The sequence below is a fragment of the Impatiens glandulifera genome, chromosome 3, assembly GCF_907164915.1.
Source record: "Impatiens glandulifera chromosome 3, dImpGla2.1, whole genome shotgun sequence".
Taxonomy (NCBI): domain Eukaryota; kingdom Viridiplantae; phylum Streptophyta; class Magnoliopsida; order Ericales; family Balsaminaceae; genus Impatiens; species Impatiens glandulifera.
Window position 1 is genome coordinate 29,916,349 of NC_061864.1, and position 72,089 is coordinate 29,988,437.

Consider the following 72,089-nt stretch of genomic DNA (forward strand, 5'->3'; position numbering starts at 1 on the left):
GATTTTGCGCGTTGGGCTCATATAGTCGGGACTAGAGAGGTTGTTGTTTTTTTAATGGCATTTTGAAATAATTGTTGATGATGGTTCTTTGGGGCAGTCGAATTCATGTGTTTCTGATTGATCTTGATTTTTTTGGACAAAAAATTTTTCCTATGTTATTTTATGTTGTTTGGTCTGTAAGTTTTGCTCAATTTTGTTATTCTTTTGTTTATAATAAGGTTTTTGTCATTGTCTCAAAAATTTTGTAATAAAATAATATTTGTTCACAAAATAAATTTATGAGATCCATTTAAAATTCAAAAAGATCCTAAAAACATTAAAATTGTTTGAAAAAAAGTCAAACAAATTTCATCAAATTTAGAATTGGGTACAACTGACGATAAACACATTACATTTGTCTTGAACATATCGACCTTTCATTGATAAATTTGTTATATTTGTATTGAAAAGTCTTATTATTACATGCATAAACTCACCGACCAACAAATCTTCGAACATGTTACATAACATTTGCTAAATATGATTTGTGTTATCAATGTTACGAATCATATAAGAAAAACTAGAATGAACATCACAACTTAAAAATATAATATGGGATATGCAACATACACTAGTAGAATATACACAATTATCGAGAAATCTCACAGAGAGCCAATGAAGGCTCTCAGAAATATTGGTATTGTCGATGGCATTCATTAGCTCTCGGTGATATTTAAACTATCAATGAGGGCATTCATTTTCTCTCGGAAATAACTATTATTACCAAGAGTCATTGGTTAATTCTCTAGGGGACAATTTTTAATTTTTCCATAAACACGATCGCCTCTTTCTTTCTTCTTTCTCTCTTCTTCCTTTCACCGTCGCTCCGATTCCGATTACGAGATCTTCTTCCTTCCATTTCACGTTGAAGACTTTGATCCATCACACAAGAACAACAACGATGAGTCCCATCCTTTTGTAGTCGCTTGCTTTTTCCATTGGCTGCTCCTCCATCAAACTTCATCGGTAAGTGTTTTCTCTTTAGCCCTCTCTATCTACCTTACCCTCCGAACATATTTTTGAACATATTTTTGTATCCATAGCCTTTTCATTTTCTCACGCAATGTATCTAAGTAGAACCATAGGAAGTTCAGCTGAGCATAAGCTGAAGTCGGTCCTAGTTTGTGATCCTTAACTATCTTTTCCATTTATCTACTCTATCTTTCTTTAGATAGTCAGAGATACGCTATTATACTATGTTTAGAGAATTTGTATATTGTGAAGTAAATCATGGTGTTAATTCAAGTAAACCTGTATTATTCTGCACCTAATCTATGCAAACTATTTTACATAATTCTGTAACTTTTGTAAAGCTTATCTAGTGTTACAGAATTTTGTCCTCCAATTTTACTTAAGATTATGCAATGCCTTAGAGAAAGTCAATTTGAACCACTCAGATTTATGCAGGTTATGGAACTTTGATAAATATGTTTTAATCTAACTCTTAATTCTAAATCTTTTCTCTCCTTAGTTTGATAATAGAAATCATGGCATTGAGATAGTATATAACTTGTAGTTTCAATTGTTAGGGATAGTTATAGTACATACTTGAATTGTTTTTCTAACAATAAGCATTGAATTTGTTCTGGATTATGGATCTGATGATTATTGTACTGCTATTTGTAGTTCACTAATCAATTTTAGAATTGTTTTGTCGACTTTATTGAAATCTGTCATTGAAGATATTTGGCATGTCCTCTGTATTTGAATTTAGTTTTATCTTTCTCATTTGAAACCCAACCCTGTCATAAATTGCTTGGGCCAAGAAGTGTTATTTCACCTCATTTGTTACTTATTTTCATTAGAGCCTTTCTAAAGCTATCGATAATCATTTAACATTTTATCCTAGAGCCTTTCATTACTCTCGGTGATAATTTATTTCCGAGAGATACAAAATATCTCGTAAATACTCTTTTTTCTTTCACCGACAATTGTATCACTGAGACACTACGAGAGTCCTCAGTGAACACTATCACCGAAGAAAATTTCTCATTCTTTGAGGATTTTTTCTCTACTTAAAAAACATTATTTTACTAGTGTTATCTTCTTCTTTTTAGAGATCAATATTTTTTCTTCAGAAAATTAGGGGATAGCATCTCATAACTATAACATCACGTGGATCAAAATAATTTTAGTAAATATCGAATTTCAGACCTATAACATCTAAAATTTAAATTAGTTTACACTCTTACTACCTAGGTTGTTAAGATATATGGTTAAACTATTATTTATATTAGGGAGAAAAAATCTCCTAAACTAAATAAGTAACAAAAGAAACAATAGAAGAACTCATAATTTGTTAGAGGAAGTTCCATTCATTATGATACTCGTTCATGAACTTAATTAACTATTGGTTCTAGAAAAAAAAACTAACAAGTATATGCATAACATAGAGTTCCAAGATATTGTCTTGGCCTGCATGATTAGTTCGTCCATAAGACAAACATTTACTATAACATCTATGTGGTTTTGAGAAATGATCTACAAATGTGATAGAAACAAAATCCTAGATACTTTGAGAAATATTTTTTTTATTAAAGTGTTTAAAATCTTATATTAAAATATTAACTTCCTTTTTGATATTATTTTTTTATTTGTCTATCATCCACAAAGAGGTGTTCTTTTGACTATATATAAAGAGATCTATGGCTTTCTGTTATCAAGCGTATTCTTCTTCTCTCTCAATCGATCTCAATAGATTTAAAAAATTTCTAGCTTGATTGAAACTGTGGGGTATTTTTATTTTTATTTTTTAATTAATTGAATTAATGGTTTGTTTTTTTGTAGATCTATATTTGAGTTTTACTAGTGATGGCGGCGGATATTGATTCTTCTTCTATTAGAGGAAAGAATGAAGAGTTGACGATGAATTTGCCGTCGAGATTCTAATTTCATCCCAACGATGAACAAGTCATCACACACTACTTATGAGAAGGGATGAGGAGCTATAACATGTTGGAAGAAAAAAAATCTATCAAAAATAAAAATAGAAAAATAAAAATAAGAAAATAAGAAAAAATAAATAAAATATGAGGAAATGGAAATGTGTAACTGCTCCATTAAATCAATCAATATCTAAAATGATGATCAAGATTATATATATATATATATATATATATATGTAATCTGTTCGATAAAAATAGACCGGTTAATAAAACTTAACACAAATAAACCTCCTATGCAGGAACAGACAAAGAACCGGACCGGTCAAACCAATGAACCGGTTAAGAAGATCAACCGGTCAAACACATAAATTGACCAGAAACATGACCGCACAAAGAAGGCAAGATCGGCCAAAACTAAAAGCCAGAAACACCAGACAGTCGGTTATTAAGAAGTCAAAGGAATAACCGGAAGCCATCCGGTTGAGAACTGGAAGCCATTCAGTTAAAACAAATAACCGACCAGCATAAGAAGACACTTCGGGTATCTGTTTAGAATGATACCAAAGGAACAGACTGAACATTTCCATATTCATACAAGTCTGAGGACAGTCTGCAGGCTGCAAAAAACCGTCCTACAAGATCTTTCCACTTCAGGATAAATCAGAAAGGCAATCTTCCAAGTACAGACAACTGTCTAACCGACAGTTACCACATTGAGTAAAAGACAAACCTAGCCGGTTTGTCCTACATACTGGAAGAACAGACCGCCAAGTCTGAAAAGAACAGACCGCAAGGTCTGAAAGGTTGACCGCCAGGTCTGAATCACTGAACCTCTGCTCAACCAATCAAATTCAAGGAAATGAAATATGACCGTTGGCATATTTCACCTATAAAAGGAGCAGCTGAAGAGGAGTAAATGTGGGACACAGTGAACAATTAATTTATAAGTGATAAGATTTTGTTCTCTCTAGAAAAAGCCTAATTGCTAAAGTTGAAGTGTGTATTTACAATTTCGGTGTAAATTGTACGGGTGTTATCGAGCAGGAAATAAGTCTCGATCGGATTGTATTTGTATTCCTTAGTGAATATCCTTATCGCGGTTTCGAGAGGAAGGGGTGACGTAGGAGTTTTATCTCCGAACATCCATAAAACTTGTCTTGTTATTTACTTTCCGTCTGACTTACTTTATAACCGAGCTGTACTAACCGACCTACACCTTGTTTACCGACTCTACACTATCTAAACCGAATCACCAAGTTACAAAAACCGACGCATCAATTTCCAAACCTGTCCTATTCAAAACCAGTTCTGCCCATCTCGTGAGTGTGCTGCTTCAACCTGAAACAAACATCTTCCGCGCTTGAACCTAGTTCAAGGGTTTGTAACAGTTTGTGTAGTATTGAAACCCCGATGTTAATCTATAACCGGATTAATCACCACCCCTTTGAGTGAGACGCGCTAACCGGCCCAACCCCGGTCCTCCAGCCGCGACCTAGATCCTAACATAATCCCCTCTTTTAGCCTATCAGAAAAAAGAGGTGGATACCAACCCTAAGTTCTTGGGTTCGAGCCCGTCAGCCGCGACCTAGATTCTAACAATTGGTATCAGAGCAGTTAGTTTCAATACTCAAGCAAGCATGTCGTTCGATAGGCCACCAATGCTAGAAGGTGATGACTTTGCCGACTGGAAGGCACGCATGCATCTACACTTAATCACCATGGATGATGAGATGCAGTTCATTCTGGCCGAAGGACCGATAATCATTGACAAGGACAGAAAGGATTGGACAGCTGAAGACAGGAGAAGAAATAACCTGGATAACCATGCCAGAAACAGGATCTCCAACAGCGTGGACAGAAACACGTACTGCAAGATCAGAGACTGCAAAACCGCAAAGGAAACATGGGACATGGTTATTCAGATTTATGAGGGAAATGAAAGAACCAAGGAAAACAAGGTAATGGTAGCTACTTAGAAGTTTGAAAGCATCAAGATGAAACCGGGAGAAATAATGAGAGAATACAGTGACCGGTTCACAGGTGTGTTAGACGAGCTAGCAACTCTTGGCAAGAAGTATGATAACAAAGAGGTCATCATGAAAGCGTTAAGATCTCTTCCAAGTGCGTGGGATATAAAGACAATGGTGATGAGGGAATCAAACTGCCTAAGCAAGATGAAACTACATGATGTATTCGAAGATCTTAAGGCATATGAGTTTGAAATGAGATCTAGGACTGAAGAAGAGGTTTCGGCCTCGACCTCAACCAGAGCACTGATCACATCCACAGAACCGATTGCACCTGCACCGATCAGAACCTCCGAACAGTTCACCGAGGATGCCATGGCAATGCTTGCACAGAAATTTGGGAGGTTCATGAAAAGGAGTCAACCAACAAACAACTACAACTATGGTGATAAATCCAATGTAAGATGCTATAACTGTAACTGTTTGGGACACTTCAAGTGGGAATGCAGAAAACCGAGGAGGGATGACCAGAAACCTGATAATCAGAATAACCAAAAAAATTATCAACAAACCGGTGAAGGAAGTGAGGTTCAGAAAGCACTGATAGCCGATGATGGAGGAAGTCTATGGGCTCACAGTGACAGTGATGATGAACTCACATGCCTCATGGCAAATGAGGAACAGGTATTTGACTCTCCTTGTGAAGAATTCACTAAAGATGAATTATATAATGCATTAAATGATATGGTAGCAGAGTATAAGAACCTACTAGCCCTGTTACCTAAGCAACTCAACTTTAGAACCGACCTTACAATACCCACTCTGACAGAACCAGAAATATCCGTTCTAACCGGACCAGATATCATAGAACCTGATGAAACCCCTACCTTAGAAACCGAGTTAGCACCTGAACCATCATTTAAGACCGAACAACCTAATGAGCCAGCTCGAGAACTAACCGAGGAAGAAAATGCCCGACTCTAGTATAAAATGGCCGCATATAAAAGATCTAGTGACATGGTAAAGAAGATGTGTAGCTATAAGAGACATCCTTTTTGCATGTTTGGTTTAGGGTACAAAAATGATAGATCCAAAAACCAAAAACCCGCAGATAAAGTAAGGTTCACAAAGGACGACCTTCCCCTTATAAGTTTTATAAGAAGCTCCTTAACCGCTGAAGAGGAATTGACCGCATATTATACAGCAGAAAAACTAACCTATGTAGGTCCAACTGATTCTGAAAAGTGGATTCACCCTGAGAAAAGGAAAGCCAATAGGAAAGCCAATCCTCAACCGCATAGGACAAACCAAAAATCACCCTCATTTAAGGCCTTCGTAGAAAAACCGAAATATCCTAAACCGAGTGCCAAAAAGACGGTTAAGACTTTAGCAAGAAAAGTTATCCGGTTTGTTAAGGTCTAGATGCCCAAGGGACTAATCGCATGTGGACCCAAGTAAATGTGGGTACCAAATAGTTGTAAATATATACATTTTGCAGGATTTAAAGAAACGGCTAGGAAACTCTGAATGGTACTTGGATAGTGGTTGCTCCAGGCATATGACCGGGAACAACAACCTGCTAACCGACATCAGAATAGAAACCGGTGCACTAATCACTTTCGGTGACAACTCAAAAGGTAGAACTATGGGCAAGGGTAAGATTGTCCATGGTAACCTAACAATTGATAATGTACTTTTAGTTGAAAACCTACGTTTTAACCTACTAAGCATTAGTCAAATTTGTGATGCTGGTTACACTGTAGAATTTCTTAAACATGCATGCTTAGTTAAGAACACTCAAGGTACCATACTACTAACCGGAAATAGGCTAGGAAATATCTACAAGGTAGACTGGAAAACTAAAGTAGAATATACTGTATGCATGTAGCTAAAACCGATCAAACCTGGTTGTCGCATAAAAGACTAAACCATCTGAACATGAAAACCTTAAACTATATTCGCGGTAAAAAGTTAGTCGATGGAATTCCCGACATAGTATTTAATAAGGATAAGGTTTGTTCAGCATGTGAAATGGGTAAACAAACTAGGTCAACCTTTAAGAGTAAAGGACACATTCAATATAACCGATGCTTAGATCTCCTTCACATTGATTTATTTGGACCGATTCAGGTCATCAGCCTAGGAGGTATGCTTTACACCATGGTAGTTATTGATGATTACTCTAGGTATACATGGGTAATATTTCTACCATCCAAACGTGAAACCGCATCAAACTTGATCACACTACTTAAACGTTTGCAAAATGAAAAATCAACACGCACTAATAGCATTAGAAGTGATAGAGGTACCGAATTTACCAACAGTACTTTAACCGCATTTCTTGATGAATCCGGTATTAGACACGAGTTGTCTAGCGCTCGGACTCCTCAACAAAATGGCCTGTCCGAGAGAAGAAACCGAACTCTCAAAGAAGCCGCACGGTCCATGATAGCCGATTCGGGTATTGCTTAGAAATTTTGGGCTGAGGCTATCAATACTACATGTTACACACAAAACCGGTCTTTAATTAACAAGTTTCATAACAAAACACCGTATGAGGTATATTTTAACAGGGTTCCCAACCTTAAGTACCTTAAGATTTTCGGTTGTAAATGCTATATTCACATAAATGGTAAAACCTATCTTTCTGCTTTTGATGCAAAAACCGATACTGGGATCATGTTAGGCTACTCTACAGTAAGTAAAGTATATAGAGTGTACAAAAAAAGAACCTTAACCGTGGAGGAATCACTTCATGTTGTCTTCGATGAATCGGTTGAAAGTAATACTGCATCATGCTTTGATCTACACAATAGACTGGAAAACAACAATATCCATTCTGACAGTGAATATGAGATTCCGATCTTCAGGCGGTTTGTCCATGACCAGATGGGTAATGTTGAAACCCAGCCGGATCAAGCTGTCCCACGACAGAAAGCTGACACTTCGGTTCAAACCGAGGAAATCGGTCGGTCTGACAATCCTGCTCAGCCTACCGATATGTCTAGCCTTGATCTAGTAAACGGTAATTTGGTAGACATCCCTGAACCGAATTTCAAAAGGAACACTAAACATCCTCCTGAGCAAATTATAGGTGACCCTTCAGAACCTGTTCGAACTAGGCGTCAGATTCTGGAGGAATACTTTAATTCCGCCTTTATATCCCAGATTGAGCCGAAAAGAGTGGATGAAGCATTGTCAGATCCGGATTGGATCTTGGGAATGCAAGAAGAATTAAACCAGTTCGAGAGTAATAAAGTCTGGTACCTAGTCCATAGACTAAAAGATCAATCGGTCATAGGAACAAGATGGGTATTTAGAAATAAACTCAATGAAGACGGTTTGGTCACGAGGAACAAAGCCAGATTAGTGGCACAAGGTTACAAACAGGAAGAAGGCATTGATTTTGAAGAATCATTTGCCCCTGTAGCTAGGATTGAAGCTATTAGGATTTTTCTAGCATTTGCTGCATTCAAAAATTTTAAGGTTTTCCAAATGGATGTTAAAAGTGCATTTTTGAATGGTGACCTACGTGAAGAGGTGTATGTTGAACAACCACCCGGTTTCAAAAATGCTGAACTACCCAACCATGTATACCGGTTAAACAAAGCTTTATACGGTGTAAAGCAAGCTCTTAGAGCCTGGTATGACACACTAACCGCGTTTTTGTTCAAACATGACTTCACCATCGGTTCGGTGGATAAAACGTTATTTAAGTTTGAGAAAAAGGAACATATCCTACTTGTTCAAATTTATGTAGATGATATCATCTTCGGTTCAACCGATCCTAAGTTATGTGATAAATTCTCAACCCTGATGACTAACAAATTTGAAATGAGTATGATGGGAGAATTAAGTTTCTTCCTAGGTCTTCAGGTTAAACAACTCGAAGAAGGAACTTTCATCAGTCAACCCAAGTACACTAAAGAATTGCTAAAGAAATTTGGGATGGATACATGCTTCTCAGCGGCTACCCCAATGAGCTCATCGGTCAAATTGGACAAAGATGATGAGGGTCAAGCGGTAGACCTGACCGCTTACCGGGGCATCATCGATTCTCTCCTATATCTGACAGCAAGTAGACCGGATATTCTATTTGCAGTCGGTGTGTGTGGAAGATTCCAAGCCAATCCAAAGCAATCCCACTACACAGCGGCAAAGCGAATATTGAAATACCTAAAGGGAACACCTGACGTCGGTTTGTGGTATCCAAAGGACTCATCTTTTAACCTAACGAGTTATTTAGATGCAGACTATGCAGGTTGCAAGATTGATAGAAAAAGCACCAGCGGAACATGCCAATTCCTAGGTGATCGGTTTGTTTCTTGGCATTGCAAGAAACAAACATTAATTGCCACATCAACTGCAGAAGCTGAATACCTGGCATCCGGAAGCTGCTGTTCACAACTTCTTTGGATCCAACAACAACTGAAGGATTTCAATGTCATAGCCGAAGAGTCTGCGATCTTCTGTAATAACACAAGTGCCATAACAATCACCTACAATCCGGTTCTACACTCTAGAACCAAGCACATTGACATAAGGCACTACTTCATTCGGGAACATGTCATGCTGAAGCATATCCAGCTAGAATACGTACAAACAGATCAACAAATAGCCGATATCTTCACCAAGCCTCTACAGGAAGCTAAGTTCTCCAATTCAGACTTACACTCGGTTTAACCGACATTAGTCAGATCATCCCTAAGGATGCTTAAAAGGGAAATCAGTTCGGATAGACAAAACCGGTAGTTCTCTTAAACTGTCGGATTTCAAATTTTCCAAGGCATCTATGGAAGAACCGCCTGGTCTATCAGTCAGAGTAAACCGACCGGTTACTTAGTGCATGCACCAAATAACCGCATCGGGACGAACAACTGATAACTGACTGGTTCGGAAATAGCTTATCTTAGATTATTTGGTCTTCGAACAAAAGTGGAATAATTATCTGTGTTTAAAACTTATCTATTCTGAAATATTACCTTTTCAAAGTAAAATGGTCGCACCTAAAAAGACGTGAAGATTTGATATCTTTCATGGTCCAGGTCTATGACCAACATCCTAGGCTGTAGACATGCTTATTTCATGCAAAACTCTTTATCCTATGGATAATAGACATTATCACATGTGATTCCTGGATAATAAGATCCTCTCTCCACTAGTATATAAGTTGAACAAACCTTAAACAAAACAATCACAAGTTGTATAACTCTTCCTCTCACTAAGACAAAATATCTCAGTTTCCAAACATCCTTCAAGTGGATTTCAACTCTACTCAAAGCACTGAGCATTATGAGGTCTTCAAGATGATCAAGTCACTTGAAGATACTGGTCTCCAACACTTTCTAGATGACAAACATGTCATCTATTCTGAGTCTGTCCTGGAGTTCTTTTACAACGCCAGGGTTTTTCGTGGAACTCCTCACTTTGACACTCACATCCAGTCAAAGGTAGGAGGAATCGTATTTGACTTTACCGAAAATGACTTTGCCAAATACTTTAACCTACCAAAGCAGGGGCTAACCGACCTCAACATACCGACTGAACTAAAAGCCGAGATCTCCTTAGCCTTTTCCCGGTCAAGCCATCTAGTGGATGATCACGGTGCTAAGTCACTATTGAAAGCTGAATACCAGCTTCTCAATAACGTAATCGGTCGAGGCATCCTGGGAAGGGATGTGACCAACACATACTGCACCGCTGCCTTCAACATCATGGCAGCTATAACTACTGGCACACCGGTCAATTGGTCGAGGGTACTGTTCGACGTCCTAATCTGGATTATTAGCGTTCAAACAATCGGCCTCGTTCCTCAAATAAGATGTCTGCTTCTGGAGCTTGGAGTTCCAACATGCCCGGGGGAAGGGCTGAACCAAGCCCAAGTACTTACCAAGAAAGTCACCGACTCTTTTTATGAGCGGTTTGAGAAGGCTTGGAAGAGGAGGAACCGTCATATCCACTCCAACGGTCACACCAACTCAAGCGGATATTAGGTCACTCCTTCCTACACCCGGTCATTTTGCTGCACGTACCGGCTGTATCTTTGTTCAACTCTCTTATGATCATTTCGGTCTCATCTATGTTATCTTCGGTTTCGTCTAGGTTATCTTCGGTTTCAATCGGTTACTTTTCAGTGTGTTGTTGCATCAGTCATTAATGAAAAGTAACATTTAATTAATGAGGTAACCCCCAACTACATGAGTAATTACTACCCAACTAACTTGGTTACTTTTCAACTAAATTCCTACCTCGAGCTCCGCAATCGGTTAAAAGTAACCTCTTTCCAACACACTTTGGAAACATAAATATTCCTTTCTCTAATAAGACAAAACTGACATTCAATGTGGATGTTTTCCCTCCAAAACCGGATCTATATAAAGAGACCTTTCCTAATCAAATTAACACATCTCAAATCATAAATCTCTTGAACTCCTTCTCTCTCTATTAGCAAAGTTTGAATCATGCCGAGCCGAACTCTAGGAAACTTCTTGAGCATCAACTTCGATTCATGTATGGAACATTGGGATATAGAAACCAAGGAGGTCCTGTTTGAATCTCTCATTGACACCGGTCTTCGCACCTTTCTCGAAGAATCCGGTTCCATACTTCTTGAGGATGTCAAGACCTTCTTCAGAAGTGCTTGAATAAGAGGAAACTACATTGTTTCCACAGTAAGAGATCACACCTTCTGGCTGGATGAAGCCGAGTTTGCCCAGATGTTCAACCTGCCCACAGAAGGGTTTTCCGACTTTCCAACCCGGGTGGGAAGTGCAGCAACCGATCACTCAATATTCTTCTTTGGAACCGATGTACCGGTGGAAAATCATGGGTTAAAAACCCGCCTTGCTCACCACATCTAACTCCTTCATGAGATTGTAAACCGCTCTATCACCTGTCAATCTCCGAATCAACGTTACTCCAAGAAAACATTCGACATGATGACATACATTGTTAGCAACACGGCCATCAATTGGTCATCGGTCATCTTCCAGAACTTGAAAACAATGGTGCTGACCAAGAAAGGTCTCGGTTATGCTCCTCACATTAGTCGGATCATTCTCAAGTACCGCCCAGAATTTGGACCGGGCACACCGACATCTCCTTCAAACATCCTTGACATAGATGGAGTGGAAGAAAAACTTTCAAGAGTCGTTATCACATAAGTTATATCTTTATTTCTTATGTATTTCTATTTCCAAACCGATCCATATATCGGTTTCTATCTTGTACCTTCATTCAATGAAACTCTATAACCAGGTCAAAGTAACAATCAGAATATCCATCTAAGTAACCGGTTAATATTATTAAGTAACTTCATTTTCATTGAAATATCCGGTCAATATCAAAGAAACCGCGTCTTCACAGTTATGCACGGTCTCAAGAAGAACCGCTTAATCAAAAGTTGTACATATTTAGAACACTCATCTAAATAACCGGTTAAATCGATAGACAAACCTGTGTTCGTAGAACTTTCCGGTCAAGATCAAAACACCGCATCATTGCGGTTCACAAATCACTTCATAATACGGTTTCAAAAAGGGATTGCATCATCAAAACCGAAATCGAAATTTTTGGAGGGAAAGATTCCCGCCAACATATCCCGCCAAAAGCTCCCGCTCAAATTTCCCGCCTCTGATTTGGCGCCCATAGTTTGCCGCTCTTTTTCATTACCGCCCATGGTTTGCCGCTAAAATCACTTGGAGGGAAAATTCTCGCCCAAGGTGATGGGACGGTTTGCGACGGTTGAGCTTCCAGACCGTGCCTATAAAAGGGACTCTTGGCCATTTCATTTTTCTCTTACGCGAAACAGCTTTCTCTCTCTAGGCTCTCGAACTCTCTCACAGCGGTTATTCTTTTGCTCTCTCAAACTCTCTCAATCATCAACAATGGGTCGTCATTCGGCATTGTTCAAACATATCATCCAGGTGGATTTTGAGGAAATCAGACAAAACGGTTCGGTTCCGGCAAAGGAAGTTCTTTCCCGGATTTCCGAAGCCGGACTCGAGTACTTTCTAGGCGGTCCTTTTGTTCTTTACAAGGAAGCGGTTGAAAAATTCTTTAAAACCGCATCTCTCTCTGGCGACACAATAACCGCCACTGTTAGCGGCAAGCAACTTGACATAACCGAAGAGTCGGTTGCGGAAATCCTATGTCTTCCAACAGATGGACGCAACGCTTCGATGAAACTAGACCAAACAACATTCGAGGCGGCTTGCCAGATTCTCTCGGTAACCGGGGCTCCTGTAAAGGTATCCGGTAAGAAATCATCACTACGACCGGAATATATACCGCTCTGTGACATCTTCACTAAGTCGGTTCAGGCGAGAGGTGGAAATTTCGACAACCTCACCAGGGCCAAAATCGAGATGCTTATCGGCTTACTAAACGGCATAAACGTTAACTGGGCTAAGGAGATTTTCCACAATCTAAAAGACATGGTGAAACTGGATTCCACCCGGTCATGGGGATACGCTATCCCACTTGGGAAGATCATGCTCCACAACAACATCAACACCGGTCCTGGTGTTCTTCTCTCGTCGAGCAAAATAATAAGATCCCGCCAATTCCTGGAGAAGAAGCAGCCGGCCCCCGGTTCTTCAGGAGGCCGAATAAAGAAAGTAGCAACTAAGAAGCCGGCTCCGGAAAAAGGCAAATCTGGAAGCAAGAAAGATAAACAGCCGGTTGAATTCACGGAACCACCCTCAGAAACACGAGATGAGGAAGATTCGGCCTCCACGTCTGACTGAACCGCCTCACATAACACCGAAGGCAATGAGTCCGGTAAAGAAATGGGACCGACTGAAGAAGAACAATCGGCCACAAGTCTTGACAAAGCCGGTAAGGCCGCAAGCCTTGAAAATACCGATGCTGATGCAGAAGACCGTGGGGAGGAAGAGGTTTCCGTTGACAACGACCAGAAGATGGCCGAGAACATTGTACGCAAAATCTTGAAAGAAATTCATCTGCAAGCTCAAAAGGCAGCACAAGCATACAATGAGTGGTTCCTGATCCGGTGCAATAAATTCTTCAAACATGTGCTACCGGACCTAACCACCGGACAAAGATTTGAAAGAATTTTGGAGATAGAGGAAGACGTTATCAGGCTCACAAACGCCGAGGATCCCAACGAAGCCATGGACCGACACGCAATAGTGGAACCGCGTGCTCTGCTACAAAAGATAACCGCACATATACGAAAGCTTATAGAAAGGTATGTTGCGGGAACACCGAAGGCTAAATTACAACTCCTGGTGTTGGATATACTTGAGGTCAAGAAAGGAGAATTCATTGACGAGATAGAGCGGCTTGAAGCGGTGCGCAGACAGCGAGATACAGCGCACTCTCCGCGTCCTGAGAATGATGACGGTCAGAATTGAGGTGATACGTCTCCTTTAGCGGATCTGGTCATCAACGAAACCGACGAAAGAACAGAGACTCCTTTCACCGGGCCACTTGAAACCGATCAACCTGGGGATTCAGAACCGGTCGTCACAGAAGAAAGGGTCAAGTCCCTCATTCAAGAGTTTGCCAACATAAAGGTTCGACCGTGAAAGAGGAAAATCAAGAAAGTCGCGCTTCAAACAATCAAGTTAGCCGAAACAACGAGGGACGATCTTATGAAGGCAGATGCCCAGATCAAAGAGATCGAAGCCAACTACCGGGACGATACTATTCTGCACAACGATCATCTTAAGCGAACCGGAGACTTGGAAGTTACAACCTCGAAGCTGGTAGATGACTTGGAACGGTTTCAAGAGAAAACCGATCAATGGCTCACAAAGGTAGATGAGGACCTAGGGCGGTCAAGCACCGAAGTCGGTTCGACACTTAACAGGGTCACAAATCTTGAAAAGAAGAATGCAAGTCTTGAAGAGCGCAACGAAAAGCTTGAAGCCGACCTCAGGGCGGTGACCGAACAGGTAAATGAATTGATGAAGGCCAAACAGGTTGCCGATACAGCGGTTGAGGAGGCAAATGCTCGAGCGGCTAAGGATATTCAGGATGCGCTGGAAGAAGAAACACGGAAAGCAAAGGAAGCACCGCGATCATCTGATGCGAACTTCAACGAACGATTACGGAAATCAATGGCCAGAGATCCGGAACTTGTAAACACCATAGCAGCTCAAGCGGCCGAGGATGCAGAGCGGTTAAACACTGAGAAACGAAGGCTCGCCGAATATGCCAAGGCACACAAGAAGTCCAAGGCGGCTCCCTCCTCTTCGGTTCCGGCAACACGGAAAAGGAAAACACCATCAAGGAAGGTTCAAGTAATCGGGATGCTGGAGAGGATCACCGAGACGAATATCGACACTCCACCGAACCCGGCTATGCAAACCGAGGATGAAATCAAAGAGAATCTCGAGCCGCGATCTACAAGACAGCGAATTCTCAATGCGGTTCCAATCAGCACAGTCGGTCAACCGCAAGCTGGAGGTTCATCTTCAAGAACGGCTCAACCGGATGAGGAACAACCAACCGATGACATGATGAAAGACTTCCTGCCATCCGAATCAAAATAGGGGATCTCTTTTCTTAATCTATGTTTATTTCGGTTCCTACATATATAATATTTTCCCCTTTTACGGTTACTTTTATATATATAAAGTTATTTTTGAAATCGGCCTATACTTGCAATCTTACATGGTTTTGATAATTTTAAATAAAATAATCAAAAAGGGAGAAATTGATAAAATAAAAGAGTAGAATCTTCCAAAATTTTTCTCAAAATTTTTCCAAATTTTTCGAAAAACTCTCCGAAGACAGTTTCAAAAATCCGGTCAAATAAAGAACCGGCCTACGTTTGCAATCTTACATGATTTTGATAATTTTAAATAAAATAATCAAAAAGGGAGAAATTGTTAGATAAAATTAGACCGGTTAATAGAACATAACACAAATAAACCTCTTATGCAGGAACAGACAAAGAACCGGACGGTCAAACCAATGAACCGGTTAAGAAGATCAACCGGTCAAACACCTAAACTGACCAAAAACATGACCTCACAAATAAGGCAAGATCGGCCAAAACTAAAAGTCGGAAACACCAGACAACCGGTTATTAAGAAGTCAAAGGAATAACCGGAAGCCATCCGGTTGAGAACCGGAAGCCATTCGGTTAAAACAAATAACCGACCAGCATAAGAAGACACTTCGGGTATCTGTTGAGAATGATACCAAAGGAACAGACTGAACATTTCCATATTCATACAAGTCTAAGGACAGTCTGCAGGCTGCAGAAAACCGTCCTACAAGATCTTTCCACTTCAGGATAAATCAGAAAGGCAATCTTCCAAGTACAGACAACTGTCTAACCGACAGTAACCACATTGAGTAAAAGACAAACCTAGCCGGTTTGTCCTACATACTGGAAGAACAGACCTCCAGGTCTGAAAAGAACATACCGCCAGGTCTGAAAGGTTGACCGCCAGGTCTGAAAGGTTGACCGCCAGGTCTGAATCACTGAACCTCTGCTCAACCAATCAAATTCAAGGAAATGAAATATGACCGTTGGCATATTTCACCTATAAAAGGAGCAACTGAAGAGGATTAAATGTGGGACACAGTGAACAATTAATTTATAAGTGATAAGATTTTGTTCTCTCTAGAAAAAGCTTAAGTGCTAAAGTTGAAGTGTGTATTTACAATTTCGGTGTAAATTGTACGGGTGTTATCGAGCAGGAAATAAGTCTCGATCGGATTGTATTTGTATTCCTTAGTGAATATCCTTCTCGCGGTTTCGAGAGGAAGGGTGACGTAGGAGTTTATCTCCGAACATCCATAAAAACTTGTCTTGTTATTTACTTTCCGTCTGACTTACTTTATAACCGAGCTGTACTAACCGACCTACACCTTGTTTACCGACTCTACACTATCTAAACCAAATCACCAAGTTACAAAAACCGACCCATCAATTTCCAAACCTGTCCTATTCAAAACCAGTTCTGCCCATCTCGTGAGTGTGCTGCTTCAACCTGAAACAAACCTCTTCCGCGCTTGAACCTGGTTCAAGGGTTTGTGACAGATTGTGTAGTATTGAAACCCCGGTGTTAATCTATAACTAGATTAATCACCACCCCTTTGAGTAAGACGCGTTAACCGTCCCAACCCCGGTCCTCCAGCCGCGACCTAGATCCTAACATAATCCCCTCTTTTAGCCTATCGGAAAAAAGAGGTGGATACCAACCCTAAGTTCTTGGGTTCGAGCCCGTCAGACGGTAAATTCTGCATCTGGTTAAATGATTAAGTGTGTTTGCGGGCTACATACTTAATCCATTGTCCCATTTTTTTATATAGATGTAATCCCTTCTTAATTAAGAATAGGGATAAGTTTTATTTTAATAAAAAGAATAATAACGATTTATAATTTTATAATATCTTCCTGGACTTTTTATATATTTATTAATTATAAGCATTTTTATTCCCTTTTTCATTTCTGAGTAAAAAATCACGTACCAAACATCCCCTAACATTGAAAATTGGCAAAAGGAAAATTTCCGGGAGGAAGACGAAGGCGATAATTGAAGCACCTTTTCCATTTTTTCCGATTTTCTAGACCCCCAAACTTCTTCTCTTTTTCCAAATCAACCCTTTAAATCCTATAGCATTTATATTCCGCCTCAGTCTTATAATTATGAATTTATTTATTTCATCCGTAATTATGCGGCATTAGACTATCTGTTCACGTCCAAATTCGCCCCAGATTCTTTTCACATTCAATTTTAACCCTTAATTTCTAATTTTGAATTATTTTAAATAATTTGAAATTATATCAGCCACTAGACTATTCTTTCATGTCAAAATACCATGAACTTTATTAAGGTTAAATTTTGGCCTGTAAGATTGGGGTTTTTTCCTACTTTAAACCTTGTCTAAGACTGAATTAGGAATAGTTTGTTACCCAAATAACTTTTTATTAAAACTTCCCACCTTACATAGTAGTAAAACAGTCGGTGGATGTGTCGACCAAGTATGAAGAACACTTTGTAAGCCCAAAGGGAAATGTTTCTATTGAACCATTCCCTTAACTCCCCAAAGAGTTGACAACTTCACCCAGCTGCGAAAGGACACTTTGTCAGGTCCTCGAAAGATAAAGCTGCCAATCATGACAGATCCTCTCATGAACAATCCCCAACGTAAGCAGGATACTCAGTTAGCTGTGAAGGTCACTTCATATAAGACATCTCTAAAGCCGTAGTTAATAGGCATTGAGGATCATTGTTATGATTTTTAAGCCCTATTCTAATAGGCATCTATATAGGCTACTGTTGTAACCTATCCCCAACAGATTAGTGTCCACATAGGTTATTATTATAACCCAACCCCAACAAATTGGCGACCATAAGGGTTATTGTTATAACCCATTCCTCTCAAAGAGAATGTTTTCGCATATCCCCTGCAAGAGTAAGCCCTATTTCTTGATAGGTATCTATACTGGTCATTACTTTGACCACTCCCCACTAAATTGATTGTTGTCACTCATCTTGTCCATAGGTTATTGTTATAAACTATATTATCCACACAATTGTAATCATCCCCACAGAGCGATGGTTGCTACATTCCCTAAAATGGCGTGATTGTTATCACCGCCCAACGTGATTGTTGTCACGTCACCCAAAAGGTCTTCCTTCATCCTCAACGGAGAATTCTCTCATTCCCCAGAAAAGTCCTAGTTCTGGATATCATCTCATATAGTAAGTCCTATCGTATTACAGGCATCCTCAAAAGTCATTGTAATGACTACTCTCTAGTAGCGGATTCCATTTATTGATGGACGTGGTATGATTGTTGTCATTATCTCTGAGAGTTTTACCTCTATCCTCGTGGGATTGTATTCCCAAGAGAGAATTCCTTAGGAGAGTCCTACTTCTCAATAGGTAGTCTTAATTGTATAAGACTCCTGCGCACAAAGAGTTCTTTTCAATCCCAGGTGAGTCCTATCTATTGGTAAGTCCCATCAGTCATTGTTATGATAGGATTATTGTAGTAATCCATTCTTAGTTGGAGTCCCATTTACTCCCCAACAATATAAGACTATTGTCATAGTCTATCCTCAGCAAGATTCAACAAAGAAGAAAATGAGCCATTATCATGAATCATCCCCCAACAACACCTTGTCATCTTCCCGATACATGATAAGACTATTGTGATATAGTATATCCCCGACAGAAAACATCGGGCAAAGGAATATCACGTAATCTCCCCAACCATGAGTCATTGTGATGACTCCCCACTAATAGCCGCTTCCATCCAGGTTTTATCCTTCTACCTCACTGTAGGTTAGGGTACAAATATTTATAATCAAACCTCGAACAAATGTTTTCCAAAAACTAAGTTTGTTTTATTCAAACTCGGTTTAAAAGAGACATTCTATAAGCATGAAAATTTTACTTACCCTATTTTTAAATAATATTATTGTGTTTAAAAATATAAAATTAATATTTTAGATTTTTATATTTAAAATAACTTAAAGAATGAATTAAAACCTAATTAAGGATTAATTATTGTGATAATTAAACCTTAATTAAGAAAACTTTCCAAAATTCCAAAATTAATTTGAGGATAAAATATTTGTATATGGTTTAACTAAATTAGACCAAGGAAAGGGTTAAAAATATTTAATTGTGATTAAATCATAAATTATGTTTAATATATGACTTAAGACAATTAAATAAAATACACCGAAATTCCAAAAAATTCCAAAACAAAATAAAATATGATCATAATTGTTATTATGATTCTAGAAATATTTTTTGTGAAATATTTTGTAAAAAATAGATTTAAAAGAAATTAAAATCCAATTTTTAATAACCTTTTAAATAAAAATATAATTGCATAATCCTGTGTAGCTGAAATTATGTTTAATCTCTATAGCAGGATTTTGAACCATTAGATGAGCGCCCATATCTCATCCAACAACCCAGACGATCCCACGCAAACGGATGTAACAAAGCCACGTGCGCACGCCCGCATTGGATTAACTAACGGGATGGACTAACCCCGTTAGTCAATACTGCTGACCGTAGACAGAATGATGACGACTTTAGGCAAAACGATGTTGTTTAAGCCGTCATCTTCGCGGGAACGTTGCGCTCACCGGAATCGCGACCTCGCAGACGTCCAATCTTCCCGAAGCTCTAGCTTCGGCCACAAATGATCAAATCTGCTTCGGCCACAAGTGATCAAATCCACTGATTTCTTTGCCTACATGTCCTTCTCATCAGCACCTATGATAGCCCTTTATCTAGAAGCCTTAACCCGATGTATATAAGGCTACCAGTTGACGGATAGGATTTTAGGGATAAGCTCGCCGGAGGTTAATTTCATCTCAAATTAACCCTCCTCAACCGACCTTCTCCTACTAGAAATACCCCTACCCTTACACTACCAAATCATCAAACAATAGCTATCAATTACACCCCAATTCACTTCAGACGACAAATTGCAAATTCCGGCCAAGAACAATTTTTGTCAAAAACTTTCTCTAGTAAGACAAGCTTTGATCCAGGCTTCTAGATCACTTCAAACACCTCTTAGGAGTGTTCTATAGTTGTTGGTATGATTCCAGAAACCTTGAATTTCGAATTGTAATTGAAAATTTGAATGCTTTCAAATTTTATTGTTTGATCTTGTTATTAACGTTGATTATGGAATTGTTTTGTTGAGAATCGTTCTATATATCACATATATGCTTTCTATTGAAAGAAGTTAGATCAAATCTATATGATTCAAAAAATTTAGAAAATTTAGATCAAATGTTTTATTCTAAAATGATGTCTAACACGCAAATTAAGGTTGAAACGCATCGAACTTCGAGCTTCCTCGCGATAGTCCTTCTATATTGCCACGTGTCTCACAAACATGTGCTAAGCTATGGAACAAGACATAGACCGGGAGTAACCATACAATTTGTTATTTGTACATTTTGATAGATTGAACTAGCTAGGAAAAAATATACTATTAAGTTTTAAATTTTGGAATAGACTTTATATTAACAAAATATATAACACTACTCGACAATATTATTTTTGTTAATCACTATACAAAAATATTAAATTTATTTAATATAACATAAAATATACATCGATGTGAGAAATATTACAGATATTATAGGTATATCAAAAATATTATTACACAATATATCGAGAATATCGATTTTTTGGAAATACCGAAAAATATAAGGTATGATATCGATACCAAAATTATTGGTACGGTAAAGGTATGAGATTTTTAATATTTTGGTATATCAAGAATCAATATATACCAAAATAATATTTACAAATTAAATATATATATATATATTATATAATACTTATAAAGAAATAAATATATTTGATATTAATTTAATTACAAAAATAAAAATCAAACCAAAATATAATTATGTTGTAATATTATTTAATATACGCAATCTCAATGTATTATATTTTATAAGATATAAAATATTAGGATCGGGATCGTCGATAGGAGACCGGGGTCCTTCTAAATGTTGATCGCTTACACAACAATACACAGAACACACTGGTATTAATCCGGTTAAAGATTAGAACCGCTTTTAACACTACACAGATTGTCACAGACTCTTGAACCGAGTTCAAGGACGGAAATGTTTGTTTTAATCTGAAACAACTCACACAATTCGGTTAGGAAGGTATTAGGAGAAGTCGGTTTGAATGAGGGGAAAGTCAGTTCGGATAAGGGGAGTACAAGTTATATAGGTTGAGATACTAGATATTTTGGTTAGGTTGGTTAGAGTAAATAAGCTGGAAAGTAAAATGAAGAACACAAGACAAGTTTTTATGTATGTTCGGAGTTGAATCTCCTACGTCACCCCTTCTTCTCAAACAATGAGAAGAATATTCAACAAACACACTCAGACCGAGTCTTATTTATTGTTCGTCGGTTACACCACCCACAAATTATGTAATACTTTTACACAAGGTAAAATACACAGAGTTCTTGCAATTATATTTCAAACAGTTTCAAGAATTTCGATCGATATTCAGGGTCGCATGTAAAATTCGTCTTGTTGTTATCTTGTCTCGCCTGTTGATTCAACACATTTGAGCTTTTATTTATAAAGATATGACAACAGTCATATTTTCTCTTTCCACTTCTGATTCGGATCCTTCTTCTGTGTATTTCCAAGAAATATCTTCATCATTTTATTACGTCATCTTCACATGTTTCATCACTTTAAATAATTTTTTGTTGGCCTTAAGATCTTCGACATATGAGCCAGCCAGAAATGATACTTCATACGGTTTATATCTCAGTCGATCCGGTGAGAGGAGTCAAACCGATTTACTTGATTATGTCGGGATCCTTGAGATAGAGTGCCTCAACCGGTCAGGTGCGGTTTGAGCTGTACCTGTACAAGAAAGTTTAAGATTGAATAAGTTCTTTGGCCAGTTTAAAATTAACTTACTTAATTTTTCTAACATAAAACTATTTTTATTTCAATATAAAGTGTTTTATTTTTCAAAATAAACCTAATGGAGTCTAATATATTTTCAAGTTCATCTCAAATACAATACACGATTTGAAAATATTATTTTTTAGAAAACTCTTGATTTATGGTTTGTTTTTATTAATATTTAACTAAGGATTTGAAATAATTGTGTGGTAAATTGATGATTAAGGAATGGTGATTTAAGTTTTTTTAATATAAGAAATTAATATTTAAATATATTTAAATTTGAGACTTTCGAGCCGAACTCGAGCCTATGGTTATATGATCGAGTCGAGTTTGAGCTTAATATTGAAAGCTCGGTCGAGCTCGAGCCGAGCCAATAAAAAACGAGTCGAGCTGAACTCGAGTTTGACTCGTTTACACCCTTAGCTTGCTCCAAAGGCTCCTTCTTATGTTTGTTCATCCATTCCTCGTGCACCCGTAACGATTCATTTAATTCGTCGATTGAAATTTTCTCCAAATCTGTGTTCTCTTAGATTGCAATCACTACATGGTCAAATCTTTGATGTAGACAACGTAAAATTTTCTCGATTACTCGAACGTCTTCTATGCTTTCAAAATTTCACTTCATCTGGTTAACGATAGATAAGATCTACGTGAAATAGTCTAAAATAGACTCATATACTTCCTGATGAAGAGATTCAAACTCTCCCCGCAAAATCTGAAGACACACCATTTTTACCTTACCAACTCATTTTTGGAAATTTTCTAGAATTTCTTAGGACTCCTTCAACGTTGAGGTATTTGCTACTTTCTCAAAAGCATCATCATCTAGACACTAGTGGATGATAGAAAGGACATGCTAATACTTCTTTTTGATCTTCTCGAACGCTTGAATCAGGGTCAACGCCGCATCCTCAACAGGTTCGACAATCCCACGATTACGATTTCCCATACACATTGGAAACCGAGTAACGTCTTTACTCGGATAGACCAACTATCATAGTTGTCGTTCGTAAGACGCGGATATTAGAACATCAAAGACATCATTGCTCTGTTATCACTTTGTTAGAAACGTTAGTGGACAATCGACATATTCACTCACAAACTCAAGATAAGATTAAAAAGAAAGGGGAAGAGATTTTATTTCAGTTCATCTTCTTTTATGAATACATCTATTCTATTTATACAAAAAAAAAACTCTTAAACTTCTAAAATTCATACTCTTAAACGATCAGAGTTAATGATAATTAAGACAAAGATAATAATGTCTAATATTAACTAGACTTTTAAGACTAATTAAGACACTTATTAAATAATAACGTCTCATTTTCAATTATAAATTAATTTTATTTTTAACCTAAACAACTGAGACTAATGCATCACCCACATATGAGAAGTTGTTTCAATCTTCAAAAGACATATTCAACAACAACGGATCATATTACTATGAATTAATCACATGACTCCAACCAAAGATCGGGATTTTAGAAGTAATTGCTCTTGTTTCCATTAAAGTTTGAAGCAAATGTAGAATTTTCAGTTTTGTGTGTGAGCTTCAAGAAATTAAGAAGTGGAAATGGATGGGTGATTGACCTTATGATGATGACCAAGTAAAAGTAATGACAGTCCTCCATTCTAAACAGATCTTTTGATGGAGAAGATTTATATTATCCCAATCAATATCATACATAGTCTTCTCCCTCATTTATTAGCTTGAAGATGAAATGATAGTTAATGTAGAGTTTTTGATCTAGTAATAAGAGAAGATCTCATTCTTAGTTCAATTAACAATGGCTTCGGTCATTCTCAACGGAGTTACTTCCGGCAGACTCTCTGCATTAACCAAAAAAAAAAAAAAAACTCAAATTCTATTATGACTGAAACCATGTTAATTGAACTAAGAATAAGTTTGGTTTTTGGGTTATAACCTACCGGGACAATCTATCCTTGGAGAAGTTAATTCGGACACGATGTGTTGAAACGTGCCTGCCCAAGAATCTCTATTCGTCAGGAAATCGGAAGAGAGGTTGAAGATTTTCTTGATGGTTGCTGGGATTGATGAGTGTTCATACTCTGAGTTTGGAGTTGGTCCTTGTGACCTACTTATTATTGAAATTACCCAACAAATACAATCATAATAATTATAATTTTATCATTATATATATATTAACTTAGTATTTTCGTAAAGGGTTTCATCTTAAATATTGTCTCAATGAAAATTAAATGAGACTCAATTTTTAATTGTGTTATACACATGGCGGATCTATTTAGGGTCCTCTTTAATCATCTGCCGCATTGTGTGGAGGCAAAGGCAAAAAAAGGTCATTGAAAAAAGATTATTTTAAAATTATTCTATAAAAATTATAATTTAAAATTTAAAAATAAAAAAGATTTATAGATTATTAAATTTTATTTATAATACATCTATTATTTATAAAATAACTAATACAAATTATAAAATATAAAAATATATAATTAAATCATAACCGATTTACTAGTTAAATCGTTAGAAAAATAGGTAAACCGAAAACCGAACTGTTTAACCTATAAAAAATCGGTTAATCGGAACCGTTAAAACCGGTTAACTATCTGTTCAATTGGATTACCAATTTTCTGTTTTCTTTTATACAGCCCTAAGTTTACCTATTTTTATGTATATGTATATATACAAGACTCTAAGTCTTCAAACATTACAATTAAGTCATTTGGGATTTCTCTCTAAAATAACTAATTATTATTTATTTTAAACTCAAAGTTTTAGTGTGAAAAAACATTTGAGCTTAAAATATCAAATGAATATTAATTTATTATTTATATATTCAAATAGTTGTACTAATATTTTTCTTAAAAAAATAAGACTACGTACTACTATTAATTTATTATTATTTTTGTACATCAAATGAAATAAACATAAGATCATTTTATTATTTATTTGCAATTATATTAAAAGAAAATTATAATTATAATTATTTCATAAAACACTCTATAGTTATTGTCCACATTTTATTTCTAGAATCAGCTGTTTAAGTTGAGTTATTTAAACAAATTTAAGTTTATTTAAAAATATTGATTCTCGATAATTTTAAACACATCAGTTTTGTTTATGGTAAAATAATTCAAGGGTAATAATGAATAATAATAAAATAAATAAGTATATTTAATTAATTGAGTTATAAAAAATTATATTAATAAGTTATTTTTGTTAAATTATTTATTTATAATATTATGAATATAGTTAATTCATAAAGAAAAAACTATCAATTAGTGATCTAAAATTGGTTTTGAGATATTTAATCTCTTAAATCAATAAAAAAAAATCATTTAAATTATCTAATTAATTTATAATTAAATAAAACCATTAATTTAATGATTATAAGCATTAATCTTACTAGTTCCTTTCTTGATCCAAGGCGAAACCATGATGGTTGGAACACGAACTCCAAGTCGATCAAACTTAAAGAAATTTGGGTCGGGTCATATATTCCCATCTGGATTTGGAACATTCTCAAAAGGCGTTTGAACGTGATCATAAAAGTTTTATGATCATGTTCAAACGCCTTTTGAGAATGTTCCAAATCCAGATGGGAATATAGGACCCGACCCGAATTTCTTTAAGTTTGATCGACTTGGTGTTCGTGTTCCAACCATCATGGTTTCGCCTTGGATCAAGAAAGGAACTAGTAAGATTACCCACCCTGATAATCATAAGTGATCACCAAAACCGTCTCATTTCATTGAGGACTTCCCCTCAAAGTCTCGTAAACCTCCTTCACAAGTTTCTGACCATTTGCAACATCATGCGACGGATGATCATCGTTTGCTGCAAATCCCTTCAAATCAAAATACCTCGGTTCAATAACCGTCAAATTCGGTAGTTTCCCATCTCGAGCATCCTTTTTGAATTTAAAATCATAAGAATGAAACTTAAAAGCATACTTAAGTTTCCTCATGTTTCTATAGAACAACGTTGTTGGTATGTTTTGGAAATAGATTCCAAAATTGTAACCGTTTTCGTATAATGAATCGAAAATGGTTTTTTGTGGGTATCCTATTGCAAGTTGTTTCTTGTCATGGCTGGTGGATCCGAATGAAGTTGCAGAGTAAACGAATAGTCTAATGGGTTGGGTTGGACCCGGGAGAGATGAGAACCAACGATCGAATGTTGCGAATTCTTTTACTAAAGCTGTGTAAACAGGTATGGATTCTGGTTTGAATCCTTTCATGACGGTTTCAGAGAGGTTTTTTGAAATTGATAAGGCTTGTTCTACGAAACCTGACATTGAAGGGAAGGTGTTGGATTCGGATCCGGATCCGAATACTTGTTGTTCAACGTTTTCGAAGGTGTGACCCGGATCTGGATCAACGTATTCTGCATCGTTTGTGTAGCAGATGGATTCGGATTCTTTTGATTTGGTTGAAAACGGGTTGCATTCTTGACCCGTGACTCCATTGATTGATGGGTCACTATTATAATAAATAATTGTGCAAATATCATTTTTTAATTAAACCAAAATAATGTGATCTAATGTGAAATCAAGTTTATAGACTTATGGGTGTATTTGTCATGAATATAAAGTTGGATACCTAAGTGAATTTTCTAATTTTATGAAGGGGCTAAATTAAAAATGTTCAAACCAAAATAACTAATATTATGGTTATTTTGTAACGGTATGGTCCCCAATTGATGTACGATTCATTTTCCTCTTTGCGTCCCCATCAACAGAGAGAGAAAAAAACAAATTTGACGTACTCATCAATTGGAAGATCCATTCCACTTCTAAAGGAAAAGAAGATAAAAAATCTTTCAAATACAAGGAAAGAGGTGATGAGTACATGTACGCTAATGTTCTCACATATATTATTAGGATTTAATTCAGATAACTCTAACAATTGGTAAGCCATCCTAATTTAATTATGTGAGAAATTATATGGGGATAGATATATATGCATATTTAATTATGTGAATAATTATATCGATGTAATATAATATACAGATTTAATTATATGATAAATTATATATAACATATTCAGATTTAATTATGTGGAAAAAAAAATATATATATATATCGGGTGTAGATATATGCTGATTTATATGCATAAAATTAATATGAAATTATATGCATGAAATTTATATGCATGAAAGTAATATGCATTGGAATTTATATGTTATATGCATGCTGATAATAAAAACATGTTATTAGGAATACAGATAATTTCATATAAATTTGGTGAAAATATAAAGATTTAGGGTTAAACAGAGGAATTGTTTGTTGATAGAATTGAGGAATATATAATTATATATATAATTTATTATGTATAATTTATTTTATTTCACAATAAAATTAAATTAAACTACATGTCATTTATCAAAACAAAATAATATGTTTATTTAGAAAATAATATATTATTGATTTGGGTTATATACAATAATATATATGACATTTAAATTCAAAAATTAATGATATTATAGTTCATTAATTGAATTGTATTTATTGATACAAATAATCACCAAAGTGACAATGTTTGTTGAAATTGATTCAATAAAATTTTGAATGTAAGTATTGTGTAATTCATGTGATTATATTATTTGATCCAAAGATTGATAATTAATTGACCGAATTACATAAATACTTGTAATGATAAACATGTAATAATTATAAAGTCATATTTATGTGAATAATTAATCTATCCAAAGATAGATTTTATTATTTGACATGTCTTATTATTAATGTTTGATCATTACAACAAAATAATATTATCAATTAATATTTCTGTCCAAAGACTTAATATTAATGTTGTGTTAAGTATTTTGAGATGGGATAAATCATAATTTGAATTTAATTGTTACTTAATATTATAGTCATGAGCATGTTATTAATGTAATTTATTATTTTGTTTTTTTATGAGTAGAGCTGTTGCTACTGTATCTGCTAATGCTAATTCAATTCCGATCCTTAATGGAAGTAATTTTAAGGATTGGAAAGAGAGCATTCTTATTGTTCTCGGATGCATGGATATCGACTTTTCGTTTAGAATGGATGAGCCCACTCCTACTACGGATGATAGTAACTCTCATGATAAGAGAATATATGAGAAATGGGAACGTTCTAATCGTTTGAGTCTTATGATCATAAAGCGTGGCATACCTGAGGCTTTTAAGGGTGCGGTATTTGATGAGATAACCAATGCCAAAGATTTCCTTGCCAAAATCGAAAAGTACTTTGAGAAAAGTGATAAAACAGAAACTAGCACTCTTTTAAAGAGACTAATTTCTATGAAGTTTAAAGGTAAGGAAAACATAAGGGAGTACATCATGGAGATGTCTAATGTTGCTTCTAAGTTGAAAGCACTCAAACTCGAGATGTGTGAAGACTTACTCGTGCACTTGGTGCTTATATCTCTTCCTATTCAATTCAGTCAATTTCAGGTCAGTTATAACTGTCAAATGGAGAAATGGTCTCTTAATGAGCTCATTTCATTTTGTGTACAAGAGGAAGAGAGATTGAAGCAAAATAAGACTGAAAGTGCTCATTTGGCAAACACCTCTAAAGAAAGGGGTATAAAGAGGAAAAATGAGGCTGCTAATGATAAATTTCCAGCACAAAAGAAACGAACTCAATCTCAATCTCAAGTTAAAATTGATAAGAGTTGTTTCTTTTGTAAGAAGGAAGGACATCAAAAGAAAGATTGTCCTAAGTACCGTATTTGGCGTGCTAAGAAAGGTACATTTCATAATTTAGTTTGTTCTGAAGTTAATTTAGCTTCAGTACTAAGAAACACTTGGTGGTTAGACTCTGGTGCTACTGCTAATATAAGCGTTTCATTGTAGGGTTGCCTGAATTACCGAAGACCAATTGATGCTGAAAGACGCATTTATGTGGGAGATGGGAAATCGGTAGAAGTGGAAGCAATAGGGTATTTTAGATTGTTATTAAGTACTGGTTACTATTTGGATTTAATGGATACTTTTGTTGTACCGTCATTTAGACGTAATTTAATTTCTATTGTTTGTATGGACAAATTGGGATATCATTGTTCATTTGGAAATGGAAATTTAACTTTATCTATTAATTCTAAAGTTGTTGGAACTGGTTCACTTATAGCTTATGATAATCTTTATTTGCTTGAAATAGTTGCTTCTTATAATGAAACCTTGAATGTGGAATCACATGGTACTAACCGAAAAATAAATAATGAAAATTCAAGTTCCTTATGGCACAAGCGATTAGGACATATCTCTAAAAATAGAGTTGAAAGACTTGTTTCCGAAGGAATTTTGGATAAAATTGATTTTTCAGACTTTAATGTATGTATTGAATGCATTAAAGGAAAATAAACTAAAAGCAAGAAATTATGTGCAATAAGGGCAAATGACGTCTTAGAGTTGATACATACGGACATTTGTGGGTCATTTCCTACATCTTCTTGGAATGGTCAACAATACTTTGTATCATTTATAGATGACTACTCAAGATATGCATACATATTTCTAATTCATGAAAAATCACAAGTATTGGATGTGTTCAAATCATTTAAAGTTGAAGTTGAAAACCAACTCAATAAAAGAATAAAGAAAGTCAAATCTGACCGTGGTGGTGAATATTACAGTAGATATGACGGTTCAGGTGAACAACGTCCGGGACCTTTTGCCAGATACCTAGAGGAGTGTGGGATTGTCCCACAATACACCATGCCTGGTTCACCGAGAATGAATGGTGTGGCTGAAATACGTAATCGCACTCTTAAGGACATGGTAAAGAGTATGATTAGTCGTTCGACTTTACCAGAATCCCTATGAGGAGAGGCACTAAAGACTGCAGCCTACATTTTAAATAGAGTACCAAGTAAAGCAACTGCTAAAATACCTTATGAGCTTTGGACTAGTCGTAAACCTAGTTTAAAGCATTTTCATGTTTAGGGATGTCCTACTGAGGCAAGGCCTTATAGGCCGAATGAAAGAAAATTTGATCCCAAAACAGTTAGCAGTTATTTTATTGGGTACTCTGAACGATCAAGGGGATATAAATTTTATGCTCCCAAGTTAAAAACAATTTTTAAGACGGGAACTGCAATATTTTTTGAGGATATTGAGTTTGATAGGAGAAATAACTTTGTCTTTGAAGATAATTTGGATTCAACAATTCCTATTGAGGAAGACTTGATTCATATCCCAAATGATTTTGACATTGATATGGATATTATTCATATTAATGATCAAGTTCAAAATTAAGAGCAACAAGAAATTGTTGAACAAACTCATGAAAAACAAACTCAACAACCTCAAGATCAAATGCTTTTCAGACGATCCACTAGAGAAAGGAGAACTGCTATATCAAATGATTATATAGTTTTTCTTCAAGAAAATGAGGATAGTGGTAGTATAATGGAAGATGACCCTATCAGCTTCCAACATGCTATGAAGGATACTAATTCTGAAAAGTGAATTTGTGCAATGAACGAAGAGTATAAATCTATGCAAGACAATAATGTTTGGGAACTTGTCACGTTACTAGAAGGAAAGAAACCTATTGGTTGTAAATGGATTTTTAAAACCAGACGGGATTCAAAGGGTAATGTTGACAAATATAAGACTCGTCTTGTAGCAAAAGATTATTCTCAGAAGGAAGGGATTGACTTTAAAGAGACCTTTTCTCCAGTTTCATCGAAGGACTCTTTTAGGACAATCATGGTATTTGTTGCACAGTTTGATATGGAGCTTCACCAAATGGATGTGAAGACAGCGTTTCTCAATGGAGACATTGAAGAAAAATATATATGGTGCAACCAGAAAACTTTTTTTCGTAAGACTCAAAGCATATGGTATGTAAATTGAGAAAATCCATTTATGAGCTCAAACAAGCTTCTCGTCAATGGTATCAAAAATTTCATCAAATTATTATCTCATTTGGTTTCGAGGTAAATGTCGTTGATGAATGTGTGTATCAGAAATTTGTTGGGAGTAAACATATTTTTTTAATTTTGTATGTTGATGACATACTACTTGCCACAAATAATTTAAGCATATTGTATGAAACCAAGAGTTTTTTATCAAAGAATTTTGAGATGAAAGATCTTGGCGAAGCTTCTTTTGTATTAGGAATCCAAATACATCGAGACCGTTCTCGTGGTATCCTTGGGTTATCTCAAAGAAACTATATTGATACAGTTCTTAAAAGGTATGGAATGTTTGATAGTAAACCTTTAGATACCCCTGTCGCTAAAGGAGACAAATTTAGTCTCAATCAATGCCCAAAAGGAAATCTTCAAATTGAAGAAATGAAATCAATTCCCTATGCTTCGGTTATTGGGAGTTTGATGTATGCTCAAGTATGTACGCGTCCTGATATTCCGTATATTGTTGGAGTTTTAGGCAGATGTCTTAGTAATGCGGGATTAGATCATTGAAAGCAGCCAAAAGGGTTATGAGATACTAAAAGAAAACAAGAGATTGCATGCTCATATATCAGAGGTCAAATAAGTTTGAGATCATTGGGTATTCTGATTCTGATTTTGCGGGATGCCAAGATAGTAGAAGATCGACTTCAGGCTATGTTTATCTATTAGCTGGAGGAGCTATATCTTGGAAGAGTGCTAAACAAACTCTTGTAGCTTCTTCTACCATGGAAGCTGAATTCATAGCATGTTATGAGGCATTAAATCATAGTTTATGGCTAAGAAATTTTGTCACAGGGCTGCGTATTATGGAAGGAATTGAAAGACCACTAAAACTGTACTATGACAACAGATCGGCCGTATTATATTCTAATAACAACAGGAGTACAACAAAGTCAAAATTTATTGACATTAAATTCCTTGTTGTTAAAGAAAGGGTACAAAATAGACAATTAAGCATAGAACATATAGGAACAAACTCCATGTTAGAAGATCCTCTTACAAAAGGCTTGGTACCCAAGGTCTTTCATGAGCACACTGCTCACATGGGTATTTTAGTATTTGAGGATCTGTAGTTTAAGTGGGAGTTTATATTACATTGTTGTTCTATGACTTTAAAGTATTTGTGTATACACTTATGTTTTATTTTTCAGTTATGATAATGTTTAAAGATATTTTGTAAAATAATGTTAAAAGTTTGATCTCACTTAAGTAGGACCAATTGAAAATTGACATGAAAAGATCACCGTGCATGAAATTTTCATTCCTCACATTCATGATATGATTTGTTAGTTAATTGTATTGATTTATGTGATCATTGTTGGGTCTAGTTGTGAATAAATACAACCACGAGCTCTTTGGTCCTATATTGATATAGTTAATTGATAAAATTGTTTATACAACATATGAATGAGATGACACAAAACTTCGGGCGCATTATGATTGTTACATTTATTTTTGTAATACGTGATCCAGTGGGAGATTTTTGGAATTTATGGGTCACTATTATAATAAATAATTGTGCAAATATCATCTTTTAATTAAGCCAAAATAATGTGATCTAATGTGAAATCAAGTTTATAGGCTTATGGGTGTATTTGTGATGAATATAAAGTGAGGATACCTAAGTGAACTTTCTAATTTTATGAAGGGGCTAAATTAGAAATGTTCAAACCAAAATAACTAAAATTATGGTTATTTTGTAACGGTATGGTCCTAAATTGATGTACGATTCATTTTCCTCTTTGTGTCCCCATCAACAGAGAGAGAAAAAAACAAATTTGACGTACTCATCAATTGGAAGATCCATTCCACTTCTAAAGGAAGAGAAGATAAAGAATCTTTCAAATATAAGGAAAGAGATGATGAGTACAGGTACGCTTCCGCTAATGTTAATCGTAGTATTATTTTCTCACATATATTATTAGGATTTAATTCAGATAAATCTTACAACTTGAACATTGAGAAAGAGAAGGAAAAAGTAGGAGAACTCATTTTTTGCATTTCTTGAAGAAATGTTGAAGAGAAATCGAGTTAATTTGAATGAATGGTGAGATGTCTGGCGGCTGTTGAAGCACTAAGGAATCCATTATCATGAGCAGCACTGATGGAGTTTATTAATTAATGGTGTTCTTATCTTTAATCTGCCTTTTTTTTTTATGGAAGTGGAGAAAGTGGGGAGAGGGTGAAGATGATCTTTGCATGGGTGAATATTGTGAAAAAAAATATATGAAATAATTTTAATTTATTTTAATTTGGGTCATTTGAAAAACCTTAAAATGATATTTAGGTGGACATATTTTAGTCTGAATTTAGATGAGAAATTGTTTTTTTTTTCTAAATTAAAATTTAGTTATAAATTTAATAATACAAGGCTCATATAAGTATGGCTATTGATTGATTTAAGGGGATGATTATTATATGGAGACTGATTAACATAATTATGAAAAAAACTGGTTAACAATGTTATAATGGGATAAGGAATGATAGACTCAATTAGTCAATTGATCCATTTTAAATAAATCTATGAACAACCATAAATGTAATAATATATGAAGTTAGTGAATAAGATATGGATCATTAGAAAAATCAAATCCAATAGGCTTTCACTATAGTGTCTCTAAAATTGTAGTCATATAAAATCTTGGTTTATTTATTCAAGATGGACTAAGCACATGAATTTTTATAAATAAAAAAAAGTTTAAAAAGTTAAAATATTATTTAACAATATAAAATGAAATTAAGTCATTAATGAGAATCTTTGATGGTAGTATATACTGTTTTAATGAGACTAAAATTTGAAAGATGGATTAGAGGGTCATTAATAATTTATGTATTTGGTGGGAGACTCTTCTATAGGGGCGTCATTTGAAATTCTTATTATATTGAATGATGACATATATGCTAAAATGAATATTAATTTAGGTAGATACTCGGTTAACGTTTAATTAAGAAATTGGGAGGATAATTTCTAATGGGTAATTTCTATTGTCTATGGACCGGTTTTTTCAAAATTTGAAACAGTGTTCTTTAATGAGATAAAAAGTGTGGCTAGTCTCTGCAACTTATCAATTTTTTTGCGGGCGACATGAACGAAGTTAAATTCCCGTCTAAAAGAAAATGCGTCAATAGGCATAGTAGCCTAAGGCTAGGAGCATTCTCTGGATCGGAAACGTGGGGAGTGCTGTTTGAAAATTTCTACTAACATAAAGCCTCAATTCAAATTTTTTTTATGAAAAAATATCAAGGTGATTAGATTTTAGAATTTACATTAATAATCCTTTATGTACCTTGGGTCTTCCTAGTAATTCAATTTTTTTTTATCTACCCCCCCGATAATTAAGGTATTAGATCTCAAAGACAATTGAAGAATTTGAACTTATCAATTTTCCTTTAGAAGGTGGTCAATTCTTCTTTAAAAGAGGTAATGGCAATGAGGGTCATGTTCCTTCTCGTATCGAAAGATTCCTAATTATTGAATCAAATTTTCAAGATTTTCTAATATATTTCTCAAGGTTGCAAAAAACGGGATTAATACGTGATTAATCTACGATTAATCAGAAATCGGAAAAAAAACGTCTCGTTTTTTGCTAATCGGTAACCATAAATCGGTCAACGGTCAACTAGGTTTGGTCAACGGTCAACCTGGGTCGAACCCGGTTAACTCGGGTCAAACTCGGTCTAATTTTTTATTAACATGTAAATATTATATTCTAAAGAATATAAATAATTTTCTCCCAATTTGATTTTCTCACTTCTACTCTTATTACCCTCTCTCTCTTACTCAAGTCGCTGGTCATCTCGTCTAGGGAGCCTGAAATCGGCGTCGCCATTGTTGATCTACGATTCTAAATTGTGTTCTTAGTGGTAAATATTTCTCTTAAATCTTGCATGCCTACTCTTGACACTGTTTTCTCCTTTAACACTTTATTTCTTTAGATCATGTTAATACATCAATCGAGGTTTCAGAAAAATATGTTTATAGGATCCACTATATAACAAAACATCTATGTGGATGTTTCTTTATGCTTGTGCAAAAGTTCACACAAAAATATCACAAATTTGTGGTTATTCTATGTAGTTATTTACGGTGAAGTGGAAACCTACATGTGTTTCTTTTGTACTCGTTGTGAACTCAAAGTGTTTGATGAAATGACTCAAAGTGGTGTCAAAGCATCATCAACGACTTCCAACTCAAGTGTGAGTGGTTCTAATTTGCAAAGGATGGCAATTAGGATTCTGTCATTAACTAAAAGTTCGTCGGGTTGTGAGCAGAATTGGAGCTCATTTGCTATGGTTTGATGGTATCTCACTTTGTCATTAACAAGTTAGTAGTACAAATTAATATATGAAATTCGTTTGAACTTGCTTGCTTGTAGGTCCACACAAAGAATCGAAATTGACTTAAGACCGAAAAGTTGAACGATTCGGTTTATGTCCAATTTAACTCAAAGTTATTTTGTAAGAAGAAAAAGAATGACATCCTAGAAGCTAGTGATTACAACAAAACTCAACATATGATGGTTGATGGAGCACAAGATATTGAGTCGGATGTTGATGAGGAGATTGATCCCATTATCGGAGCGACACAGATGGTGCTTGGTGACATACTTGTAAATGAAATACTTCAACCTAGAAGGAGCGCAAGAATGTAGGTGACGATGATGTCCAATTGAGAGAACCTTGCGAAGAAAAAATTTTGTATCGGAACAAGAAGACGTTGATGAAAATAATGATGATAAGTGTAGAGGAATGAAGATTGATGTGTTTGTGGATGTGTTTTAGACTTTTAGACTTTAGTTTATAACTTTATATGCTTTTGGAGGATAATTTTAGTATTCAATGCGACTCTATATGAATTTGGGTGCGTTTTTAACTTTTAATGAATGAAATTTAGTATTATTTTTCAAATTAATGCGTTTTGGCTAAAAATGATTAATTCGATTAATTTCAATTAATCCCGATTAATCCAATTAATCATTAATTTGTATGTGTCGATTAATGTCCGATTACCAATTACTGCAACCTTGATATTTCTAAAGGTCCTTCTATGGAGAGTTATTCAGATCACTGACCGATCTTGATGGAACAACGGAAGATGGAGAGAACATGTTGACCATTTATATTCAAAAATAAATGGTTGATCAAAGAGAACTTTATACCGCGTGTGCAATCATGGTGGGTGAATCAATGATCGGTTGATTCTTCGTCGAGTAATCTCTTTGTGAACTTAAGGAATCTGCGTAAAATTCTCAAAAGTTGGTTCGTGGGGGATCGTGCTTTATTTTGTGCTAAAATCAATGAATTTTGTAATGAAATTAATGTCATTTAAGGGATGAGGAAATTCGTGAACTCTTCGATGAGGAGGTTAGTTCTCGGATTCACATTATTAGTAAGTTACTCGATCGTGTAAGAAGAAAGAAATTGGGGGCACACTAGCGAAATAGAGCTACAAGGTTAAGAGTCGAAGATAGAAACACCAAGGGTTTGTTTAAGGATCCATTTAATGTCAAACCTAAATTGAATGGTATAACTTTTAATTCAATTAAAACAACACAAAAAGATATGTTTGAGGCTCGTTTTACGTTGAAGGAGATTGATGAGGTCATTAAGGGGTGTGGAAGTGATAAAGCGTCGGGATGTGACGAGTTTACTTTGGCGTTTTTAAAGAAGGTGTGACATTACTTTAACACTGAAATTATGGAAATAGTTGATCATTTTTATCTATTTTTATCATTTAATAAGAGTTGAAATTCTACTCTATTTTGAAATGTCTCATTCGTAAAGCTCCAAGAATTATTGGTGTGAAGAAATTTAGGTCTATCAGTTTCGTTTCTTCATTCTCTAATATTGTCGCAAAATATTTGGCAAATAGGATGCGGAGGGTATTACAGACTGTCTTATCTAATAATCAGATGACGTTCATCAAAGATCATCAAATATACAATGCCGTATTAATAGGCAATGAGTGCACTGACTCAATTAATTCAAGAGGTGAAAAATGTATTTTTGTCAAGTTAGACATCGAAAAAGCTTATGATCATTTTAATTAAGAGTTTTTATTTGATGTAATGGACAATTTGAGAATGAATGTGAAATGAATTGGTTGAATTAAATTTTGTCTTTTCACGATTAAGTTTTCTATTATTGTTAATGGGAGCTCTCGAGAATTTTTTGTGAGCTTTAGAGGGATCAGACATGGTGATACACTCTCTTTTTTTTTGTTTTTCATTATTATGAAAGCTCTCTAAAAATTGATGGCTTTTGCATAAAACTCGAGACTCATCCGTGAAGTGAGTTGTGGGTCAAGAAAATATCCTTTTCTCATATCACATTTGTTTTTCACTAAAGACATAGTCTGCATAGTTCAGTCTACATATATGAATTTTAAACACATTCGGGATATTTTATAATTATTCGGTGCATGTTCTAATCTTCGAGTTAATCTTAATAAGTTTGACAACTTTTTTTTAAACTATATTTTGAATAGAAGAATGATAAGGTTGATAAGTGTGTTGGGGTTTAGAATAGATAATATTCCGTCAACATATCTTGGTATGTCATTATGTGTTAAATTATGATCTAAAGTCCATTGGGACCCGATTATCACTAAATTGAATGTAACTGTCTAGATGGAAAAGTAAAATAATTTCAAATGGGGTCGATTAATCCTTATTAAGAGTGTATTGTCATCTATGCCCACATATATAATATCGTTATTCATTTTCCCCAAGAGTGTGGTAGTGAAAATAGAGAGAATAATGTGTAAATTTCTATAGGGATCTTCTAACTCATCGTTTTGTCATTTAATTAGTCGAGATAATGTTAAATATTTTAAAGATCAAGGAGGTCTAGATAATAAAGATCTTATTTCTTTAAATAAGACTCTTCTATGAAAATGATGTAGTAGATTCGCAATAGAGCCGAATAGTCTTTGGGCATCGATAATCAGATGTATGTATGATAATGATTGGTCTGGTTGGTTCACCAAAATGTCTAATTATCCAGCAAAATATAGCATTTTGAGAGAATTTATTTTATGTGGAAAAGTTTTCGTGAGCATTCGAGATTTATTGTGCGGGATGATTCTTCGATTAGATTTTGAGACGATATTTGGTGTAGTGTCAAAAGTCTAGCTACGACATATTTTAAGCTTGCTTCAATTTCTATATATAGAAAAACCATAATTAAGGACATGTTTGATCCTCGGTTTAGTGATTTCGCTAGCCGGATTAGATATAAAAGGATAATAAACATTATAGAGATTTCGTCCCATAATAGAGTTTACTTTTGGTAGGAAGCAAACAAGTGTCTCCGTCTAAACAAGACGTTATGCGTTGCCAAAATATGGATAGTTTCCATGTGGGGCATTGCTATAAGTTGTTCGATAAGATGATTCCATATAATTTTTCTTGGGGAAAACTTTAGGAGTCAAATATTTCATCCAAGATCTCATTCTTTGGATGAAGCGTTATTCATGGAGGAATTCTAGCGGATGATATGTGCATAAAAAAAATTGTATTATGGTTATTTGTATGTATCACGAAGAGGTTGAATCGACAACTTTGTTTCTTTTGCATTGTCGAGGGATGATTAATATTTGGAGTTTTTTGTGAAATATTATTTGGATTCATTGGATAATGTTCGAGTCTTTGGTTAGTTGTTGGGAAGTTAATTTGGATTGTTGCAACTGATATAGAAGACCTACATATTTTGGTTAACATACCAATTATTTTTTGGTGAACTATCTGGTTGGAGAGAAATTATTGAATTTTTATTGATCGTAGTCGCCAGGTTCGTATAATTCATCGTACTACTATTATGACGTTTTTCAAGATTCATTCAGAAAAGTCAATATAGTCTGTAGGAAGTTATAAGCATGAAAATTTGACTTACCTACCCTCCTAATACCAATCCATCAAATAATAACCAAGAATTACACATCAATTCAATCCCATTGAAGACCTGCAGATTCCGGCGAAGAACAGTTTTTTTTCAAAAGTTTCTCTAGCGAGCCAACCTTCGATCCAGGCTTCTGGATCACTTCCAGCAACTCCCAGGAATATTTTCCAGCTGTTGGTATGATTCCAGAAGCCTTGAATATTGATTTGTAATTGAAAATTTTGAATTTCTTCAAATTTCTTGTTTGATCACTTTGGTCGTGTTCTTCTGCTTGATTGTGTGATTTTTTTTATAGAAAATCATTATATATCATGTGTGAGCTTTTTGTTGAAAGAAAACCGATCAAATCAACCTAGAACAGAATTTTGCAAAAATCAGTTTGAAATTTGATTTTTTAAAATGTTGTGTTCTTGGTTTAAACTTGAATTTGTTGATCCAGATTGTTGTTATATATGTTTATAAACATGTTTGAATCATTTCCATGCAACTGTAATCAAGTTTTGATCATGTTTGATCAAAATTGAAATTTGAAAAAAAAAGCTTGAAAATTTGAATTTTAAAACTTTGTGTTCTTGCTTTTAATCTGATTTTGTTGGTTCAATTAGTTGTATTACATGTTTGTATACTTGATTAGATGATTTATAAGTAACTGTAATCATGTTTAGATCATTTTTGATCAAATTAAAATTTTGGAAAAAAAATATTAAAAATCTGGATTTTTGAAATTTCATATTCTTGCTTCTAAGTTGGATTTGTTGATTCAATTAGTAGCTATACATGATTCTTAACATATAGGGATGAATTCCAAGTAACTTTTTCACCCTTTTGATCATGTTTGATTAAATTTGGTTTTAAAAAACAAAGTTAGATTTTGATTCAATCTTCAAAAACCATTTTAATAATGCAATGATGTTCTTGTTTTGGTATGGATTAGATATATTCATCATTTCAAAGCTAATGAACAAAAATCAGGCCTTGAAATGGCCTAATTTAAAAGATCCCAAAATTTGACCTAGAAATGGTGGTTTAAAAATTATCCTCTTATGATTTTCAAAATCGTGATTTATATTAGGCTTTTATTCTTTATGATCATATGAACCTACTGTAACTTACGGATTGTGATTTAGACATCCCAATCAAAGTTATGGCCTTTTGAAGTTTCGGACCAAAACCAGAACACCAGGCCCTGAAATTTTGCCTTCGGACCGAGAAAAACAGCCAGGACCGAGCCGCGCGACCGAGGAAACCGCCAAGGACCGTGCCACCCGACCGAAAGAGTTATCTCAGGGCCGAAAAAACTAGCCTAGACTAAATTAAGCCTAGCCTCATCTTAGCCTAGGCCAAACCCTAGACCTAGCCTAGGATCAAACCCCCATTTAGCCTAAGACCATTATAGCCCTAGGCCTAAGTCTGAACCCTCACTCAAAATTGAACTTATTCAACCTTACTAAACCCAAATTGACAAGATCGGACTCGAACCTAGGGTTTAATCCTTAGGCCCGTTTGGTCCCAATTTTCAAAGTAATATTTTGAGGGTCAAAAAGTAACTCTCAAGATTCTCTGGGATGTTTTCCAAAGTAATTTTCTTTTTCTAGGTCTTGTTTGGTTATACTCTCTAACATTTTTTCTGATATGTTCAGGTTTTGTTAAATCTGAACCCCAACGCAACAGGTACACACCTCCTTTAAATAATTTTGTACAATTATGTAAAGTATATCCTCATTTAGGACCCCTGGACTACTAATTAAAGATAAGTAATGTTATAATTAGATTTATAGAAGTCAGACTTTGTCTATGTTTGAAGGATTTTGAAAACCGTCCTTATGCGGGCGTAGAGGACATAGCGCGAAATCCCTTTCCTGAACGTAAACAGACAACGAACCACTTTTTTCAGAAACTCTGGTATAAATACGTTTGTACACGTATCATTTTATTGATTTTCATAAAATCTCTTGGCGACTCTAATTTTCAAATGAATAATCTTTAAATTGATTATGTTTAATTAATTTAAATCGGGTCATGTTAAATTGTTGGTTAGCCTCCTAGATTATTAATGTTTGAACAAAAGATTAATTATTTTACATAAATAATTTCTTACCGCACCAGGTATTTTCAAAATCTTTTAAAAACTAAATGTTTCGTTTTAAAATATGCCTGACACGCAAACCAAGATTGAAATCATTGAACGTCGAGCTGCCTCACGGCAGTCCTTCCATATTGCCACGTGTCTCACAAGCACGTGATAAGCTATGAAACGGGACATAGACTTGGGGGGATAAACGGTGTTACAACTTTCTTGGCGACTCTACTGGGGATAATTTGTTATTGTAAAATGAATAAAATAAACAAAGTTCTGGCTATTTATAAGTTGATATTTATAACATTCCACTCTCACAATAGTCCACCTCATGGGGTCCATCACCCCAACAAGTACTTAGGGTTTACCCTATACTTATGTTTTACCCTAATATTTGCATCGGATGGGTACATCACCCAGACTTACGTAAAGGAGTACCAAATCGGAATTCTGTACTCCTACAATTACGTGAAGACCAATCATACTAGTCTATGACCGAGCGATGTTGCGTGAGGAAAAACTAGGAACCCGGAGTGGATCCTTCCTGTCGGCTTTGATACATCCTCCGGGATGCGATCTTAGCGATGGTGGGGAGAGATTCCCACCCAAACCTCGACATAAAACCTTAGCACACAAAACCTAGTTACTCTATCCAACCGTTGTTTGGACGTGCCCAAACAACAAGGCATCGACAAGTCAACTCAGCATACATTTATAATAGATATACTAAAACATCTCTAAGCATGTTTGCTTTCATCAAAATCACTCGACATGATTGTCAAAGTTGATTATGTGCGCTGAATGGCCTTATTAGACAACGAGGACCTCTCAATGCGGACTCACCACTTCAATGAGTATCTATGATACTATGACTCCTTTGGGATCAACACCGCTCTCAACTACACTAATCACCGCCTCCATTACGGCTTCATGATGGATATGCAACGCAGATGGGATCCGGTGCACCGCGCCTTTATACTATGGGATCGCCATCTTTGCCCAACCATTGAAGAGTTCAAGGCCATTATGATGATCAGAATCAAGAACATCCTAAGGCTCAAACCCTCGGCCGAGTCCATGTCTCTCAGACAACTCCTCCAAGATGAACTTGATACACGAAAACCGTGGAAAACAAAATCTTCGCCAGAACTCACTTGGACTTTCCTCGCTGGGTCAAAGTGGCAACCCAAAACGGAGAAATCCCTCCACAAAGCTTCGGCGCTTCTCTTCTCACCATGTCCATTATGGTAGCTCACTTTCTCCTCTCTCCTTCGAGCAATCGCCCTCCATCCGCAAGGATCCTAGAAGTGGTCTATAATCTTAGAGGTGGAAATAAGGATCCTACTGGGATCATTCTGGAAGAGACACTGATGGGTCTCAACGAGTCATATTATTCCTACTATCTCAATCAAAGAGGAGCTCCTATCATCCTCTACATCTGACTCCTAGAGAAGATGGACCGTATTCCTCCTCCACTTCTTGGCAACGTGATGGGTACTGCCCTCCAGAATCGACGCTTCAGACACATCAATCCAGAGCTCCCTGTCCACGATGATGATCCCATTCGAGAGTTTCTACCAAGGTATGGTATTAAGAAGATGGTCCATCTGATGAGCGACCAACCCATCATCATACTCATGGGCCTTGAGTGTATTACTTCATACTACACCAGTGAACTGTTTAAACAGATCGGGCGCGACTACATGCCCCCTTGCCTTGATTGCGTGGTAGCCATAGATAGGTCCATCCAGCATAATGACTTTTCCGACTATCTGGATCTTTGGAATAATTGTGTCAAGATGGGAATCCCTAAGGATCGCAAGGACTACATCGACCAGATCATGGACGAATTCCACCTCCAGCAAGCAGAAGAAGAAAGTGAAGGCTCTGTTACCTCCACTCGCTGTAGTCGAACTCACTCCCCCTGAAGAGGAGCCCCAAGTTTCACCCCTTTTGCACAAAGCGGCCTAGTATAGTCAACTAGATAAACCCCAAAGAACTCCGAAATTTTGAAATGTAACATCGGAAGTTCTTTCTTTTGAAAGCAAATATGTATAAAACCTTACGGGATGTTTATCTATAAGTCATGTTATTTGCATACGCATTTTCTTTTGTTGTTACATTTGCAATACCTTCTCTCTCCTACTGTCACAGTCATCCACGATGTCTATGTTGACGGATGCCGAGTTGCTCCCTTGGGCGAAGCACTTTCATGAAAATCGGTGGTACTTCAAGGACTATGGTCTCAACTCCATCCTTAAGTTTCTGAAGTACGAAGTCAATCCCAACTTCATGATGGAAATGCAACAAAGGTGAAATCCTGATCAAAGAGCCTACATCCTCGGTAGCATTATTATGTGTCCCACTATAGAAGAATTTCGGGCTATTCTCATGATATATAACAAGAATGTTATACATCTAAAGCCATTCCTAGACTCGATGTCTATCGGAAGACTTCTGCAAAAGGAGTACCACTACTCTGAAGAAACCTATGATGCTATCATCTCTAGCATGAGCATCAACTTTCCGGCTTGGGCTGAACTAGAAATCAAGGAGGGAGAAGTCCCGATAAAAGCAGGATCATCCATAATCACGATGTCTATCCTACTTGCTCACCACTTCATTAGGCCAGCGAACGACAATCCTTCTTCAAGAGTCATTGAGGTGGCACATCAGTTACGAAAAGGCATCAAAGATCCTTCTGGCATTATACTGGCAGAAACACTCATGGGTCTGAATAGCTCATATCGATCTCCCACCATGAGTAAGAGGGGCTCTCCCTTGATCCTGTACATCTGGCTGCTTGACAAGCTCAAGTGTCTACTGTCAGTCCTATCTGGAAACACTCTATCCCCCTTTGTTCAATACCAAAGGATGAGGGAAGCTCTCCATGAAATCCCGATACTGGATGATAATGAAGCATAAGACATCCTTCCATGGTACCCCATCAAGAAGATGACCTTCACGATGAACGACAAGGCGCTTATCCTACTCTTGGGTTTAGAATGGATAACCTACTACTATACCCATGAACTATTCAAACAGTTTGGCTACAACCATGTCGAACCTGCTGTTGCAACAGATAGACCTATAATCCGAAGATTCCACGTAGAGTACCTCGGTCAGGGGCACGATGCCTTCCAGCTCAATGTCATGAAAAGACGTAGGAAATACAAGGATCTTATCACCAACCAGTATGAGAGAGCTCACCAAGCTGAAGCAAAGGAGAATGCTCATATCGAACCAGACTATGTATGGACTTAGGAAGTTTTCACTTTCATCTGAGACTTTTTCCCATTTAGACTCTTTTGTAAAATATAAATAAGAGAGTCTCTTTGTAACAAATGTTGCGAGTATGTTTATATACTACTCTATGTTTGTCTGTTTGTTCATGAATGAGATCCTTGCTTTCCTAAATTCATGTGTCGCATTTTGCATTTGTATTGTACTACATCTACAAAGCTTCATCTATCTCTATCTTCTTAACAGTACGCCAGTCACTTTCGTACAAGTACGACCTCACAGAAAAGAGATCCAAGAATTGGACGTTTTGTGCGTCAAGTCATGACCGAGGGAACTCCAAAGAGCATTAAGGACACAGTATCCCCAACTGGGTTTGCTGAGATAAAAGCTACTCTTCAGCAAGTCAATAAACAGTTGGCGATATTAACAAGCTTGATGACTAAGCCTGCAAAGATCAATCCTGAATCCTCAGAATCGTCGTGTGGAAGAAGCCTCTCTCTATGAAGAGCCTCCTGAAGATGATAACATGCCAGCAAAGACTCAGCTAGAAGTTGCTGACAACCCCAACACCCAAGAAGGGGAAAACCCTTCGATCATCCCTCCTATGGAATACAAGATCCAAATGGCTCAATTGAATGCTAACCAGGCCAAGTTCCAAGAGCAACTCAATCAATTGACCAAAGGCAGTTTGGATGAACACCATGATTGGAAAAACTCCATGAAAACTGCCGAACGAGCAATGATCCCTTTCGGGATAAAGCTACCTTCTCTACCAAAGTATGTAGGCAAGACTGACCCTGCTGCTTTCTTCCAGCTATCACCATGGCCATGACACCTTTATATCTGGGAGAACCAACAGTCCTCCATCTATTTCCCCAATATTTAGATGGTGCGGCCCTACGTTGGTATCACCAAAAGAAGATAGTTTATCTTCAGACTATCGACGAACTCGCGTCAGCCTTCATATAACGTTTTAGCATGCATCTCAGCTTAGAGCGGCCAGAGAAGAATCTCAAGAACGTAAAGCAAGGCGAAAATGAGAAATTCGCGGTCTTTATCGTACGGTGGAAAACGGTTGCTGAAGAGATTGATTCCCTGCCTAGCGAACAAAGACAAATAAATCGACATAATTCTGGATAATGTTAACGGTCGATATTCTATTGGATTCTTCGTCAAGACTTTCCAAAACATGAAGAAGCTCCTCAAAACAGGCAGTAACCTCGACGAAGCCTTTGACAAGGAAAAGAATGAGGGTAAAACCGTGAAGGCCTATGATGCTCCTCCATGACCTCGGAGGAAGGACAAAACCGAAGTTCACCAAGTCACAACGGCCTGGCAGGCCCCTACTCCTCCTAAGACCAATCCAACCAAATCGGTATTAGCCAAAACAAATATCCCGACGACGCCTAAGCCGCCAATTCCGAGGGTCCCAAGACCTCCTAGAACTTTTAATGATCTAGGCATGACCTTAAGTCAAGCTTTTACCCTCTTTAATTAGAGGAACCTCTTCAAGCCTTTAGCTCCCTGGGAAGGGTAGAGTCCCTTGGTAGGTTTGAAGGGGCATGGTGCGCATATCATCAAATGAAGGGGCACTCTACTGATAATTGTAGTGCCCTTAAACATCAGTGTCAAGACCTGATTGATTAGAAAATCATTCCTAAACCCGAAATCGCGAGCAATCCGTTGTCCGATCATCATGATAGGATCGACTTTATCGATACAGACGGGGGTCTGGCTATTGATGAAGGCTTATGAAAAACGATTTGAAAGACATCATGTTAAGGATTTAATTCGTTTTCTATTCTACGCAAACACTTGTAAACACTTGAAACTGATTCAAGGAGGAATTGTTTACTTGGGTTTGAAGCTCAAGATGAATGATAAAAAGATGACAGAAATGAAAGAACACAACAGTTTGTTTATGAATGTTCGGAGAAACTCTCCTACGTCACCCCTTCTTCCAACCACCGAAAGGATTCACTATAATATGATTAGAATCAAATACAGTTTGCACACACTTAGCTCACTATAGAACAGAACACACTCTGTTCAATTTACAAGATGAAGTATATCACTCAACTAAAGGTTTTTTTTATTCTAGCTCTCTCTTGATTCACACACAATACAATCAGGAAAGCAGCTTCACAGTAAAAGGCTTGATTTCTCTCTCTAGAATAGCAAGCAGAATTGTAGATTGACTCTTTGTAAAATCTGGCAGTTCGTTAGGCAGATTGTGAAAAACAAGTGCTTCGTCCGTTGTCCTTAGGATCTGATAAATACTAGACAGAGGCTAACTGTTGAATCTTTTAGAATAATACGTGGCACTCTTCCATTGGAAAGCCTCCATTATACACAGCAGGTTCTGAGCACAAGGATCGTGGTCGTACACCACTGGTAGTGCGCCGAATATTCCATCAGAGATGTACCTGCAAAACAAGTAATATGAGGAAAAGTCTCTTACGTGACATTCGTTGATTGGTTGCATATAGCTGTTGTACTGATCTTCACTAGAAAGTGGAGCAGGAGTAGGGTACAGATATAGCACGTGGGTAAGCGGGTGCTAGATTCAAGCATACTACTTAAGCTTAGAATTAGACGTATTTCAGTTAGACGGATTGTGAAAACCAGTCTAATGAAATTAGACATCCCCGTCTAAGAGCAGAATCCATTAGACCACCTGGTCTAATGGGATTAGACTTACGTCTAATTATAGTCACTTCAGACTAATCTGAAGGAGTTAGACTTACGTCTAACTTTCACTGATTATACTACATCTCTAATTGTTACAAACCATTAAACCGCATGTCTAACTTCACTAAGTTAGACTGCACGTCTAATTCCGGTTCTACTTCAGACTTGTCTGAAGGAGTTAGACTTACGTATAACCTTCACTAATTAGATTACACGTCTAATTATCCAATAACCATTAGACTGCACGTCTAACTCCACTGAGTTAGACTGTACGTCTAATTCTGGTTCTACTTCAGACTTGTCTGAAGGAGTTAGACTCACATCTAACCTTCACTAATTAGACTACACGTCTAATTATCCAATAACCATTAGACTGCACGTCTAACTCCACTGAGTTAGACTGCACGTCTATTAGGATCTAAGTCGCGGCTGGAGAACCAAGGTCTACCGTCTGTTGGTGTTTAAACCGGTTAGAGATTAACACCGGGTTTCAATACTACACACACTGTCACAAACCCTTGAACCGAATTCAAGTGCGGAAGTGGTTTGTTTCAGGTTGAAGCAGCACACACACAGGATGAATAGGACTGGATTTGAAAAGTCGGTTTGGAGTTTGGTGGGTCGGTTTAGGGATTCAGTAAGTCGGTTTAAGTAAGATCGGTTAGAATGTAAGGCCGGCAGAAAGTAAATAACAAGACAGGTTTTGATGGATGTTTGGAGATAAACTCCTACGTCACCCTTTCCTCTCGAAACCGCAAGAAGGATATTCACTAAGGAATACACAAACACAATCCGATCAAGACTTATTTGCTGCTCGATAACACTCGAACAATTCTCACCGAAATTGTAATTTCACTTCAAATACACACTTAAGCTCTTTTAATTTAGAGAGATAAAGACCACTTATAACTTGGGTTGGTGTAACTCTTACATGTTTTCTCTTGTGACTTGTAACTGCATTTACTCCTCTTCAGCTCCTTCTTTTATAGGTGAAATGTGCCAACGGTCACATTTCTTCTCCTTGATTCTGATTGGTTGAGTAGAGGTTCAGTGTTTCAGACCTGACGGTCTAGACTTCCAGTGTATAGGTCAAACCGGCTAGGTTTGTCTTTTACTTAATATGGTAACTGTTGGTTTGACAGTTGCCTGCACCTGGAGGGTTGCGCCTTTGATTTATCCCAGAGTGGAAAGATCTTGTCGGACGGTCTTCTGCAGCCTGCAGATTGTCCTCAGACTTGTATGAATATGGTAATACTATGGTCTGTCCCTTTGGTATCATCTTCAATAGATACTTAAAGTATTTGTTTGCACCGATCGGTTGTTTAGGTTAACCAGATGACTTCCGGGTTTTTTTCATAGCTTCAGGTTAACCGGATGACCAACGGTTTTGGCCTTCTCTTCTTGACCGGTCTTGGCTTTCTGATCGGTCGAATTCTTAACTGGTTGGATTGCTTAACCGATCCTGGTTCTTTAACCGTTCTCCTGCACAGGAAGTTTATTTTGTTAGGTTCTTATTTTTATTCGGTCTAATTTATCTAACCATTTCTCCCTTTTTGATTATTTTATTTAAAATATTCAAAACCATGTAAAAATAAAGATGTAGGCCGGTTTCTTTAAAAGTTCATTTGGCCGAATTTTTGGAAAATGACTTAAAAAAAAAAATTCGAAAAATTTGAGAAACTCGAAAAATTTTAGAAAAATTTTGTCTTTTGAAATTTATTTTTATCTTATCAACGTCTAATTCCGTATACATTAGACTACATGTCTAATTCCGTATACATTAGACTACACGTCTAATTCCAAATATATTAAACTGTAGGTCTAACTACGCTGAGTTAGACGGCACGTCTAATTCCGAGATCTATTAGACTGCACGTCTAACTCCACGAGTTAGACTGCACGTCTAATTCCGAGATCTATTAGTCTGCACGTCTAACTTTGCTGAGTTAGACTGCACGTCTAACTCTGTTGAGTTAGACTGCACGTCTAATTCTTTGCATTCATTAGACTGCACGTCTAACTCCGCTAAGTTAGACTGCACGTCTAATTCTGTGCATCTAATGCCAAAATTGGTCTAATTCTGGTGTTGAAATATGATTTCGATACACATGCATCAAAACGCATAAATCATTTCATCATCAAAATTCCAATGGTTAAATTATTTCAACACTTAGTCAAAATAATTTGACACAACAATTTCCCCCTTTTTGATGAAGAAATTGAAAACGTGCATATATATACCAAAATATGCATTCAATATAAAAAAAAAAGAAACCCTTGTTCACTTACATCAAACTTCCAAAAACCAATATTCAGAATATTATCAAAGAAACATTGTTTGAAACACTTAAACAAAGTAGAAGAAAAGAAATTATTGTTCTTCCCTTTTTACTCGAGGATCGGTTGGACTCATGTCTTGGCCGGTTAACATGTTGAGAAAAGGAGGAAAGCTGCGACCACCACGATCGCTTCTACTTGATCTACCACCACGATCCCCGCCACTGGCACGACCTCTTTGATCAGAGCCAGATTGCCTACCACGACCACCACCACTGCTTCGACCTCCACCTCTCTTGGTTGGCCTAGTATTATCATCGTTGCTTGGAGCTCATCTGGATCTAGTACCGGTTGACACACCGTCACTTCTTCTACATGGCTCGCCTTGGGTGATTTGAGGTTGATCTCTTTTAGCATTAGATTTTGCGTTCTCCTTTGCTTGAAACTTCCTTGCAATAGAGTCAGCAAATTCCTGTCGTTCACTATCATTTCTTCTTAAACAACCTTGAATTTCCACCATCTGATTCTTCACCAGACTGAATTCATCCAAAGTCTCCCTATGACGGTCATCATTGATGTGCTTTCAAGGTCCATGATTTCAGATTGACGGCTGGAGAGATTCTTTTCAAACTTAGATAAGTTTAAATTTGAGACGTGAATCTCATACGTGTTCTTATTCAGAGTGTTATCCAATTCAGTAAGAACTTTGATAATTTCAGCAAAATCCTTTCTTTCTTCTTCCTGGGTGTTCTAGGCCTTTATCATGCTCTTCTGAAGAGATGAGAGCACAGAAGTCATAGACTTTAAAAGCTTGTTATCTTCAACAAAGGAATCTTCATTTGATGAATTCTCTTGAGACTCTGCTGCCATACTCTGTATGGGTTCAAAATTTGTATGAATCTGCATGGATTGCTCCGGTTGATCCTTCTCAGCTACCTTAGCAGCTTCATTTTTCTCCTCTTCTAATATTTCATTTTCAGCTCTCTGAAATCTCTTAAACAGATTTCCAGAGTAGTGGAGAGGATTGTTGACATTTTCATTAACACTTCCCATAATGGTGTTGGGGAATAGAAGGGGCCTTGCATAACTTGCGTATTGATCCTGTTCCTCATCAGATGAGGAACTTTCTTCTTCAACATCCTTATCTTTGGAGAGTTCCCCCTAAGATCTGATAATTTCTGACTGAGTAACCTCAACTACCTTCTCTTGGGCTTCCTCTGTTCTCACAACAGAGGATATCACAGTATTTTCTTCAATAGGAGCTTGAGTAGGCTCCTCAACAATATCTTCTTCAAAAACTTCTTCTTCATTTGTTACAAGACCTTGTTCAGGCTCTTGCACAATTACTTCTTCTTCATGAGGATTCTCTTGAATGGGTTGATCCAGAATACATCTTTCTTCAACAGAAAGATTCCTGAATTCAACCAAGAGAGCAGCATCTAGCTCATTGGCATCATCATCAGCATCAAGGATGTCCATCGGTTCATCATCATCAAAAAGTTTTGCACCAGAGCAATTAGAACCATGAACGTATCAGGTAGCCACCGAGACGTAGCTATTCATGATGTCATCCAGCCTCTTCAACACTTTCACTTCCACCTCAGAGCCTTTCTCAACAGGATTAAAATTAGTCTTTCTGGCTTCAAGAATTGGGAATAAATCTCGTCCACATAAGCAAGCTTCAACGAGATCCTTTCTCTTCAGGGCCTCAGCCACCTCTGATGTTTTTGCCCACTTGAGAACTTTCTTCTCATTGGCTACACGTTTCTTCCACTCACGGGCTATTGCAGACTTTGATAGGGTTTCGTTGTACTTAACAGACAATCTTTCTAGGGACCATGATTCAAAGATTTCCAATTTTTCAGCCGCAATGGCTTTAACTTGATCTAACCGAGGTCAACAATTTTTGTTGCCTCCGATACTTCTTCAGGAACTGGAGTTGCAATATCTTTACCTTTTCCAACAACCTCGACGGGTTTTGGAGTAGGGTTGGGTTCACTAAACACAATTCCGCACTCCAGCCTTGCGGACCGCATCAACTCGTATGCCGATTGGGGTTTCTTACATAGCTCGGTAGGGAGCTATACACGAGTAACCTTCCCGGCTACTAAAGAATATTTTTCAGTAGATTCACCAGCAACAAGTGTAAGAACAACACCTTGTTCTGGTTGAGCACTTTTTTTAGCACCGGCGGCTACTTGATCGGGTTGTACAACAGGAGACACAGTCTTGTTAGCATTTTCATCATTTGGACCAGCTGACTCAACAGCGGGCCTTTCAACAGATTCTCTTATTGGAGAAAAAATAGATTCATCTTGTTCTACTACAGGAACATCAAACTTAGGCACATCGGCCAAAGATTTAGAGGAGGTTACCTTCAATGATTTAGACGCGCGGGGCGCCTTCGTCTTCTTTTCCTTTGAGACACAGGATCTCAAAGTCTTTCTCAGGATGGTTGTCGGAGAAGACAGAGAGGACATGGGAGTTGCAGCAAGTACGCCTAGACCTTGCCTTAACCTTGAATCGACTGATTTAGAGTCCTTTTTCATGGAGCTTTTTAGAATGGAGGAACTGGCCTCCGATTCATTCACTATTTTCGATCTCTTTGCCGCTGTTGACATAACAGAAGTCGACGGTTGTTTTGATCGAGTAGAAGGCTTACATCCTGTTTTATAACTAGATGCACCAGAGGCACATTTCATGTTATTCTTCATCCTTATCAGGGTACTAGCAACTGTAAGGGCAAAGAATACCCTCGGAGAGTTGATCTGCTCAGGTTCACCTACAGGAACCCCCAAATGCTCCATCAATCGACTCAGTTGAGCCGCATACGTTATGCTTTCCTTATTTGCTTGACAGATAGAAAAGAAGGTGTTCTTGAAAAGGGTAGATGCCCAGTTTACCTGGATTCCCTTTGAAATGGCGCACATATAGTCGAAACAGTCTTGACTATAGAGTTGGAAGGATCCAGATTTCCCTTGGAGCGCTTTTGCTACCACGTCGTTCAGTAGAATGAAATGAGGTTTAAGGAGCTTCTTTTTCCATTTACATGGATCATCAAACCATCGGCAGAAAAGGTCTTCTTCATCTGTTGCATGACTTCTGATGAAAGAATCAAGTCGAATGTGTGCCCCTCCGTCGGAAGTTCAAAGAACTCCGCATATACAGATTCATCGAAAGAAAATTTCATGCCGTTGAAGGTTGCTACGTTGGATTCACCCACCATAGTTGCAGATTTGAAGAACTCGCGAACTTCTTTCTCATAGAATATGAAAGGACCACCTAGATACTTCCTCAACCCAAAATAGTCTAGGGTTCTGAACATATCCACCACTTCCGGCTGATCGAAAGTGTAGACTGATGGAAAATCCACCTGCAATGTACAATGACCTAGAGTGATTTTCTTGTTCACCATTTTGAAGGAATATGAACAGATACAATATTTCAGAGAGTTTTAGAGAGAGAAATGCAAAGAAATTAGGGTTCTTAAGGATTTCAAGAGATGAAAAGCTTTCAAAATCATGCAAGGATATCCTTATATATACAGAGAAAAGATATGCAGAACAACCGTCACTTTTCTTAAGGGTATGGCCCATCAATAAATGTTAGACGTCCTTTTTCAAGGAGTCATCATTAGAAGTGAGGGTATATCAGTCATTTTCTCTAAACTTGAAAGACACGCGTGTCTTCATGTTGGTAAGAGATGATTGTTTAATGTTTTGAGCGGGAAAAATAAATAGCTCTCAACGTGGGACATCTGTCCTTGATCAGTCTAATTGGCACGTAGTTAGACGTTTTTCTTACTACATAAATCCATATATCTAAACGTCTATTAGACGGATGGGTCTATTAGACGCATACGTCTAATTTCGTGTTGTATAACAATACGTCTAATGTCTATTAGACGTGTACATCGAATTTCGCATGAACACCACGTGTTAGACGTGTGTTTGATTAGACGTGAGCATCCTCTTGCTCATGACGTAAAAACGTCTAACGTCTATTAGACGTGTCCGTCTAATCGCGTAGGTTTAAAACCTCAATATATAGACTTAGATGTATAGATTTTGAGCAAAAATACGTCTAAGTACAAACCGTTTCTTTTAGACACACTCGTCTAATAGACCGATTAAGAATATTCGTCTAGAGGGTATCCTTATTTTCAAAGTAATTTTCCCTCTCATTTTGTATAGGGACAGAAAAGCATAAGAGACAGTTTTTGTGGTTCAAAGACCAAAAACATTTTTAACAAATAAAAACATTGATCTACTAGAATGGCAAAAATCATTGTTGATCTTCCAGGCTGTGTACTCAAAAGAGTATTCTTCTTGCTTCCTTCCAGCAACACCTACAAAAGAAACTATATACACATTTTGGTACCCATATTCAATTGGGTCCTCGATCAATTAGTCCCTTAGGAATCCATATTTGAGTTATTCTGATGGATATCCCATTTTGTGTTGTGATTAATGCATAAGATTTTGACTTAGCAGATGACTTCCTGCTAGCCACTAATCCTTTAACTTTTGAAGAAGATTTTCTTTTAATACTACTTGACTTAGAGTCAGGTTTTAAATTGCCAAACTTATTAGCTGATTCAAGCTTATTCTTAAGCCAGCTAACAGTCGGCGGAACATAAATTATTTCATTTTTTAAAGCAACTTATTCATGAATAGGATCAGATTCAATGTCAGTCATACTCCCATTGACAAAACTTATTGGCTTAAGCTTGTCAGATGAGTTAGACTTTTTTCATGACATGTTAGGGTCATTGCTATCAAATCCTAGTCCGGATCTAGATCCAATAGGTTTCAACATACTGATCTGATGTTTGACTGCGTCTCCAGACCTTGTCCATGTATATACAACCTAGTTTAACCTCTTGTTTTCAGATGAAATAGTTTGAATTTGTTCTTTGAGCATCTCATTCTCAGATGAGATCTCTTCAATCTTCTTTTCGAAAACATTTGACTCTTCAGTTTGAAACAGATTTGGTTTGTGTACTTCTGGTGAAGATTTAGTTTCATTTAGAGATTCTGCTAGCTTTCTGTACTCGATGACCATGTCATCTAGTGCAACTACCAGTTGTTTCCTTGAAAACATTTCGGAAGAGAAGTCAAATACCTCAGTCTCTTGATTCCTCTCTTCATCTTCTCTTGCCATGAAGCAGGCCACCTCTACTTCATCACTTTCACTGGATGAAAAGTAGGAACCACGGATGCTTCCTTTGTTCTTCCCGTCACATGCCATAAGAGCCTTCAGCTCTTTTCCATCATCCTTGGCATCTTCACGTTTCGGCTTCCGGCATTCCGATGCATAATGACCTTTAATACCACAATTAAAACAAGTAACACTAGCTTTATATTTTTTATTGTCATTAGAATTTGAAGAGTTTGAGTTAGAGTTGCTTTTCTTCATGAAGTCGCCAAACTTCTTCACAAAGAGAGACATGGCATCGCTGCTCAGCTGTTGAGCTGCCATCTTTACATCTTGAGTGGTTGGTGGCTCTTCAGCAGTCACCAGCGCCTTGGCAATGATAACGGATGTGGGTTGATCTTATTTCATCCTACAGTTCAGCTCGAACTCATAGGCCTTGAGATCAGCAAAGAGATCAAAGAGAGAGATCTTGTTAAGATCTTTGGATTCTCTCATCGCCATAGTCTTTATGTCCCATTCCCTTGGAAGAGCACGCATGACCTTGATAGCAAGCTCTCGGTTGCTATAGGTTTTGCCTAAGATAGACAGGGAGGAGACAATCTTGCTGAATCTGGTGTCGAAATCGTTCATTGTTTTACCAGGACGCATCTTAAAGCTGTCGAACTGTTGAGTGGCAACCATGATCTTATTTTCCTTGGTTTTCTCATTTCCCTCACACAGTTGGGTGAGTATGTCCCAGACCTCTTTGGCAGTATCGCATTCGATAATGTAGTTGAACATGCTGTCATTGAGAGATCTGTACAGAACATCAAGTGCCATGTTGTTGAGGTTGTTCTACCTCTTTTCATTAGCGGTCCAGTCAACCTTCTCCTTATCAATCTTGATGGGACCTTCTGTCACACCATTCCACATGTCGTCATGAAGAGAAGAAAGGTGAGCACGAAATCTTTTCTTCCATACAATGTAGTTTTCTCGAGAGAATGTTGGAATGGCTGTAGCACTGGCGTATTTGGTTATGGTCGACATTTTTCAGGAAAAGCTTGAGAATAGAAATAGGGCTCTGATACCAATTGATATGATTAGCTTTATCGATAGAGACGGGGGTCTGGCTATTGATGAAGGCTTATGAAAAACGGTTTGAAAGAAATCATGTTAAGGATTTAATTCGCTTTCTATTCTACGCAAACACTTGTAAACACTTGAAACAGATTCAAGGCGGAATTGTTTACTTGGGTTTGAAGCTCAAGATGAAAGATGAAAAGATGACATAAATGAAAGAAAACAACAGTTTGTTTATGGATTTTCAGAGAAACTCTCCGACGTCACCCCTTCTTCCAACCACCGAAAGGATTCACTATAATATGATTAGAATCAAATACAGTTTGCACACACTTAGCTCATTATTGAACAGAACACACTCTGTTCAATTTACAAGATGAAGAATATCACTCAGCTAAAGGTGTTTTTGATTCTAGCTCTCTCTTGATTTACACACAGTACAATCAGGAAAGCAGTTTCACAGTAAAAGGCTTGATTTCTCTCTCTGGAATAGGAAACATAATTGTAGATTGACTCTTTCTAAAATCTGGCAGTTCGTTAGGCAGATTGTGAAAAACAAGTGCTTCGTCCGTTGTCCTTAGGATTTGATAAATACTGGGCAGAGGCTAACGGTCGAATCTTTTAGAATAATATGTGGCACTCTTCCATTGGAAAGCCTCCATTGTACACAGCAGGTTCTAAGCACAAGGATCGTGCCTGTACACCACTAGTAGTGCGCCGAATATTCCATCAGAGATGTACCTGCAAAACAAGTAATATGAGGAAAATTCTCTTACGTGGAATTCGTTGGTTGGTTGCATATATCTGTTGTACTGATCTTCACTAGAAAGTGGAGCAGGAGTAGGGTACAGCTATAGCACGTGGGTAGGCGGGTACTAGCTTCAAGCATACTGCTTAAGCTTAGCATTAGACGTATTTCAGTTAGACGGATTGTGAAAACCAGTCTAATGAAATTAGACATCCCCGTCTAAGAGTAGAATCCATTAGACCGCCTAGTCTAATGGGATTAGACTTACGTCTAATTACAGTCACTTTCAGACTAATCTGAAGGACTTAGACTTACGTCTAACTTTCACTGATTAGACTACACGTCTAATTGTTACAAACCATTAGACTGCACGTCTAACTCCACTGAGTTAGACTGCACGTCTAACTCCACTGAGTTAGACTGCACGTCTAATTCCGGTTCTACTTCAGACTTGTCTGAAGGAGTTAGACTTACGTCTAACCTTCACTAATTAGATTACACGTCTAATTATCCAATAACCATTAGACTGCACGTCTAACACCACTGAGTTAGACTGTACGTCTAATTTCGGTTCTACTTCAGACTTGTCTGAAGGAGTTAGACTCATGTCTAACCTTCACTAATTAGACTACACGTCTAATTATCCAATAACCATTAGACTGCACGTCTAACTCCACTGAGTTAGACTGCACGTCTAATTCTGGTTCTACTTTAGACTTGTCTGAAGGGGTTAGACTTACGTCTAACCTTGACATTCCAATATACTACACGTCAAACTCCGCTGAGTTAGATTGCACGTCTAATTCCGTATATATTAGACTACACGTCTAATTCCGTATACATTAGACTACACGTCTAATTCCAAATATATTAGACTGTAGGTCTAACTCCGCTGAGTTAGACTGAACGTCTAATTCCTAGATCTATTAGACTGCACGTCTAACTCCACGAGTTAGACTACATGTCTAATTCCGAGATCTATTAGATTGCACGCCTAACTCCGCTGAGTTAGACTGCACGTCTAATTCTTTGCATTCATTAGACTGTACGTCTAACTCCACTAAGTTAGACTGCACGTCTAATTCTGTGCATCTAATGCCAAAATTGGTCTAATAAGCCTCATTAGAGCCAAGTCTCATAAAATATGATTTCGATACACCTACATCAAAACGCATAAATTATTTTATCATCAAAATTCCAATAGTTAAATTATTTCCACACTTAGTCAAAATAATTTGACCCAACACATCAGGTCAACCTGACTTCTGTCAACGAACCGATTAACCCTCTGGAGGTTAATATGGTCAACCCATGGCCCAAAAAGAAGGATCGAAGAGCTCCACCTCCGCCGACAATACATCAGAATTGGTGGATTATTGACAACCCCGCTTCGAGCGCTCCCAAGATAGTACAACGAGAAGTTTCAGCAACTCGGAGCGGAGCCGACTTCCAACCTAGTTTCATGAAAACAACCCCTGCGGTTAATCTTCTTATCCCATCTAAGGATCCAAGAAGGGAAAACGAGCCTAGAGCTCTAAATCCTGGTGATAGTCTTCTTGCTCAGCTCAAGAAGACTAATGCCAACATTTCCATCTGGGAAATCCTTATATATTCTATCGAACACAGGCAAGTTGTTCTAAATGAGCTAAGCCAGGCTAGTATACTAGCCAACACTACTCCTGAAGAGTTGGTTGGTATCATTTCATCAACTCCTCAGGCTAGTATACTATTCCCGATGAACCCCATGTTAAGGCTCTTTACATTTTTGTAAAGATGGCTAATAAAGTCATTCCTATGACTCTAATCATAATGGTTCAGCATTGAACATATGTCCCTGGAAGACTCTCCAAGAACTCGGCATTTCTGTTGATAAAGTCCTCCCCTCAGACATGTGCGTCCGTGGCTTTGACAATTCTCGTCGAGAGATTATGGGCAGCTACCTAACAACGATCTATGTAGTTGATGTACCTTTTGAGGTAGAATTCTAAGTAATCAACATGCGACCATCGTACAACCTGATCTTGGGACGACCCTAGTTGCATCAGGCTAAGGCTCTTGCCTCCACCCTACATCAGAAAATCCTCTTCATGGCTAACGGTAAACTCGTCACAATAGAAGGTGAGAAATAAGTCACAGCCATCATCGGTTCAACTCATTCCACTATCCCAGAGATTGAGTTAAGTGAATTCAACATCTGTCCTATATTTCGGCAAGTCAGGACTCATCTTCCACTCCTGAATTCACTCCCTACAACACAATCTCCATGCATCTCATGTGGAAAATGGGATATTTCCCAGGAATGGGTCTAGGGCCGAATGCTACCGGCATGACTTCCTTCCCCTGGTCTTATTACGACTCAGACAACTTCGGCGTCGGTTATATTCCGACAGTGGGCGAGGAATCTAGGAAAAGTAAAATCTCTAAACAATTTATACTTATTCCTCAAACCCTAAATGGACAGTTTGTGCGAGAAGGAGAAACCACATTGTGTTTCAATTTCCCCGAACCTTTCTTCAACCGAGTTTTACAAACTCGCTCTCCAGGTTTCGAAATCTTTCTAGATTGTTCTTTTAATCCTAATTAATCTCTTAATATGATTAGGAAAAGGTCTGCTTGTTGGTATGAAACCTTGGAAAAGCTTGTCATAGATCTTTCTCTAACAGATGAGGACGTGGTTGTTGATGAAGACTCTTGTATGTTAAACTCTACAAACCTTCTGGCAGTTGATAAAGCTCCTATAATCATCCTGAGTGTTGATAGCAACATCACACCCCTTTTGGACTGTGAAATAGTGTCTGATGTTGTAATAAATAAAGAAGTTTGTAATGACAATCCTGATGAGATGTCATCTTCTTTTTGTAATAAAGCATCCAATAAAACGCCAGAGTACAATTTCGAATATATGACAGATAATGATGATGTTTCATTCAAGTCTGAATTTAATTTCGAAATGAAAAACTTCTTGGAACACGAGGACAAGATCGTTTCCGCAGCCGAGACGACAATCGAAGTAAACCTCAATACTCAGGATGATCCTCAAATCGTGTTGATTGGACAAAGCCTGAGTGATGACGAGCGTCATGAGGTGATCAAATTACTAAAGACCAACAAAGACGTGTTCGCTTGGTCTTACAAGGATATGCCTGGAGTGGATCATGCATTCGTTCGACATCAAATTCCTCTTTATCTATAGGCGAAACCCGTTAAACAAAGGTTAAGACGAACGAAAATTGAGGTTGTCGCCAAGGTTAAAGAAGAGGTCCAGAAATAGTTGGAAGCTAAATTCCTCGAAACTGTGGACTACCCCACATGGATAGACAATGTAGTTCCAACTCATCGGAGTTAGACATGTAGTCTAATGAATGCATAGAATTAGACGTACAGTCTAACTCATCGGAGTTAGACGTGAAGTCTAATGATTGCATAGAATTAGACGTAAGTCTAATATACACGGAATTAGACGTAAGTCTAATGTGTTCGAAATTAGACGTACAGTCTAACTCACCGGAGTTAGACGTGTAGTCTAATAGACTTGTAATTAGACGGACGTCTAATGGAATATTCGGAATTAGAAGTACAGTCTAACCTATCGGAGTTAGACGTGTAGTCTAATGAATGCATAGAATTAGACGTACAGACTAACTCATCGGAGTTAGACGTGTAGTCTAATGAATGCATAGAATTAGACGTACAGTCTAACTCATTAGAGTTAGACCTGTAGTCTAATGAATGCATAGAATTAGACGTAAGTCTAATATACACGGAATTAGACGTAAGTCTAATGTGTTCAAAATTAAACGTACACTCTAACTCACCGGACTTAGACGTGTAGTCAAATAGACTTGTAATTAGACAGACGGTCTAATGGAATATTCGGAATTAGACGTACAGTCTAACTCATCGGAGTTAGACGTGTAGTCTAATATATTTGCAATTAGAGGATAGTCTAATATGTGCGGAATTAGCTTTGCAGTCTAACTCAGTGGAGTTAGACGTGTAGTATAATAGATTTGTGAAAGTTAGACGTGCGTCTAACTCCTTCAAACAAGTCTGAGGTAGAACCAGAATTAGACGTGTGGTCTAACTCAGTAGAGTTAGACGTACCATCTAATGGTTATTGAATAATTAGACGTGTAGTCTAATTAATGAAAGTTAGACGTGCGTCTAACTCCTTCAGACAAGTCTGAGGTAGAACCGAAATTAGACGTGTAGTCTAACTCAATGGAGTTAGACGTACCGTCTAATGGTTATTGAATAATTAGACGTGTAGTCTAATTAGTGAAAGTTAGACGTGCGTCTAACTCCTTCAGACAATTCTGAGGTAGAACCGGAATTAGACGTGTAGTCTAACTCAGTGAAGTTAGACGTACCGTCTAATGGTTATTGGATAATTCGACGTGTAGTCTAATTAGTGAAAGTTAGACGTGCGTCTAACTCCTTCAGACAAGTGTGAGGTAGAACCGTAGTCTAACTCAGTGGAGTTAGACGTACCGTATAATGGTTATTGAATTAGACGCGAGTCTAATTCTATTAGACCAGGCGGTCTAATAGACGTTTCTATTAGAAGGAGTTAGACGTACCGTATAATCGTTAAGTAGTATGCTTGAAGCTAGTATTTCACCTACCCATGTGCTATAGTTGTATCCTACTCCTACTCCACTTTCTAGTGAAGATTAGTACGACATCTATATGCAACCAACCAAGGAATGGCACGTAAGAGAATTTTCCTCACATTACTTGTTTTGCAGGTACATCCCTGATGGAATATTCGGCGCACTACCAGTGATGTACGACCACGATCCTTGTGCTCAGAACATGTTGTGTACAATGGAGACTTTCCAATGGAAGAGTGTCACGTATCATTCGAAAAGATTCGACCGTTAGCTCTTGTTCAGTATTTAACATATCTAAAGGACAACTGACAATTTGTCTCACACAACGAACAAGCAATCGGATTTTAAAGAGAGAGAAACTGTTCTATCTTCTTGCTTACTGAATTCAAGCCTTTGAACATTCATACTCTGAAGTTGCTTTCTGATTGTACTGTGTGTGAATCAAGAGAGCTAGAATCAAAACACCTTTAGCTGAGTGATATTCTTCATCTTGTAATTGAACAAAAAGTGTTATGTTCAATAGTGAGCTAAGTGTGTGTAACTGTATTTGATTCGAATCATATTATATTGAATCCTTCCGGTGGTTGGAAGAAGGGGTAGGAGAGTTTCTCCGAATATCCATAAACAAACTGATGTGTTCTTTCTTTTCTGTCATCTTTTCATATTTCATCTATTGCTTCAAACCCAAGTAAACAATTCCGCCTTGAATCTGTTTCAAGTGTTTACAAGTGTTTGCGTAGAATAGAAAGCGAATTAAATCCCTAACAACATTTCTTTCAAACCGTTTTTCATAAGCCTTCATCCTTAGTCAGACCCCTTCTCTATCGATAAAGCCGATCCTATCAAATAATGATTAATTATATGTAAATAGCAACAAGTTTATAGTACCGTGGACAAATTCTTTGATATACAAAATTTAATGGTTTTAAATTGTTGTCAGATCAAAAGCATATTCTATTCTACGTAATATGTATTATCAACGTTAATTCGAAGCCCCAAGCTCGCCTTTTCTTGCACCCTGTTTGGAAATATTGAGACAGTAATATCATATATTTTATTTATAAAAGATATGTTATTATTATATATTAATATATCCTTAAGTTTAAAAAAATAAAAATACTCATATATTTTGTTTATGATAATTATTTTATTATATATATATATATTCATAAGTATTTTTTTGTAAAATAACTTATATTATTTGAAAATAAAATCCCAAATAACCCAAACTAAATTTAGTATCAAATAATTTATACCCAGCTTGCATCGACCATCTCTCTCGACTTTCAACACACCAGGGTTTCATTTCTCCCTCTCCATGTCTCTCTTTCTCCACGTCTCTCTTGTGCGCTCATGTTCTAGAAAACCATACTATCTGTTGTCATTTTCTCAAATCGCAAACTATCATTCTCAAATCGCAGATTTGCACTTCTCAAGAATCAAAGGCCGTCTAAGGTCGTTTGTTGTGTCTATTGCTGATCGGAAGTCGAAGATTCGTCTGAAAATTGCATTTGTGAGTATTTTGGCTAATCGATATACTATCTACGTTTCTCAAGTTCTTAATTGATTATCACTATACAAGAACACTGTATCATTTCCCTTGTATTTTAAATATAAACACTTATAAAATGAACTCTATTCTATGCTCTCGTCGCTGGATACAAAAGCATTGTTAGCTTATAGTTGGAGAAATAAGAGGTGATACTCTTATCTATTCCTGTTTTATATAAGATATCTAGAGGATATAAAAATGTTTTGCCTCAAAAGTATCAATTAATTATAGTATTAAGTTTTGCTAAAACTTTTATCCATAATTTGTTGTTTGTTGGTTAAACTTGTCATCATTAATCATTTAAATACATTGTGAATCGTTGTCCAGTCTTATACATTAGATCTGATACTGTAAAAACTTTGTGTAAATGTAATCACTTTTTAGACCAATAAATTATTAGTAAAGCATTGCTTTAGTGTTTCATTAAGCTTATCATAAATCATTTATTAGTTCCTTTTGATTTATGTTTTTCATTGTTTACGTATAAATCAATGAAATGAAATTGTTGTTGAACCGATATGTGTTAATATAGGTAATTAATGTCCTCTGCGTGATTTTAACCCTTACTGTACTTTTTTGAACCGATATGCTTGAAGATGAACGAGACATCTTATCAATTATTTGCAATTAATTGACTCTTTCTATACTTATTTGGTTGCTACATACTTGAATTTTAGGCCTCTTTGTTCCAGCTATTATAAGGCAAATATTGGACAACTATGAAACTTCAAAGAGATGTAAGTACATAGTTTTGTATGATAAATTCATTTCTTTTTCTTTGCATTCCACATGTCATAAAGATTAAATACAAAATATGTTTAATTTATTTGCTTAGTGGTCTTAACATTTCTTTTTACTTAATTTTAGCTTGCAAGTATGTATATGTTCATCATCTTCAACTTTAGAATCACACTTATGAATCAATTGATATATCTATCACTTCAGGACCCTTATATTATTTATCTTTGATGTGATTCAGAATACGAGAAAGGAAGCAATCAGTGACTATTCTGTTGCGTGGAACTAGTGGCTGTGGAAAATCTACTTTGTCTGTATTACTAGTACATCCTTTTTCTTCCCAATATGCTTAAGAGCCTGTTTAAGGAAGGAAACAATCACTTTGATATGAGATAAGAAAACAATATTTGATAAAAGAGTGCGAGTCTATCAAATTTGATCAATCATTAACAAGTAATGCTGATGGATTTTGTCAGATATGCATAAATAGTACTTCAAAATTCATTACTTGTCCAAGAGCTTTTATTCTTCATAAATAATTTTGGCCCAAATATTTTTTTACTTAGTTTATTTGCTTAGTGGTCTTAACATATTACTAATGAAAACAAAAAAGTGTTGAAATAGGGGAATATTTGGCTTATATGAAATTATTCTGATTTTGATTTGATTTTGACATTAACCAATTGTATATGGTAACATTTAGATGTAGAAGAAGTTTTTGAAATCTGGTTTTAGACTGTAATAAAATTATTGACATTTTGTGTTTTTATATACCAAGTTGTTGAAGGCATGACATGTTTTCCATCTTATATTGGTGATATTTCATTGTCTTCTTGTTTACATTTATTCTATATAATTTCGATATGTTTGAGTTATAATTGACCGGACTAGTTATGGTAGACTGTAGCTCAAGTTACATTAATACAAAATTTACATAAAAGCTTATGTTTAAGAAGATGAGGAAAGGTAGAATAAATTGCTCTTAATATTGTTGTGAAATAGTTTTGTTCTATTTTTTCGTACGTAAATTTAGCTTTTCTGTTTGATATCTACACCTTTCATTTCTATGGATTTGAAAATCTAGGCTACACAAATTTGTCTTCATTTGATCATTTTCTAAGGAAGCAATTCTAGATATACCTCTTATTTAGTAGGCATAACAATAAACTGTAATCCATTTAAAATAATCAGTCAAATCTTCTTGTATTGAGATATATGATTTTTCTCTAGTCAAGTCAATGTTACAGTAATTAACTTGTTACTTTCAACCCTTTTTGCATGCATTGGCCTCACCTTCCTCACCTGGATTCCCAGAATAATTTGATTACTCATTTGTGTTACAAATTTGTGTTATTGTCTTGTAGTTACAGACAATGAAATAATATAGCTATCATCATCATCAAAGGAAAGAGCTATTGTAGAAGGTAATATATCTTTCATTTGTTTCTTAGTTCATATTTCTATCGTTTCCTTGATTTGGTTTCCAAAACTTTTTAACTGATTTCAAAAATTATCTTTGTCTCATAAGGTTAATATAGTGATAGTCTTCACTTGTATGGCTTGTTGTATGACATGTTAATGTTGAGATTGCAGTTTTTAGTAGTATCTCATGGTTAATATTATAGTTGCAATTTAAATAAAAAATAATTTAATCTTGTTGTCGCAATCACATGAATGTGTTAGAGTACCTAGGAAACTTTAAAATTGTTCAATTAGAACTTTAGACATGCACATGTCCTTCATTGCTTTGTTTATTTGTTACATGTTGATGAATTGCAAGAACAACACCAACCTTCATGCATTTAGAGATATATAAAATAATATACAGTGAAGTTAAAGACATTTATGAAAAGCTGGTCCATTTCATCTGCACATTAAATTGATAAATGTGTATGAACTAATTTATATTATGACGTATTTTTTTTTGATAAACGGATGAGAGTTTTATGTTTTATGAGTTCAAATTAATATTTGATATATTTTGTATGCATTTTTAAGATTGAGAAATAATATTTGTAATTGATAAAATGTTATATTTGTTTGTTTTGATATTATAAATGATCTATTTTAGTATTAAATTTTTTATTATTTTATTCTTATTCAGGTTCATAGTAAATTTGTTAAAAAAAATATTAATATATATATATATATATATATATATATATATATATATATATTTAAGGGGATGATTCTACCCTTTTAGCCAAAGTAATTTATGCCATTAGCCATTTTTTAGCGACAAAAATTGGCGACAAAAATTTATTTCCTTAGCCACTTTATAGCGACAGTAATTTATTCCCTTAGCCACTTTTTAGCCACAGTAATTTATATCTGTTGCCAATTCTTTAGCCACAGTACTTATTCCTATAGCCATATTTTAACTACGGAACCAATAGCGACACTTAGCCACAGGTGCATTTTTTTGTGGCTATTGACCTTAAGCGACAGTAATCAAAATAATAGCGACTTTATTATACTAGAGAAAATAAAGGAATGTAGGTAAGTTTTTTATCCAATTACACCATATTTAACCACTTCTTATTTTAATATAAATGATTATTATTATTAAAATATTTTTTTATATTTTAAGAGAATAATTTAATGAAGAGAGAAAGTAAGATTATATTTCAATATTTTCTTGATTTATATATATATATATAATTTTAATTAAAAATATATATAATCCTTTAAAATAATAAAAAAAAAACATAGTATATATAATCATAATAATTTATTATTTTTATTTTGTCTGAAAGACTCAACAAAATCATAATTGTTTGGTTTCATACTAGTTCAATTTAATTCAAAAATAAATTAATATTTATAACAAATATATGTATGTATATATATCTACAATTTAATAATATATATAATTTTAAAAATAACAAAATTATATTTAAGTATATTAATATATTTTTATATATATATATATCATAATATTATTATATATATAATTAAAATAATATTTAAGTTTGCTATATATATATATATATATTTATAATTTTACAAGATTATATACATTTTTTAATCTAATTATATATAATTTAAATATTGAAACAATTTAATAATAGATGAAGATAGAGAATAACATTTAAAATTAATATTTTTAATTAAAATATGAAATAATTTAATAATAATAAATTAATGGTAATAGAAAAGTTTTAAAATATTTAATGATAATATTTTAAAAGAAAATTTTAATTAAAACTCATTCCTTGTAAGCAAATATTTTTCTCTTTATTATTATTATAGAAAGTTAATTAGTTGGTTCAGATAATAAAAAATAAATTACCAATTTCTTTTGTTGTTAAAACAAATATTAATACCTATTTTGGGTTTATATTGTCAACCCCTCATTCAAGGTTTATATTCTCTATTATCAAGCTTATAAATTCTTTATTTTTCTTGCTTATTTTTTTATTCATAACAAATATTATTAGTGTAATACTATATTCCTTATGTTATAATATGTTTTGGATTAATTGAGAGTTATTGTGATTGATTCTCAATGAGTTTTGTTTGTTTTGTTTTTCTGTTAAAATGATATGTTGTTGATTTTGCGCGTTGGGCTCATATAGTCGGGACTAGAGAGGTTGTTGTTTTTTTAATGGCATTTTGAAATAATTGTTGATGATGGTTCTTTGGGGCGGTCGAATTCATGTGTTTCTGATTGATCTTGACTTTTTTTGGATAAAAAATTGTTCCTATGTTATTTTATGTTGTCTGGTCTGTAATTTTTGTTATGCTTTTGTTTATAATAAGGTTTTTGTCATTGTTTCAACAATTTTGTAATAAAATGATATTTGTTCATAAAATAAATTTATGAGATCCATTTAAAATTCAAAAAGATCCTAAAAACATTAAAATTGTTTGAAAAAAAATCAAACAAATTTCATCAAATTTAGAATTGGGTACAACTGACGATAAACACATTACATTTGTCTTGAACATATCGACCTTTCATTGATAAATTTTATATATTTGTATTGAAAAGTCTTATTATTACATGCATAAACTCACCGACCAACAAATCTTCGAACATGTTACTTAAGATTTTCTAAATATGAATTGTGGTATCAATGTTACGAATCATATAAGAAAAACTAGAATGAACATCACAACTTAAAAATATAATATGGGATATGCAACATACACTAGTAGAATATACACAATTATCGAGAAATATCACAGAGAGCCAATGAAGGCTCTCGGAAATATTGGTATTGCCGATGGCATTCATTAGCTCTCAGTGATATTTAAACTATCAATGAGGGCATTCATTTGCTCTCGGAAATAACTATTATTACCAAGAGTCATTGATTAATTCTCTCGGGGATAATTTTTAATTTTTCCATAAACACGATCGCCTCTTTCTTTCTTCTTTCTCTCTTCTTCCTTTCACCGTCGCTCCGATTCCGATTCAGAGATCTTCTTCCTTCCATTTCACGTTGAAGACTTTGATCCATCGCACAAGAACAATAACGATGTGTCCCATCCTTTTGTAGTCGCTTGCTTTTTCCATGGTTGCTCCTCCATCAAACTTCATCGGTAAATATTTTCTCTTTAGCCCTCTCTATCTACCTCTTCTTTTTGTAACCATAGCCTTTTCATTTTCTCACTCAATGTATCTAAGTAGAACCATAGGAAGTTCAGCTAAGCAGAAGCTCAAGTCGGTCATAGTTTGTGATCCTTAACTTTCTTTGCCATTTATCTACTCTATCTTTCTTCAGATAGTCAAAGATATGATGTTATACTATGTTTAGAGAATTTGTATATCTTAGCTAAATTGTGAAATAAATCATGGTGTTAATTCAAGTGAACCTGTATTATTCTGCACCTAATCTATGCAAACTATTTTACATAATTCTGTAACTTTTGTAAAGCTTATCTAGTGTTACAGAATTTTGTCCTCCAATTTTACTTAAGATTATGCAATGCCTTAGAGAAAGTCAATTTGAACCACTCAGATTTATGCAGATTATGGAACTTTGATAAATATGTTTTAATCTAACTCTTAATTCTAAATCTTTTCTCTCCTTAGTTTGATAATAGAAATCATGGCATTGAGATAGGATAGAACTTGTAGTTTCAATTGTTAGGGATAGTTATAGTACATACTTGAATTGTTTTTCTAACAATAAGCATTGAATTTGTTCTGGATTATGGATCTGATGATTATTGTACTGCTATTTGTAGTTCAATAATCAATTTTAGAACTGTTTTGTCGACTTTATTGAAATCTGCCATTGAAGATATTGGCATGTCCTCTGTATTTGAATTTAGTTCTATCTTTCTCATTTGAAACCCAACCCTGTCATAAATTTCTTAGGCCAAGAAGTGTTATTTCACCTCATTTGTTACTTATTTTCCATAGGGCGTTTCTAAAGCTCTCTATAATCAGTTAACATTTTATCCGAGAGCCTTTCATTACTCTCGGTGATAATTTATTTCCGAGAGATACAAAATATCTCGCAAATACTCTTTTTTCTTTCACCAACAATTGTATCACTGAGACGCTGCGAGAGTCCTCAGTGAACACTATCACCGAAGACAATTTCTCATTCTCTGAGGGTTTTTTCTCTACTTAAAAATCATTATTCTACTAGTGTTATCTTCTTTTTTTTAGAGATAAATATTTTTTCCTCAGAAAATTAGGGGATAGCATCTCATAACTATAACATCACGTGGATCAAAATAGTTTTAGTAAATATCGAATTTCAGACCTCTAACATCTAAAATTTAAATTAGTTTACACTCTTACTACCTAGGTAGTTAAGATATATGGTTAAACTATTATTTATATTAGGGAGAAAAACTCTCCTAAACTAAAGAAGTAACAAAAGAAACAATAGAAGAACTCATAATTTGTTAGAGGAAGTTCCATTCATTATGATACTCATTCATGAACTTAATTAACTATTGGTTCTAGAAAAAAAAAACTAACAAGTATATGCATAACATAGAGTTCCAAGATTTTGTCTTGGCATGCATGATTAGTTCGTCCATAAGACAAACATTTACTATAACATCTATGAGGTTTTGAGAAATGATCTACAAATGTGATAGAAACAAAATGCTAGATACTTTGAGAAGACAAGAAGCCAAGATGATGAATCATGAAAACAAATATACTCAAATGTGTTACACCAATTAGACATTTAACAAAGAGTTTGGATTGGATTTTTATAAAATTTTACTTATAACGCTTCCTGTTAGGAATGAAGCAGAAAATTTGACAGATGTTTTAGATGAACTTTAATATATATAAAATTTATAAAAAATTTAAGAAATAGAGATATTCAGAATCTCATTAATTTTTTTATAAATTGTTTTTATCATCAACACAAGATTATCAATATAAAGTTTAAATTCATTTTTCTAATAAAAAATAATAAAGATCTTATCTACTGTTAAAAAAGTCTCTTAGAGATAGATATGAAATTTAAAAAATGTTTTTTTTTATTAAAGTGTTTAAAATTTTATATTAAAATATTTACTATATATTTTTTTAATATTATTTAGAGATAGATATGAAATACTTTTTAATATTATTTTTTAATTTCTCTCTCATCCACAAAGTGGTGTTCTTTTCGCTATATATAAAGAGATCTTTGGCCTTCTGTTATCAAGCGTATTCTTCTTCTCTCAATCGATCTCAAAAGCTTTAAGAAATTTCTAGCTTGTTTGAAATTGTGGGGTATTTTTATTTTTATTTTTTTAATTAATTGAATTAATGGTTTGTTTGTTGTAGATCCTAATATTTTTGCGTTTTATCAGTGATGGCGGCGGATATTGATTCTTCTTCTATTGGAGGAAAGAATGAAGAGTTGACGGTGAATTTGCCGTCGAGATTCTAATATCATCCCAACGATGAAGAAGTCATCACACACTACTTATGAGAAGGGATGAGGAGCTATAACATGTTGGAAGAAAAAAAATCTATCAAAAATAAAAATAGAAAAATAAAAATAAGAAAATAAGAAAAAATAAATAAAATATGAGGAAATGGAAAAGTATAACTGCTCCATTAAATCAATGGATATCTAAAATGATGATTAAGATTATATATATATGTAATCCCCTCTTCTAGCCTATCGGAAAAAAGAGGTGGATACCAATCCTAAGTTCCTGGGTTCGAGCCCGTCAGACGGCTAGTTTTGCGTCTAATTAAATGATTAAGTGTGTTTGCTGGCTACATACTTAATCTGTTGTCCCATTTTTTTTTTATATAGATGTAATCCCTTCTTAATTAAGAATAGGGATAAGTTTTATTTTAATAAAAAGAATAATAATGATTTATAATTTTCTAATATCTTCCTGGACTTTTTATATATTTATTAATTATAAGCATTTTTATTCCCTTTTTCATATATGAGTACAAAAATCACGTACCAAACATCCCCTAACATTAAAAATTGGCAAAAGGAAAATTTTCCGGGAGGAAGACGAAGGCGATGATTGAAGCACCTTTTCCATTTTTTCCGATTTTCTAGACCCCCAAACTTCTTCTCTTTGTCCAAATTAACCCTTTAAATCCTATAGCATTTACATTCCGCCTCAATCTTATAATTATGAATTTATTTATTTCATCCGTAATTATGTGGCCTTAGACTATCTGTTCACGTCCAAATTGGCCCGAGATTCTTTTCACGTTCAATTTTAACCCTTAATTTCTAATTTTGAATTATTTTAAATAATTTGAAATTATATCAGCCACTAGACTATTCTTTCATGTCAAAATACCATGAACTTTATTAAGGTTAAATTTTGACCTGTAAGATTAGGGTTTATTCTACTTTAAACCTTGTCTAAGACTGAATTGGGAATAGTTCGTTACCCAAATAACTTTTTATTAAAACTTCCCACTTTGTACATAGTAGTAAAACAACCGGTGGATGTGTCGACCAAGTATGAAGAACACTTTGTAAGCCCAAAAAGGGAAATGTTTCTGTTGAACCATTCCCTTAACTCCCCAAAGAGTTGACAACTTCACCCAACTGCGAAAGGACACTTTGTCAGGTCCAAGAATTAAGGACACTTTGTCAGGTCCAAGAAAGATAAAGTTTCCAATCAGGACAGATCCTCTCATGAACAATCCCCAGCGGAAGGAGGATGCTCAGTTAGCTGTGAAGGTCACTTCATATAAGACATCACTAAAGCCTTAGTTAATAGGCACAGAGGATCATTGTTATGATTCTTAAGCCCTATTCTAATAGGCATCTATATAGGCTACTGTCGTAACCTATCCCCAACAGATTGGTGTCCACATAGGTTATTGTTATAACTCATCCCCAACAAGTTGGCGACCATAAGAGTTATTGTTATAACCCATTCCTCTCAAAGAAAATGTTTTCGCATATCTCCTGCAAGAGTAAGCCCTATTTCTTGATAGGTATCTATACTGGTCATTACATGACCACTCCCCACTAAAGTGATTGTTGTCACTCATCTTGTCCATAGGTTATTGTTATAACCTATATTATTCGCACGATTGTAATCATCCCCATAGAGCGACGGTTGCTACATTCCCTAAAATGGCGTGATTTTTATCACCGCCCAACGTGATTGTTGTCACGTCACCCAAAAGGTCTGCCTTCATCCTCAACGGAGAATTCTCTTAATTCCCCAGAAAAGTCCTAGTTCTGGATATCATCTCATATAGTAAGTCTTATCGTATTACAGGCATCCTCAAAAGTCATTGTAATGACTACTCTCTAGTAGCGGATTCCATTTATTGATGGACGTGGTATGATTGTTATCATTATCTCTAAGAGTTTTACCTCTATCCTCGTGGGATTGTATTCCCAAGAGAGCATTCCTTAGGAGAGTCCTACTTCTC

At 35.8% G+C, this 72,089-nt stretch overlaps 1 protein-coding gene across 1 annotated transcript; it reads right to left on the bottom strand.

Annotated features, from left to right (window-relative positions):
- Nucleotides 1-26,032: 26,032 nt before the first annotated feature.
- LOC124930134 (non-specific phospholipase C6-like) lies at nt 26,033-27,071 on the bottom strand. Its single transcript, XM_047470495.1, has 2 exons — nt 27,052-27,071; nt 26,033-26,765 (listed from the first exon to the last, which is right to left on the bottom strand). Exons 1-2 carry the CDS (start codon nt 27,069-27,071, stop codon nt 26,033-26,035), a joined length of 753 nt encoding a protein of 250 aa, XP_047326451.1.
- Between the last annotated feature and the right edge of the window lie 45,018 nt (nt 27,072-72,089).

Coding starts and splice junctions, on each gene's coding strand:
- LOC124930134 (XM_047470495.1), bottom strand. CDS start 27,071: ATGGATCTTCCAATTGATGA. Junction 26,766..27,051: donor ATGGATCTTCCAATTGATGA/GTACGTCAAATT, acceptor TTATTATAATAG/TGACCCATCAATCAATGGAG.